General features: G+C 39.8%; 3 protein-coding genes, 4 non-coding genes and 1 pseudogene across 8 annotated transcripts; 5 read left to right on the forward strand and 3 right to left on the reverse strand.

The window, feature by feature from the left end:
• Positions 1-8,793: 8,793 nt before the first annotated feature.
• On the forward strand, positions 8,794-8,889 carry LOC143593663 (U6 spliceosomal RNA; annotated as a pseudogene).
• Positions 8,890-11,400: 2,511 nt separating this feature from the next.
• LOC143593750 (U6 spliceosomal RNA) lies at positions 11,401-11,503 on the forward strand. Its single transcript, XR_013146187.1, has one exon. It is a non-coding gene; the product is annotated as a U6 spliceosomal RNA (small nuclear RNA).
• A 481-nt stretch (positions 11,504-11,984) lies between these two features.
• On the forward strand, positions 11,985-12,518 carry LOC143592457 (uncharacterized). Its single transcript, XM_077072372.1, has one exon. The coding sequence runs from the start codon at positions 11,985-11,987 to the stop codon at positions 12,516-12,518; it is 534 nt and encodes a 177-aa protein (XP_076928487.1).
• A 4,851-nt stretch (positions 12,519-17,369) lies between these two features.
• LOC143593651 (U6 spliceosomal RNA) lies at positions 17,370-17,473 on the forward strand. Its single transcript, XR_013146150.1, has one exon. It is a non-coding gene; the product is annotated as a U6 spliceosomal RNA (small nuclear RNA).
• A 612-nt stretch (positions 17,474-18,085) lies between these two features.
• Positions 18,086-18,188, reverse strand: LOC143593730 (U6 spliceosomal RNA). The gene has a single exon (XR_013146173.1). It is a non-coding gene; the product is annotated as a U6 spliceosomal RNA (small nuclear RNA).
• A 4,391-nt stretch (positions 18,189-22,579) lies between these two features.
• Positions 22,580-22,683, reverse strand: LOC143593643 (U6 spliceosomal RNA). The gene has a single exon (XR_013146148.1). It is a non-coding gene; the product is annotated as a U6 spliceosomal RNA (small nuclear RNA).
• Positions 22,684-23,130: 447 nt separating this feature from the next.
• LOC143593471 (B3 domain-containing transcription repressor VAL1-like) lies at positions 23,131-30,990 on the reverse strand. 2 transcript variants are annotated; one of them, XM_077073094.1, is made up of 13 exons: positions 30,721-30,990; positions 30,491-30,621; positions 27,414-27,495; positions 27,211-27,312; positions 26,591-27,126; positions 26,358-26,460; positions 26,102-26,276; positions 25,252-25,373; positions 24,957-25,175; positions 24,562-24,611; positions 24,214-24,327; positions 24,029-24,096; positions 23,131-23,945 (listed from the first exon to the last, which is right to left on the reverse strand). In XM_077073094.1, exons 2-13 carry the CDS (start codon positions 30,610-30,612, stop codon positions 23,476-23,478), a joined length of 2,163 nt encoding a protein of 720 aa, XP_076929209.1. In that variant the 5' UTR covers positions 30,613-30,621; positions 30,721-30,990; the 3' UTR covers positions 23,131-23,475. The 2 variants fall into 2 exon arrangements, with proteins under 2 accessions (XP_076929209.1, XP_076929215.1); XM_077073100.1 differs by having other exon boundaries at positions 30,491-30,990.
• Positions 30,991-60,377: 29,387 nt separating this feature from the next.
• LOC143591590 (small ribosomal subunit protein eS26x-like) lies at positions 60,378-62,981 on the forward strand. Its single transcript, XM_077071763.1, has 5 exons — positions 60,378-60,441; positions 60,528-60,620; positions 61,678-61,762; positions 61,850-61,983; positions 62,753-62,981. Exons 1-5 carry the CDS (start codon positions 60,439-60,441, stop codon positions 62,825-62,827), a joined length of 390 nt encoding a protein of 129 aa, XP_076927878.1. The 5' UTR covers positions 60,378-60,438; the 3' UTR covers positions 62,828-62,981.
• Positions 62,982-72,089: the final 9,108 nt, after the last annotated feature.

Below are 72,089 nucleotides of genomic sequence, written 5' to 3' on the forward strand. Positions count from 1 at the left end.
AACGAGCCGACATTTTTAAAGATCAGGTCGAGCCGCTCACGAGCTACTCAAGCTTCGATCACTAAAAATCTTGAAACAAACAGAACTTTTTCAAGCTAGAGCCGAGCCGCTTACGAGCTACTTGAGATTGGATCAAATAAAAGCTTGAAATGGGCTGACCATTTTTTAGCTCGAGCCAAGCCACAAATAAAAGCCCTTTTAATTATTGAGTTCAAGCTCGAGTCACATCTCTGAGAGTTACTTGATCTTGGATCGATAAAAAGCCTAAAACGAGTTGAGCACTTTTTAGCCAATCCACAAATAAAGCTCTTTTAGTTATTCATCCCAAGCTCGAGCAGTATATGATGCTCATGTAGGCTCTTCAAGCCTTAATAAGCCTTGTGTACATTTTTCAATTCTACATCCTTTTGTATTTCTATGCATCAACTTCACACTCCACAACCGAACTCAAGCAAAGCATTGGCTTATTTAAGGTACTACATGAGCTCAAGTTGAGTTTAGACTCACTTAAGGTTATTCTTAAAATTGTATATAAAAAATCATAGCGTTTGTAAATTGAATATTAGCAAATAATAAATGAGTCGAGCCCCCCCCCCCACCCCAATTTTTATATATATATATTCACGAGCCAAGCTCGAGCTTTAGAAACTAGCTTGAAATGAGATGAGCTTGAACTTAAACTCTGTTCTATAAACGAGCTGAGCTTGAAAAGAAACGAGCCTTCTAGCAGTGGCGATTGGTACATGACGATGGTGGTTGGTGCAATGCATTGAAGCGATATACAAATAGGGAGATAAGGGCAATCTTAAATACATATATAAACGAAACTGTTAAAAGTGCTACGGTTGCTCCTCACATTCTCTCAAGCCATCAGATTGCTTTATTTGTAAATGTAGTCTTCTCATGTATTTGACCTGAATTCACGGGTATGGGTCTCACCAAACCCAAATAACCCTTAAATGGGTTATAACATCTTATTAAAATAAAAATTAATCTCCAAATATTTGATATAAAAATCCTAAAATTAATATCCGATTTTTTTTTTAAAATACACGGGTCATGGGTCTCACCAAACCCATATAGCTTTTAAACCGGGTTATAGTATCTCATATTTTTATGAAACCCTTTCATCATCAAATAATAAGTATATTAATAACTTCCTTACAATAAATAAAATTAAAATTAAAAAAATATATATAAATATTAGAAACGAATAATGTAACAACCCCGTAATAGGAGGGATAAAAGCTAGTATTATAATAATTAAGTGCACCTGTAACAACATGATGTACAAGGTAAAACATGCTTATTAATGAAAAATGCGATTGTGAGTAAAAAGGATTTTAAAAAATATTATATAGGGTCCTTCCGTCTACGTATTGTTGTCGGGTTCCATTTGGAGACCTTAGGTGGCATGACAATGCGGGTTCGATGGTTGGTGGTGGCCTGGTGGGGTGATGGGGTTTTGCAACTGTGGTGGCGGTGTGGGAGACCTTCGGTATGGGTGGGGGAGGTGGATGGCCTACTGTCACTCGATTATATTGGAAAATCCTAGGTGGCGGTCGTTGTGGCTGCGTGGTATAGCTGTTGTGATGGTGCAACTTCACCTTTTCCATTTCTGGCCGCCTGTGTTAGTGGCTGTAATTTATGTTTTTCTTGGTTTGTTGCCTGAATATTCAGCCTAGACTATGATAACGCTTCATTATTTGGCGTGGCAACCAATGTTGCAGCCATAGTAGGGACATGGCGAGTAATTTTATTTGCATTGAGTTATTTTTTGGTATGTAAGTTATATGTTATCATTTTCAGTCCTCAAATGCTATGCTTGAATCAAAAAATATTCACAAACCCGACACAACGCATTGAGTTATTTTTTGGTATGTAAGTGTATGTAAGACATTCACTATTTTTTTATAATTGATAATTTAATTATAAAAAGGTAATTGTTATGTAATAAATAAACTTTCTCTTATTATTTATAGTTAATTTAATTATTAGTAATCAAATACTATGAATTTGTTGTGTGTGTATTTTTTTAATAACATATTTCAAACGATATTTTTATGTTTCTAATTTTATTTTCTTTATATTGTTATGTATTTCCTTCCGACACATTTCACTATTTTTGTACTTAATTTATTAATTTCTTCGGTATTAATTATTTTAATAACTTTATTATATGAATAATAATTATTATCACCAATAACTTTTTACATAAACATAAGTTTGTATACTTTTAAAAATAAACACCAATAAAGTATCATCATAATAAAAATGCATGTATATATTAAACAAAAGTTTGTAATTAGCTGTTTTTAATAATTACGTTGGAATATTTTTTACGCATTTCCAACGAAATATATTATTTATATTTAATTTGTTTGTTTGCTACGCATTTTTTACGAAAATGATACGTAAAAATATGTAACCATTTTTTTGTTGGAATTGTGTTGGAATATTTGCTAAGCATTTTTTACGAAAATTATTTATATTTAATTTGTTTGTTGCTATCTTGTCACAATTTTGTAGCAAATTTTGGGTTCTCTTTTTTGGTAGGAATTTCGTTGGAAAAGTGTAGGAAATAGTGCTTGTAGAAATGCGTTGGAATTTTTTGTAGGAAACATTTCTCTTTTCTAGTAGTGTTTCGATCCAAGAAGAGATGTTTTACTAGTTTTGTAACATAAATCAGTTAAAATTCACGAGTAGAAGATGAAACATTACATACTAAATGAGATGTTTAATCTCTACAGCACTTGCAAAGAATTATAGATTAGCTAATTTTCAAAACATCCAACTCAAAAAATGTTTACGGCAGTAAATAATCACTTAACTCCATACTAGCCAAGCTAGCGGTACACTAAGTTACATCAGCAATACTATCTGCCACTAGTACAACTTACACTCGATGTTGAACTAATCCAAAAAAAATTCACCCAAAGGAATGAAATTATGTTTTGATTCAATTGTAATTGCGTGTTAGTAACAATGAATTTAATTTAAGTTACTTTATATAGTATACTTCTCTTATAACTCTTATATGCTAATTATATCATTTAGATAATACTATCTTTTTTTTTAATAAAAATATCAATGACAAGTTAATAATCCAGTATGCTAACACATGACTTTATTAAATAACAGAACTATTTTATTTCAAAAGAATTGAAATTTTTTTGGTAAAAAGCATTAAGAGAATCCTGTTTCAAACAACTCATACCATCATATTTTCTATAGCATGCTGCATATAACGAATGTGTACAAAATCAAGACTTTACAAAAAGTAAAATCAATACAGCAAGGATAACAAAACGTTATCATTTTTGGGTTCCATCTTTATCTTCAGGGAACATTTGTTGTTGATTCATGTCCGGACCTTGTATTCCAGAACCTCCTTGGCCCGACCCATGTGTAGAACCTCCTTGGCCGGGTCCATGTATAAAGCCTCCTCGGCCGGTCCCATGTGCAAAATCTCCTCGGCCAGCTCCATGTGTGGAACCCCCTCGGCTCGGCCCATGTGTGGGACCCCCTCGGCCCGGCCCATGTGTGGGACCCCCTCGGCCCGGCCCAAGTGTTGGACCCCCTCGGCTTGGCCCAAGTGTGGGACCCCCTCGGCTTGGCCCATGTGTAAAACTCCCTGGGCCCGGCCAATGTAAACCTCCCGGGTCTGGCCCACGAATGAAAGCTCCTTGGCTTGGCCCATGTATGGATACTCCTCGACCCGGCTCATGTATGAAACCCCCTTGGGCCGGCGCATGTATGTAACCCTCTTGGGCCGGCGCATGTATGTAACCTCTTTGGGCCGGCGCATGTATGTAACCCCCTTGGGCCGGCGCATGTATGTAACCACCCCCTTGGCCAGGCCCGTGTTGCGAACCTCCTTGACACGGCCCATGTTGCAAATCTCCTTGACTCGGCCCATGTTGAAAACCTCCTTGGACCGGCCCATGTTGAAAAACTCCTTGGCTTGGCCCATGCATGTAACCCCAAGGATACATCCAATATGTGTAACCCCCTGGACCCGACCCATGCATGGAACCACCTGGGCCTTGCCAATTTATGAAACCTCCTTGGCCCATCTGATGTGTAGAACCTGCTTGGCCCGGTAACAATCCGGGTGGTCTAAACTGTGGATACATTGGTAAATTTGGGCCATGGATCAAATTGTTTGAATGATATTGAGGGAGATATATCGGTGGCATATATGGCATGGTGCTCACATGAACCGGACTAACCGGGTTGGTGGTCACGTCGGCGGGTTGCGGTGCCTGAGGACGAGGATCAGGCAGAGGATGGTTGTGTTTCCATACATAGGTTGTTATCACTGACTTTATATCATCGGGTGCTCGCACCACATGCTTTTTCACCGGACAACCTTTGGTCTTGCAACAATAGTAACTCCTACATATATATGTTAACATATGTTTTAGTAATTTAATAAACATTTGTTTATGTACTTTATATTTATACTTAAAAAAAAAAAAAGAATTTTGATACTTTAGATTAGGATTATCTTTGTTGACTCTTTTACGTATCAGGTACCATTTGTATCCATCGTCAAGTATATCAATATCACTTTCTACTTGAAACTTAAGCATGTTATCTTCTTTTCTATCACCCTGCGTCTTCCTGTTTAACAAAATAATAATAATAATTATTATACATGAGACCGGAGATTTTTTTTGTCAATAGAGTTTACAAACGGTTAAAACCGACCAAACCGTCTAAATGATTATGTTCACGATTCGGTTTAGACAGTTTAACAGTTCAGTACTCTGTATTAAAACTCGTTATCATTTCAAATTTTAAGCACACCATGAAACTATTGAAACCAATGATTTAAATATTTCTTTTTAAATATATTTGTCAAAGGGATTGGATCGGTTTTGTGCAAAACGAACCAAAAACCGTTTGGTTTAGGTTTTTCGGTTTATTTGTTTTGGGTTTGGTTTGGTTTGGTTTTGCCATTTGTGATTAAAAAATTTTGGCCGAATTTTTTTTTTCAAAAATAATGAAGCTAGACCTAAATAACGTTGTTAATTAATAATTAGTTGATTATAATACATTTGACCTTAAAAAAATTGAGTTACATATTTTATTTAATTCTTATAAATTACTATAAATTAAAAGGTGAATATATAAATTTGGTTCGTTTCGATTTTTATTACATACATAACCAAAACCGAACAGTAAGTTTAGTTTTTACATACGAAAACAATCACCTTTTTGGGTGGTGTTATATCTAACAACAATTTAACCTTCAAAAAGTCGAACCACCAACACGAATAATTAAACAAGTTGACCCATTAACCCATTTATGACCCATTTACCTTTTTGAATAACTCACCAACCCGATTAGCATGTTTAATTTCGTGTTCGGGTCAACCAATTCTACCCGACCCAAAACTTATATTTGAATCTTGAATAGATGAATATAATTAGTACAAGAGGAGTTGACTCACAATCTTTTAACTTGAGGATCAAGGTCATCATCAAGACCAGGATTTGACGAAGAAGATGCTCCGTTAGTAGACTGAAGTTTCGGATGATCATGTTTTTCCGTATACAAGATCCGAGTATACTGGCCATTTGAAGATGTTTCCCTCATCTTCTTCGCCAAACAGTTTTCATTCTTGCACTTATAATATCTTGTTGGATTCGCTTCAAAATCTACTGGACCCGCCTCGATTCGTTCCCTGCTATATCCATCATCATCATCACCATTGTTGTTTTGAACTGGTTGCTTTCCTTTACCCGCATTTCCGGGTTCTTGAACGATTTCCTGAATTGTTAATTTGAATATTAGTGACCCGTCGGATGCATGGTAATGTTATGACCCAAAGATGTATGAACGTAATTATTTAAAGACTTAGTTTTGCTATAATAGAGAGTGATTTTAAGTTGTTAATCTAATTATTAATGACACCCGTTGGTTGGATGCTCTAAGTTACTTAGTCGAGTTTAATAGGTCATGCATGGAAATGTTATGCCCGTTTTGCCTTATTATATTTCAATGAAATGTTTTATTATTATTATTATTATTATTATTATTATTATTATTATTATTATTATTATTAGTTTGAAGAGTTAAAGAAGTTGAGAGTGATATGAAGTTGTTACCGTTAAAGGATTAGGTTCTGTATCAAAATCGAAGTCTGTGAGATCAATGGAGTCGATCGGGAACTGGTCGGTGTAAAGTTCGAAACTCGGTTCTTTATTCGTGTCGTCGGCTTCCCAATCCCAGATGTCATCGCATTCGTAAGACACGGTGACTACTAGTGGTGGAACCTGCAAGAAATTAGTAAAAGAAGAGCTTAAAAACTGCATTAATGGCGGATTAGAGGATGAGAAATACTTACTGTGGTGGAAGAGGTGAGAGCATTGGCGGCGGAGGGGCCGCTGGGTCCACTGACGGTAGCTCCGGCGGTGGTGGTGGATGGTGGCGGTGGTGGGTCTGATGGTGATTTGGAGGACATATTGGGTGAAGACACGTGTGTTAAAGTGTTGTAACTGATTGTATCAAGTTAGTTATGTTCAACTGACAATAACGGTAATGAGTTGTGTTATTAAGTTTTTAATAGGTGTTGAAATTTCTGAGGCTCTAAATAATAAATACGGAATGAGCATCTTATGAGAATAATTAGATTATAGTTCTTATGAGAATGTTCGGTTGACCTGTTTAAATCGTTTAATTTGTCGTGTTATTTTTGACGTGACATGTTTAAACCTTTACTTACACAAGTCGGTTTATGAACTTGTTTAATTAAATGTGTCACTTGTTTAACCCATTTATTAAACCCCCCAACACGTTTAGAGTACAATCCGACTTCCCGTTTTACTCGTTTAAATATATTGGTTAAACAAATCACGTTCAAATTACACGAGTTTATTTATTTATATTTGAACGACACGTGATTTTATTTATGTGCAGTTTAGATTTGATGTATTTGATATGAATAAATATGTAGGTTGTATTCGGGTTAGACTAGTTAGACTTGCTAGCCTGAAACATGTCAATCTAAGATGGTTTCAAGTAGGGTGTTCATGGCTCGGTTTGAAATGCTTTTAAGTTATAAAATCTCATAGATTATAAAAAGCAACAATAACCTAAAGGCAATTCAAACTTAAATTTAAAGATACTATAAATTGCACTACAACTTTGTAAATATAGAATTTATACCATCAATATGACCAATTACACTCCTAATTTTCACTTTCGTTGGAATGACAATTCAAAAGAAAGAGACTAATATGATATATAATTAATAAGCAAATAGATATAAATGATAAATGAAGATTATGAATGAATGAACGGTATTGATCACCTGCATTACAAGTTAAATCACAATGCATACAACCGGTTTACAAAATTTTATATGTATCTTTGTCTACTGATTATTTGTCTTAAGAATGGTAATTGTCGCGTCGATGTGGTTCTGAAGCGGGTTGCTGCAGATAGATCTTTGTTGGATCACTCGGATCGACATATCTGCTCAAATATAAATATCAAGTTAAATAATGAGCCCGTTAGAGATGAAACAAAGCCCGGCCCCTTCATAAGTAAACGAGTCAAAAATGATACTTACGCGCAGTTCATCATGTCATCAACCGGAGTTTAGGTGTATTTGCCGGTAGCAATGGTGGATTAGCAGTAACTTAATTTGGATCCGTCTTTCTCTGACCGGTTTGAGTCAAACCGACTTTACCAGGCCGGCCTATCTTGATTCGAAACCGGTTTATAAACCGAACACCAGCCGTTGACTAAACCGGAGTAATAAATAAGTATATTTTATTTTAAAATTATATACTTTTATTAAAAAAGGGACTAAAAGCAGGATCATGTTACTACATTAAACATGTTATTAATTGTATAATTTTCAAGTAATAGGTTGAAAGATTGTTCATACCAGAGGCATGTCAAAAGCAGTAAAAATCTGTGTAGGCTTATCGGAAACCAAAACTATGCGAACATTTGATAAAAAGATTCTACCCTTTGCTTTCACAGTTCCTCCATTAGCCCTGAAAAATTATTATTATGAAATTTAGCATTGAGTCTGGTTGAAATTAAATGTAGAACTCGCTAGTCGGGTTTGGTTTCACCTAATCGACCACATATCGGTAAGTATTTAAATGCTATACTTATTAATCCGATTAATAAGTTTGAAAAATTGCGCATAAAAATTTTGTTTATATATGTAGTTTTGAAAAATTACGTATAAAATTCCAATCCGTTTAATCCTTATTAATTGCTAGTCCCGTGTGTAAATTGTTCATATGGAAGAAACAACACTTGATTTGGATGATTGATGGGTTAATTTATTATTGATACATTGTTTTTTTTTTTTTGAGAATTTGGTTTAACAACATAACCTTGAATTCAAATAAATTGACAATGAATTGTAAGTGACTGACCCGTAGATGTTGTTAATCTCGAAGTCGATTCCATCTCTGATTAAAACGAACATCTAATGCGACCGGCATGCCGTTACCGTAAAGATGCGGGTTTAGGGCCATCTTCCGATTATTATGAAAATATTACAGGACGTTGAAAGTTTTAAAAGATAACATTAACCGGTTTACTCGGAATATTGAACGTAAATAAAATATGGTGGTTACTTTTGCATGGAACAAAAATAAAGTATTCAAGGGTCGTTTGGCAATTGACATTATTTTAAAAGTAAGTTTATATTGACTTAAGTTATTATAAAAATGTCATAGGTGTTTGGTATCCTCCCACATCGACCGAAATACAAACTTCCTCCTGGGTTATATAACGTTGTTTGGGGATGATTGTTAGTCCTTCGGGGACATCCGATAAAATTGGGATGATACAGAGAAATTTAGCATGGCTCCTGCACAAGGATGTCTTTTCATTTTATAGAAACAGTGTTTGAAATGAAGATCTAAGAAAGTATCTATGTGGATGTTTTTACTAAACTTTTAAACAATTATCAAACTAGTGTTACTCAGCACAAATAAACATAAGAATACATGATTAGCATGATCTCTTGACGCTTTAAAAGTTAAACAAGAGAACAACACATAGATTGTTGTGAACAAAGAAGAAAATAAGCATAATGAAATAATATGAAATTACCTTCCAAGAAGATCCTAAAAGGAAGAAGATATGGTGAAAACAACCGGAAGAAAGGAGAGAGTGGCCACTGGGTGAAGTACAGAAGTCAACATCACTCAAAAATAAATAAACAATTTTAAAGGCGGTGGAGGCAAACCTATATTACACTCACACGTGGATGGCTATTATAGTTGTACCCATAGCATAAAAACTTGTACAATTAGCTACAGTTTAATTCTCTCACAATGAGGATTTGTCTTTTAAATATATATATAATATCTTAACTATGGGTCTAATGCTAAATCCAGTTTGGATTCAAATAAAAATCACCAAAAGTTTATAAGTTATTAGTTTCATCGGTAAATGCACGTTCATCAATAAAGACATGTATTCACTAATTCGTAATAGTTTCAATACATATGGCAATGAAGCAAAATAAGCCACTTTATTCGATTTCTCATTGCTTATTATATTATCATCAGCTCACATAATATGATCACATGCAATTAAGTAGTCGATCTTTGTAACTATATGTTCTAACAGTTAGGGAGAGTGACATCACACTCTCTAGCAACTCGTTGAGCATCCTGACGAGTGACATATTGTCGAAGGGTTGGATTTTGAAGGTATCCACAGAAACAAGCCTTTTGTTCCTTCACCTTAGCACAACAGTCACTCGATGGTGGTTTAGGGGATGTGACCGCTGTAGCACACACCGAAAGCTCCATGTAGTTGCAGTTAGCTGCCACCGAGCCGGGGACTCGGCTCATGAGTACAATCGTGAATGCATAAATTACAACTACACAACATAAGTTGCCGGATATCTTCATATTTGAAAGTGTTGTGGTATGAGCAAAGGGGTGTGACACAATATATAAGGCGCATGAACGTGAGTAGGTAAGAGTGTTAATGTCAATTTTCTCAAGTTGTGAAAAAGATTGGTACCAATTTAATACACTACCGTCAAGTGGCCATGCTTGCCAATTTAATTTCCTGATAATGCACTTACTTTCATGAGAACCGTCAATATTTTCTAACCTGTTACGTATATAAGCTATTTTTGTTTACGGTTATAAATTTATGTCATAAACAAATAGATACATTAGTGTTTAGATAGATGGTGTTTCTTGGTTTTCAATCGACGGCTGTTGACTGTTTTTCTCTGTACATAGTAGAGATCAATTTGCAAAGCTGTCCGTTTCACTTTGCAAAAGGTGACTATAATACAACAGGCTTTCATATGGCCATGTCTAAGCCATCGATGATACTCCATCACAAAAATGACAAGGGTAAACAAGCGAAGCTGTTTGTGAGCTACTCGAGATCAGCTTGTTAAAAGTGTGAGTAAAGCCTATTTTAAATGAGCTCCATTCCAAGCTCAAACCTATTATTAAACATAATAAAAGTGAAAATGAGGTAATAATGTTCAAAGAAAAAAGAACGGCTATTGAATGTATTTTAGCCTAGCTTTTCCAATGGATCAACTGGCAGGGAGTCCATTGCTAGTTTAATTATAAAATAAAACAATCCATATATTGGGTTGTTGAGTTAGTTTTAGTTATAAAAAGTTACATTAGGTCATAACAAGCCTTTTTAATTAGTGTTCAAAACATTGTGGTACAGATGAAAATTTATTAAGAGTAGAATGCATTGGCTTCTACATGTGTTTGAAATGTACTGGTGTATCCATTGTGGTTGCAAATGATAATTATATGCCATTACTAGCTACTTTTCTCAAAGGCATAAAGGACCATCAATTGAACACCTTTTTATTTATTTATTTTTGAAAAGTATATTTTATATAAAAAAACGTACAAATAGGCCAAACAATAACAGGACTAACAACAAATTACACAAATGACAAAACTGAACTTACACCGATCTAACCACGATATGGATTTGGAATTAAACCTATTAGAAGAGTTGAAAAACCCTCTTTGTTTTGTTTAATGTCAAAAATGAATAATAAAATCCATAATTTTCAGGAACTGATAATTCTAATAATGTGAAGGGGTGCGGTTGTTGGTGTGGGAATACCGCCGCCCTAACTCCTAGCGTGACATGTGTGGGGTGCAGGACATTTTGTTGCATATGGCCTTATGGTGCGATTTGTTTGGTTCTAGAACCCGTTGTTTTATTTTTACCATTAGAATTCATTGTCTAAAAACTAATTGATATGTTATAGTTTCTACCTGAAGACCAAATCGTACTTGAAAATCTGATAGAAATAGTGAATTAAGTTCATATAAAGAGTTTCAGTTCGTCCCACATCGACCAGAAGAAGAAATAATACATGCGTTAAATAGCTGAGACTGGTGCATGTTGTTGTCCCTTCGGGGACATCCGATAAAATTGGAACGATACAGAGAAGATTAGCATGCCTCCTGCGCAAGGATGACACGCACAAATCGAGAGCCACGTGCTCGTTTTTAAAAAAGTGGGATTAGTAATCTGGGATTAGTAATCAAAAAATTACCAGTAATCAAATGTCTCTTAAAATAGATCATAAAGAAACTGATTGTGAAACATCAAACAATCAAGAAATAACCGAAGTAATAAACTTTAGAGAAAATGAAAACGGTTTAATCAACTAGAAAAAATTAACAGGCTTAAATTCAAGTTTGACACAAAAACGATTTTTAATTAACCTAATCACTTACAGAGTTTAGTCTCAAGAGCTTTCTCTAGAAAAAATAAGATTTTCTACTGCTTCAATACTGAAGAACTTTAAATAGATATAAAAGATACTTCAAGAGAAGTATATCTACCTCTTTTAAACAAAGGAGAAATAGCAAAAAGACTTTTGACTATGAAACATGAGTTAAGAAGAACCATGAACATGGTGCATATAGGAGCAGTAAAAATTCTTCTAAAAGCACAATTTAGAGATGGAATTAATTTTCCTATAAAAATGGCTCTTGTTGACAATAGAATTGTTAACAGACAAGATGCTCTTTTAGGAGCAGTACAAGGAAATTTAGCATATGGAAAATTTATGTTTACTATATATCCTAAATTTGCCTTACATCGAGATTCAAAAGATTTTGATAAAACATTAAGTTTCATACATCAATGTGAAAGAACCGACCTTATGGAACCGGGTAATAAAGTATTTGCGATTAATTATTTAATCTCGTATGCTTTAACAAATAGTACTCATTCAATTGAGTATAAAGAGAAAGAGAATATAACAATCGAAGATATATTCTCAGAAATTGGAACTGTCGAAGGAAGTAAATTTTCTGAACCTTCACAGTTACAAGAAGATTGGGCAATTAATATTGCTCGCAATAAACAACCTCTAGTGTCCCGACCTAGACACAGTTTTACTGGAAACCCTTTGAGAATAGGAGAATCCAGTTTTACTGAATCACAATTAATAAGATCTATGTCTGAAAAAGTTGACAAATATGGTGAAATTCTTAAGGAAATAGCTGAGAAATGACTTCATCACAGCCAATCCTTAAAAATGTAGAGCTTCTGAATGAAGAAATTATTCAAGAAGAAGCTTCAATACAAATTTTTCTCATAAGAATAGAGCAAGTTAGAATAGATATTAAGACAAATCATAAAACTAAAACTCTAAAAATAAAAGCTTTAAAAGATGAAGTTTTTGCTATTAGAAAGAGAATTGACAATCTCAAGGCTAGAAAAGCAATAATTTCTATAGCATGAGTCTAATAAAAATCGAAGAATCGATTAAAGAATTAATCAAAAAGGTAGAAGAATTAACTACCAATGAAGGTTTAGAAGCCATAGCGGCAAAAATTATCAAAGATGTCTCAGACAAAATTGATAAACTTAAAGAAGAAACGCCAAAGCCCGAAAAACATAAAGAAAATACTTCTGAAGAGAAATAGAGATTTCAAAAATACTCTTTTCCCAACTTTAATGTTGGAAATCCTTCATTAGGAAGTTTTAAAAGTCCAAATGCTTTGGAATGGCCTTTCGGATCTATCTCAAAAGACTAATAAAGGTCAGATGAGAAATCCTATTCAAAATATCTTTCAAAAAATAAATGAGCTTCAAAAAATAAACAGCTGGAAAATTATTCAGCCGAACAAATACAGGAACTTGTTCAACTCATGACCTTAAGCGACCAAGAGTGCGAAAAGAAATTTTCTAAAAATAAAGAATTAAAAGAAAAATATTTTCCAGAAAATAAAGAAAAATCTTTGCTTTAAAAGAACCAGAAACTGAAGAAGAAGAAGTTCCAAAACATAGGATGAATCAAACCAGCGCTGCTAGTAGTAGTAACCACAAGCCATCCTACAGGAAAGAGAACACAAAATATGAATTTTCTATGCCCTATCATAAGGGGATACCAAATTCCGATAAGAATAATGGTAGTTCAACTGAAATTGGTACCATAAAAATTGATTGTATTTTTTATTTTAATCAAAGAAAAGAAACAATTGACAAATGGAACACTGAAAATAGTCTGATTATCCAGTCTAATCCAGAAGAATTTTCCAATGCCAAGGCCTTATTGTTACTAATAGAACATAAGTCCGCAGGAATAGTCCAAGATTTTATTAAATGAACAACTTTGAATGAAAATTTACATGGAGATGATCTCTTTGATCAAATTATTAATGCCATGTATATGATGTTCTTAGGTCTTGATTTCCTTACAAATAAAGATCATGAGAACCAAAAATTGCTTGAAAAGGCAAGACAAATATTAACCCAATCACAACTTTGTGATATATGTCTTTTAGACGACTTTACTTGTCTTTTTGAACAAAACTTATATAAGCTAAGCTTAGGTGAATATCATTCTTGGATAGAAGTTTACCTAATGAAAATTCCTATTGTTGGCGAAAAAGCCAAAGAACGATGGAATAAAGAAAAGAACGACTTAACAAAACACTCTCTAGGTTTTGCTACAAGAATTGTTAATGAAGAAATTGCTGTTTACTGCGACTTTTCCAACAAGCAAAAACAGTTAAAAAGATTTAATAAAAATTGTTGCCATAAAATTACTGATACACCTCAACTATCTTTTGGTTGTGATGAGGAGAAAAACAAATATTTCAAAAAAAAAAATATAAAAGAAAATACAAAACTAAAAGAAGGTTTTGGAAACCCAAGAAAAGAAAATTCATTTCTGGAAAATACTTTTCAAAAGAAAAACCTAAGGTTTGTCCCCAAGGAAAAAAGAAATGCCGTTGCTGGATATGCTCGGAAGAGGGGCATTATGTCAACGAATGTCCTAATAGGCAAAGGTTTATCGAAAAGGTAAAACTCATTTCTGAAGCAGAAATTGAAGGATACTATCATTCAGCAAATATTTTTGATGACTATATGCAGGTATATTCAATTGAAATAATGTATGATTCATCGTCAGACAGTAGCAATGGCTCTAACAGTCTGAGATGAATAAAAATAAAACTTTTAAAGAAGGGGAAGAAGACAAAAACCCCAGATAATAAAAACTTTACTTATTTAAAAAAAACAAAAAAAAATTTTGAAGATAATAAACAAATCCGTCTAGTCAGATGGCAAATGTGGGTTTCTAGATATTCTTTCGACATTGAGCATCTCGAGGGAACCAAGAACGTGTTGGCCGACTGCCTGACACGAGACTTTCAATAATCGTGAAAACTATTCACACCTTTTTTCACCTATTTAAGGAGCTAAAAACCCCTCAAAATAGGCAAAACAATTCTTTTCCACAAAAAGAAAAAACTCATGGATGAATTAAAGGCATTGCGCCTCAAAGAAAAAATTCTTCTTATAGAATTAAAATCCATTCAAGAAAAGATAGCACTCTATGACGAGAGTCTAGAAACAACTGCTAATTCAGAGCAGGAATCCGAAAGGAGACAATCTGAATCTATTCCCTTTCAAACGGCAAAGGGTTGAAAAAACAAGTCCGTTTACTCCTGTTGCTTTGGAAAAAAAAAGCAAAAGAAAAGTTAATGAAGAACTAAGATCTTCATCTAGTCCAGAAGCAAACGGCTCTAGTAAAGACAAATCAAATCCGTTGATGGCTGACAGTTTGCCAAAAACTGAAGAGGTCTCACTAAGACCAAGTTACTCTTAAATTACCCGGAGACCAGAAAATCCCAAAACAGGTTCTATGTCATTTTTTACGGCGAGCATAGGGGGATATACGAAGACTGGTCAACAGTCAAAAGTTACGTGGATGGAACCAGCTATCCATTCAAAAAGTTTGGGACGTTAGCAAAAGCCCAACAAGAAGCCACTCGCTATTCAGCAAATCTTGGAAAGAGAGAAATACCTTTGAAGGTAACAATTTTCCCTGAACCTTAAAAACCAGGAAAACAAGAAAAAACTGTTGCGTTCAGAAAAGCTTCCCCATTTCCTTCAAAATTAAAATTTACTGAAGAACAAGAAGAAGAAGAATCCCAAGATATTGTATCTCTTGATGAATTTAGATCATTATGGTTTAAAGCGCGCTCTTTAAGTCAAAATGACTTTGAATCCGAGCACATTTACACAGAAGATAAGGCTACTAAAAGTTTAATTGTCTTTTGTCCAGGCGCAAGCCCAGAACTTATCTCCTTAGCATTCTCTGCTGGGTTAGTTAAGTATATTTACCCTTCCTCTAATTTACAAGAAATTAATCTAATGACCGAAGGAATGAAGAAAGCAATCAAAAACTTTCGCAAAAAGATTGCAGCAGCAAAAGATGCTACTATCTTCATTAAGTGTACTTCTACACTCCCAGATTGGCATCAAGGAAAAACTTTCCAAAGCTACCATCATCTGGAAATTGGTCTTGCTAAAACAAGAACCGTAAACCCATCCAAAGTCATGGAAGAAAAATATGAAGACCCGAGCAATTGGGTTGAAATAAGAGTCAAGAGTTTTCTAAAAATACTTGAAAACTTGCAAAAAATAAAAGCTGGAAGCTTTAATAAAGTAAACTATTACAGTCACCACTGTGTAATTATTAGCTTTAGTAGTCTTCCACTACCAAAGCACGAGAAAGAAGCTTTAGAAAAGATGGAACAAAGAATCATCTTTAATAAAGTAAAAGCAGGCCAGTCACAAAAGAAAGACTATGTCAGGAGCTTCAGCGCACTTATGAAAATCATAATTGTGAATACTGTTCAGACAGTACAAAAGAAGATAATAGCTCTCAACTTTACAACTATTACTCGGATGAAGACACCAGGGAACTAGACCCAACACATGGGTATGTCGATTAAAAACGTCATGCATGACGAAATTAAAAGGGCATTTTAGTCCATTGTATAAATCTTCTCCTCCTATATAAAGGAGAATGATTATTAAGTTTAGGCATCGCATTCTTACCCATCTTTCTTTCCTCACTACTTGTAATATCAATCATGTGTATTAGTGAGTAATCTCCTTGCTAAAGGAGAGTATTATGTAAGTACTAAGAAGTTCTTCCATCGGGAAGAACAGTTGTGAAATAAATATATCTGTTCTTATTATCCATCAAGTTCATCTTTAAGAATTTTGCAAAACCTGGAGCCATAAGAGTACCGTTGAGGCAGGAGGCCGCAGGGAACAAATTGGTTGGGTTGGTCACTTGAAAAATTCAACTTAAAAGGTTCACTTAGCTGGATAAGAAGAAGAGGTATGGTTTATTTTATGACTGTTAATTTACTTCAAAAGTATTTATTATAATCTCTCCTTAAGTATTTTTACAAAAAATTGATTTCTCAAAACAAAACTCGATTAATCCTTATCGAAACTAAATGATTTCTAATTGGAAACTTAGCAAACCTAAGAAGATAAATAAAGACTTCATGTCTTTCATATATCAAGAGACATATACACATGTCTTATATAAAATGGTTGGACAACTTTTAAATTTAAAGACACATGTCTTACAAAACATTAATAAACAAAGAGTTGTTGAACAACTTTCACACAATTGAAGACTTGTCCATGTCTTTCACAAAGACAAAATTAATAAACGAAGAGTTGTTAAACAACTTTCATACAATTGAAGACTTATCCATGTCTTTTAAAAATAATAATCTGCATAAACGAGACATTTCTACATGTGTTTGCTACATATCTTTCATACACAAGTTGAATATAAAACCAATTTTTAAAAAATGGTTTGCAGACAATTATAAATTGCTTAACGGCATAAAAGACAGCTATAAATTGCTTAACGGCATAAAAGACAGTTATAAATTGCTTAACGGCATAAAAGATTTCCGCATTTTGGTATCAGCATGTGGATTGTTGTAACTAATCCCACGTGCTCTGATACCATAATGTAACTAATCCACGTGCTCTGATACCAGAATTTATTTTAGTTACTAATAAATTCGGGTATCATCTTTTTTTAAAAATATAAAAAACGAGCACGTGGAACGATACAGAGAAGATTAGCATGGCCCCTACGCAAGGATGACACGCACAAATCCAGAAATGGTCCAAATTTTTTACTTTTTTGTTCCCTTCGTTCGGTCTTTTACGAATAAGATTTTCATTTTTCTTAGTTTATTTTTTCTGCAAATTTTATACTTTGATATTATCTTAATGAAACTGGTTAGTATATTGACCACAATAATCTTGTGAATCGACAACTTTGGTGACTAAAAAAGTAACAACATTGATGTTTCTAAGCTATTGTTGTCATCATTATTTGAATGTTTATTAACTATTTGTTTGTTAAAAGCGTGTGCAGTGTGCTTCATATGAGTTATGGGATACATAAAAACTTGATTACAAAGGTTTGGTGTAACATTTAAGGCCTCCCGTCGCCTGCCATAGAAGTCTGCATATTTCTCCCACTCTCTGTTCTTTCTGCGGTTTAGAAAAAGAAGACGGGGATCACCTTTTCATCCGCTGCCCATATGCTAAAGGTGTTTGGAAGAGAATTACAAACTGGACAGGTAGCGTTGCGCGTTGCTTCTTCTTACTCGATCACCAACATCATGTCAAGAAAAAGGATCATATATTGAGATGCATGCAGCTAATAAGTAATAACGGACCAGATTCATAAGGATAACCTTGTTATGAATTTAAAGTTTTAGCGAAAGAAACGAAAAGGAAAAAAATTTGGACCATTTCTCGATTTGTGCGTGTCATCCTTGCGCAGGGGCCATGCTAATCTTCTCTGTATCGTTCCAATTTTATCGGATGTCCCCGAAGGGACGATCATTGACTGCCACCTCAGCTACTTCAAGTAGCCCTTATTTAATCTCTTGGCCGATGTGGGACAAACCGAATGAGCATGATCTTATCATATGAGCTTCATTTTAATCAAAGAAACAGATTTATTTCAAAGTATCTCTTTACACCAACTAATTCACTGTGTTACTTTCTCTTCTTCTTATTTTCCATTTAAAAAATGATTGATATAATTATAGTTTTATTGAATTGATACAAAACTTATTGCCTTTAGCGGCCGCTCTATTCTCTTTGTGTATACTTGTATTCTAATTAAGTAGTTTTATTCTTCAATTCTTGTTGAAACTTTAACTATAATGTAAAAGACTAAAGAATAAACATAATCGTTTTCTACGGTCCTTGCACGCCTCGTTTCAAACTGGCCGACTTATGTTTTCAAGCTCGAGCCTCAGCTAATAATGAACAGTTATTGCTCAAGGCAAACCAGCCTCTTACTTTTTGGACAACTTGATAAAAATTAAAAAAAAAACACAAATGCCATTACCAATTTCAAACAACACTTTATTTGAATAACTTAACATAATTAACAACCCATAACTAACAAAACATTATTTGTTCTTGTGTTTTATATTCAAGAACAACTGGAAGTCTATTATGGTGAAGGACGAGTTTAATGACTTCATGAATCGACACCCGGTTTCGGTTTCGGTAAGCGTGGTGGTTTAAGGGGAGGGGGAGCGATATGTGCACAACCTCAGTCTTGAGCAGCTCGGATACCGCACAATACCTTTGCTGCTGAACTTAAGCAACCATGTAAAGCATTTGTTCCGCAATATCAGTTGTGGATGACTATTGTGGCGACGACTTGTGGAGCTAGAAAACACCGACGGAGGTGTAGGTGAATCTGGTTCCTTAGGTGAACTACATGTAGCCATGGCTTTAGGATGAATAGGTTTTTGGGTAAGCTTTGGTGGTTGGGTCTTATAATTGTTGGCTTGATAGGGCAGTTTGAAATAATGAGGTTCATTATATAGAAAGAAGATGAAGGAGTATACTCAAGGAAACAAAGTTCCAAAAAGAGTATTAGTTAAGAGGATAGAATACTTCATTTGGCTTGGATTTGAAACAAATGAAATTGAGAACTCAGTGGCATTTAGAGTCCAATATATAGTCACTAAAATATCACTTGGCGCGTCAATTTAATGTTAAAGATATCACTAAACGCGTTAATTTAATGTTAAAGATATCACATGTTAAAGATATCACTAAACGCGTCAATTTAATGTTAAAGATATCACATGTTAAAGATATCACTAAACGCGTCAATTTAATGTTAAAGATATCACTTAAGCGCACCGATTTAATGTTAAAGATATCACTAACGCTCTGATCCCGAGTTCAATAAATAAGAGAAAAAAAAAGATAGGAAAAAAATTCTTTTATTTTCTTTTCTCTTTTACCTTTCCTTTCTTTCTTTCCATTTCTTTTCAAATTGAAAAGAAAACAATTCATAACAATTTACTCTTTATTTCTCCTTATTTTCCTTCCATATGTTTTCTTTTCTTTCACTTACTGAAACTCGGGAACATAATTTTCTCTCATCTCCTTTCTTTTCCTTTTTTTACAAAAACCTTTGGAACACAATAATTTTTTCCTTTCCCCTCATTTCATTTCTTTTCCATCAATAAATTAACTCGGGAATAAGTGCGCCGATTTAATGTTAAAGATATCACTAAGTGCACCGATTTAATGTTAAAGATATCACATACGCTAAAGCATTTAAGTATGCGCGAAAAATATATATAAATAAGCATAATGTAATAACTAATTTAAAATAAAAAAAACACAGTGAAAAATCATGGGTCGATTATAGTCCAAAATATAGTCAATGATATGTTAATAATACTTATAATAAGTGTGTTAATTTAAGGCAAAAGATATCACAAATGCAAACACGTTTTAATAAGTACGAAAAATCACAAATATAAGTATTAATAATGTAATATAGGGTCAAGTTATTCTACAACGGGATGAGAAGGATTTATAGTCATACGATAAAATCCCTAAAAAAATAAATAAATCATAACTCAAAATATAATAAGAAAACGAAAAAAGTAAAAACACAAAAATGTTTCCACCGTCTTTCACGTTCTCATAAAAAAACACACAATGGTATGTGAAAAAAGTCATTGTGTTTTGTGTTTATTTTCGTCATTGATTGTGTCTTTTTTCCTTGGCATTGTGTCTTTTATGTTTATATTGTATTATATTACTCAACATTATGTTATATTTGTTCGTCATTGTGTTATATTTTACGATCTATTGGGTCCTTTATTAGTTATAGTTGTATCTTTTGTTCATTTTCGTCATTGTGTCTTTGATCTCACCATTGTGTATTTTCGTCAAATTTTTTGTATTTTATTTATTTATTTTTTTTAACGAGAATGATGACGGAAACATTTTATTTTTTTTTTTCGTTTTTTATTTATATATTGAGTTATGATTTTTTATTATTTTTTTTAATTTATTTTCAAAAGGTTTTTTTGTGTGGTCAAAAATCTTTCTCACACTTCTCATTTTTGTCTCCCTTTGTATTTTAACTTTACCCATGTAATATAAACACATTTTTTAGGTTAGATAATATTTAAACACTCAAGCAAATAAACAGAAGTAGTGAAACACCCAACCCGGGGTGTCTCTGCGATTGGATATATTTATGAAACGTGGTTCTCAAACTAGAGAATTTCATTCATTAAGCAGCGAAAACATTCCAAGTTCGGAAATATACATAACAAACATTTGTCATTAAGATAAACATAAACAACATAAACTTTGGATGCCAGACTCTATTTCGGATAGCCTGGCAATGCCCTCCATCCTAGTATGAAGATTACCAACAAATAGTTTAATGTGCATACTAAAAATCAGCTAGGCTGAATGGGTTCAAAATTAACATGCAGCCTTAATTCATCATATCACATTTTATAACGTAACACATATCATAACATCAAATATTCATAATGTAACACTGATGACACAACATTCTTAACATTCCTATCAGTACGTGCATGGCTCGCTGCCCATCCCTATACTCATTATTATGAGCACGTACAAAGCTCGCCGGCCTTCCTATGCTCTTTACAATGAACACGAACAAGGCTAGTCGGACTTCCCCTTGCTCATCCTTACCATTACATACAAGGCTTGCCAGCCTTCCCTGTGCTCACACGTACAAGGTTCATCGGCCTTCACTATGTGTACACGTGCAAGGCTCGTCGGCCTTCCTTATTTTGGCGATCTAAATTATTTCTTATGTTTGGAAGTTACACGCAACCAACATGGCTTACTTTTTAGTCAAACTAAATACGCCACTGACATTCTTCAAAGGGATGACCTTTTGGACTCCAAACCAGTTCACCCTCCTCTAGCCACCAATGAGTCCTTTACCACTCTTGGTGAACCATGCAAGGATACCACGTATTATCGGTCACTTGTCCGGGGCGCTTCAATATGACAAGGCCAGAAATTTCTTATGTTGTAAATCAAGTTAGTCAATATATTCAAGCTCCTACTATTCTTCACTTACAACTAGTGAAACGTATTCTTCAGCATATTAAAGGCACATTAACCCTACAAGTGGTGGATATCTTCACCAAAAGTCTTCCTTGCTCCCAGTTCGAGTTCTCTCATCACAAGTTACGACTTGGACTGCCATCGTTTCGCTTAAGGGGGATGTTAATTTATACTAGTTCATATGTTTAGTACTTATATTATATTTGTTTATTCTTGTTGTATCTAAGTGTATTTTCTCTATCTCTATATATGTTCTTCTAATCCCTTAATCAAGGGATATAGAAAGTTACATTAGTTACTTGTTTTCGATACCCACTTCCAAAGCATGGTGTGCCTGTTGTGAATGCTCTAACCCGGCTAAACGTATACTTACACAATTCATCCATAGGTTTAACATGAAACCAATTTTCCTATCAAGAACAAACATAGCATGATAACACCCCCAATGGTTGATGACTTGGCATTAATGACCCCTATGCTTTCATTACTAGAGATAATAACACCCCAAATTATAATGTAAATTTTCATCAGCCTTATAATCATACTAAGGGTCCTAATTAGCCCCATACGAACAAAGGCAACATACTTTTCATGAAAAGAAATAACCAAAAATGTCATAGACAATTATTCAATTCTTAGGCGGAACATAATTTTCTAAAACAAAGGAGCAAGGTCTGGGCTCGGTAGCTGTTTAAGTACAGATTCAATATGCATTTTGAATATTCAAATTTTGATAAATAAAGAGAAGTCGATGAACTGTGTGATGAATACAAATAGAGGTAGGTAACAACAATGTCGAAAACGCAGCTAGAGCTAGAGTTTTAGCAAAGAAACGAAAAGGAAGAAAATTTGGACCATTTCTCGATTTGTGCGTGTCATCCTTGCGCAGAGGCCATGCTAATCTTCTCTGTGTCGTTCCAATTTTTTCAGATGTCCCTGTCAGGCACTCTCTCCTCAGTATTTCAAGTGTCTTATTTAATCTCTTGGCTGATGTGGGACAAACTGATTGACTAGAATCTTTCTATAGAACTTAACTCACTTGATTAATCAAAGAAACAGATTGGTTTCGTATGAAGTAATTCACTGTTTTACCTTCTTTTCTTCTTATTTTCCTTTTAAAATTGATTGATATAAAACTTATTGCCTTTAGCAGCCACTCTTATCCTTTTTATGTATACTTATATTGTAAATAATTGGTTTTATTCTTCAATTCTTATTTATGTTTTAATTCAAATGTACGTATACAACGAGAGAATAAACATAATCGAGTTCAACTGTACTTCTACTGTATGCTATCGAGCTCGAGCCTCAGCTAATGAACAGCTATGGCTCAAGGCAAACCAGCCTCTTACCTATTAAGTTAAAAGTATTAATCATTCACAACCACAAAAAGGCACCATCCACAATAGCAAAACCATCACATATCAAGCACATGACAACTGTAAATATATATAGATTCATTATATAAATGGTAAAAGCCACTGCCAGACTCCACCAACACCACGCAATCCAGTCATACACTTGCAATCTTACACATACTATAGCGCAAAATAAAAAGGCCGATATATCCTAATTCCATTTAATCTCTAGAATTATAGGGGTTGAAACGGGAAGTAAACAAATATATATAAAGCGGAGGAACACTGATTTGCGATCATTGCCAATATAAACTACTTTCAACGACCTTGTTTTGTCTGCACGGGTTCGTCTTTAGCATTACTTGTACCATCGGGTACAAGTCATGTAAGCACATTACGCCATTCTGGCGTGATGCTAGAAGAAGTAACAGCTTCAGGTAGCATCATCTGTTGTTCTTCAGCTGGGTCACAATTCAGATCCAACCCTGGTCCGAGTACAGGTCCGGGCCCAGTTCCAGGCTGGTTGACAACCGGGACCTGTGTGTTCTGGTTCATTTGTCTCCCTTGATCAGCCAACCGCTTTTTCTTGCGCATCATCATCGTTTTGAAACGACGCTTGACTGTCGCGCACACGTTGCAAATGCAGCTTGGTTTGTGTTTTCCTTTTCCACTTGGCGGTTGGATGCACACAATGCAACTGCAGCCAGGACGGTGGCGAGGGTGTTTTGTTGTGGGGCCCGCTAAGGGTTCGTTACGTTCTCCTAATACTGCCATTGTTGCTAGTGCGTCCAAGCCCGTGGGCTCTTCTTGTTTGGTCTCAGAATCTTTTGTAACCTTTTGTTTCTTATATTCTGCAAACAAAAAAAATACAGTTAAATCAGAAAGGTTTTAGAACGACGGAATTATACTCGAATTCAAAATTTAGGATCCGTACCTTTGCTAGATCTCAAGACTTTGTACAAATGTTTGACGCCTTTCTCCTCGGGAAACGCACCCAAACACCTGGCACATTATCATGCATGAAATAAAAAATAATCTATTTGACCTGTTTAATGGGACCCACTTCTACTGATCCTAGTAACATAGAAAAGGATCCAATATAAACAAGAAACAATATACCTGTCCGGATCGGAAATATTATCAGAGCATGTCCATTTGGAAGAAACAATAACATCTGAGGGTATCTTCCGCCATTTGGAGCAACTGTCACATTGAACCCATTGCTCTTGTAACCTAAACAATGTTGAGTTATAAAAATTATAAAGCTGAAGTTATGACTTATGATATGATTAAACAATCTCACAAGATAAAGATTGAAATAAAAAGTATGCACATTTGACTTTTGGAGTCAACTGTAAGACCTTCAACTTGGGTTAATACCAACTAAATTTTAGAATACCTTTTAATATTTTCCAGCATTGCATAAATAATAAAAAGAAAAGGAAAGATATTTAAGAGAATCCTTACTCGGCTGCATTAGTTGTGAATATGGTCTTCTTGCCAAAAACCGGCGGTTCCTGAATGATACCACACACAATTAACCCAAAGCAGATGTCACACGTGTGCTTATGATAAGTCAGTTCAGATTATGTTATCTTTTCCTTTTAACTCTAAAGAACCAAACTAGTAAATATAAAGTTAAAAAAAAATGAGTCAAATGAATTGAAAGTCTCCCGCATTGTACTTTTAAATCATTAACCTGCTAAAACATTCTATTCAAAAAAGATTTATTTATTGTAATGATATTTAGAATACAAATTGTTTATAAAACAAAAATGGTAACTTTTTAGACAAGAAATGTTTTGGGGTTTACTCAACTCCCCTAACGAGTCGATCTTCCCACAATTATGTCAAACACTTACATCATATTCTTCCAATTCACAGTTCTCTATAATGACAACAGTCGGTTTAGAAACAGGTGGACGGAGATATTCTTGTGCATCTTCCCAAGTTAACTTGAGCTCCAAGGCATCTTCACTGTTCATGTGCAACCTCTTGCTTTTTGACCCGATGTTTCGTGTCCTTTTTTTCTCTGTTGGCACCACTGAATCCAAGTTACTGGGGCCTTCATTCTCAACAATCTTTTCCAAAAAAAACAAAAGTGAATTATAAAGACCAAAAATATAAATATAAATAAAAAGAAACAAGAAAACCTACTGTTGGCAACTTTTCAATGTCACCATTAACAGGATTAGGAAGAGCCGGTGTGCCTGCAGAAACTGTTGCCTTCCGACACCCTATTACAAGTTTATCTCCTGGATCTAACCGACTAAATATCACTGCAAAAAATTATATATAATAACTTGAAGACAAAATATTATCCTAAAATGTGTAGTAAGACCTCATAACGCTAATAAATGGTGAAGATTTTGACCAATTCACTAAGAAACAATTTGATGATTCAGGTTCAATTTTACCTCTAACGGGTCAAACGTGAAAATTAAAAAAAAATGGGACCATTCATGCAAAATGGGTCAAAAATCACAAGTACTATTTTAATTCATAAATCTTCTACATCATGTTACACACATTAATATAGTGGAGGGTTATAAAAAATTCACACCTTTTTGCAGGAACATGAAGAACAACATAATACATTCATTTTTTTCAATCGGAAAAGTTTTTAAAATATAAGAAAATGGTTGGAATGCAATGTTTATATATATGAAACAAATTTTGCTTATTTATAGAACCTACACATGTGCAAGTAAAGTGTAGATAAACGTTTAAAAGTTAAAAAAATGTGAACAAATTAATCTAATAGTTTCTATGTACATAACATACACATTTGTATGTAAAAAGTAAACATTTGTAAAAAATATGAGCTATTAATAAAATATTTTAACGATTTAGGGGTGTGCCTATTGTTCTTGCAACTATATAACCTCACCTATATGTGTGTCACGGTGTGTGTGTGTACATATTATATATGGATATATATGAACACATATAAACGGATAAATAGTGTTGTGGTCAAACCAAACCAACATGGATTAAGAAGGGATACCTGTGTCCCCAGCTTGCAACTGCATATCTTGTATGCACGAGGTGACACCTTCTAGAACATACATTCGGCTATTATTGTTGGGCCAAAATCTAAACTGACATATCCATTCTTTCCCTTTTATATCCTGGATCTTTAACGGGACACCTTCTGAATTACTAATAGGCGGGAAAAACGTCTGCACCAATATTTAATTGTCAAAAACTGAAAGCACGTGATTAGAGAAAAAAGCATCAAACAAAACAAAAAGTCAACCCACTTCAGCACACGCCTTTGGCAAGACTAAACGACCAATTCGACCTGCATCACTTGCACTCAAAATCTTCTCAAATAGTGGAGTAAGTGTGCAGTTGGAGTTGACACTATTAGATCACGTTAAGGACCAAACTTGTAATTTGGGCAAACCACAGGGAGCATCAAGTAATTAACTCAAACTTTTATGTACAAAACGAAAAAATAAAAAAATTAAAATATATATATAAAAAAGGATACTCTCCATGTATTTTAGATAATTCTTGATCAGTCATCTTTGGCTGGTATCTTGGAAGCAATTGAGTGCGGGCCCGGCCTTCACCGGGAGGTCTACCAACTCGATTATCCGAAACCGAAATCAACCCTCTGTTTGACTTTGACTTTATTTTCAACTGACTAATCACCGTCTGGCGTGATTTCGGCTCTGTTTCAAAAGAAGGTGTCTTTTCTTCTGTAACCACATTAGATGTTGGGAGTGCAGATAAGGCCAAGGATTGTTGGGCCCGTTGTTCATAAAGCGAATTTGACCCTAGATTTTGGTTGTTATGATTGGGCTCGGTGGATAACGATAATGGTAATGGACTTTTGAATGTTGGCCCGTTATCATTTCCAGAAGTGCAGCGGGTAATAAATTCTTTAGGAACATTCGAAGATGTGAATTGGTATTTATCTAATCCTTTTATTAACGGTGTGATGTTACTCGTTCGGTTGGTAAATACAGAAGGAAGCCAAGTGCCGGGAAATCGAGAGGTACTGTCTGGAATGTCGTTAATCAACTGAAATAATAGATACAAATTATATAAAGGGCAAATCGTGTTTAATATTGATTTAACGGGAACTTTATATAAATTATACAATACCTGTTTTAAGGGATGGGCTCTTGTGCAATTTATACACGATATTCCTCCCAAATCAAGGCATTCGTAAAGATTTCTTGAAACAACACATCCACAATGAACAGGCTGCAATAATAAAGATTGGCGATTATTATTGAAAAACTATATATATATATATTGGTGAATAATAAGGAAGTTGGTATTTAATGTTTAGAGACTTAAATTACCTTATCACAATATTTGCATTCTCTCCAACCCGGTTCGTTAAGGTGGAATCGTTCACAGTAGCGTACATGATCATATTCAGTTCTGCATTCAACACAAAATATATAGAACAAATTAAAATCCACAAAAAATATCATACATGAAAATACAAGAAGTCACAGGTTTTGCAATGATATATATTCTGACACAAATGTGACGATTATTATGAAGTTTCATAATATGTATGTAATTCATAAATGTAGCTTCTGCACATTCACTTGTGGGTTGCTTTGGTTATGTTCTACCTCAAACAGGTCAAATGGGTCAAGTAATAACATCTGGTTAAAAGGGAACTGGTCAAATGGGTCAAACAGGCCCTAAAGGTGATTATAGATTTTAATACATACAGCAATCAATTTAATCAATCAATCATACCCAGTGGAGTCCCACCAATAGTAAAACTATAAGTAGGGTCTGGGAAGGGTGGGATGTAGGCACACCGTACCTCTATCCAATGGGATAGAGAGGTGGCTTTCAGAGAGACCCTCAGCTCTTAATACATACAGCCTCCAAGATAAAATTATTCAGAATATTAATATCTTAGTCGTTAAAATATGGTTTTTGTAAACATCCGCCATCTACTATCCTACACATTTTAATATGTGTGAAAAAAATAATTAAACATGTTCGAGGGTATCTCATGCACTAGAGCTGTGTATTTTGCTAAAAATGGTGTCTTTATAGCGAAAGATAGGGGAAAGAGTCAACCTTCAGTTAGAACGTTAGAAATTATGAATGTGTAATTGTAAATATCAAGAAAATCATAGTCTAGGTCAAAAGTATTTGTAATAGTTAACTCATTTAGTTTTTAGCCACAAAACCAACCTTTGTTCCTGCAGATAAGCCTAAAAAATATCATTACTGTTGAAATATATATGATTTTAATTTTAAAACAAAACATGAAAATGTGGATACAAAGTAACCATCTCATCCTTCAAGTTTTCTCCAATATGCTCATCTTTGCGAGAATTTATTTTACTCTTGCTTTCAAAAATGAACAATCATGGACAAAATGTATATGTTTTGCATAAAAAAAAAAAAAAACTTGTTACTTCGACATCTTTTGTCATATAAAGCCTGTTTTCTCATTATTGCAGTATCAGTGGTTTATTTACAAAGCAAAACCATGAAAATATCACCTTTACATAGATAATTAGATATTATAAAGCTATGAAAAAAAACATCAACAAGACTTGTTTAATGGCATCAATATAGGTAATTAAATATATTAAGTGATTTTTAGCTTTCTGCCACAAATATCAAAAACAATACATGTTGCAAATACAATGTAGATGCAGAAGCAATCAATAGCACTCCTTCAATACCTAAATTTTTATAATCATATAGTATCTTGCAAATATTGAATATCTTTTGACAATTTATGAAAAACTTAGATGCCAATAATATATATGTATTCGTGACAAATTGTGAAAATATATTTACAGTTATCTCATGGTTGCAGTGTTTTCATTTTCTTGAAACACAGGAAATCATAAACTTTGCATAAATTTAACAATTTTTGAACAAATTCGGTAAATATAGATATGTCTGTAAATATAAATTGGGAATTCTAATATCTGAATTTGTCAATTTGTAAATTTGTAAAAAGTGAAGGGTAAAATCGGAACAAAAAAAGTCCAATTTTCTCATTTTTGAAGAAATTTATATTATTCTTGCTTGTAAAAAAGAACAATCATGGACAAACTGTATATGTTTTGAAAAAACAACCTTCTTGTTACTTCAACATCTTTTGTCATATAAAGCCTTTTTCTCATTATTGCAGTATGTATCGATGGTTCATTTACAAAGCAAAACCATAAAAACATCATACCAAGTTACCAACCAAGAAAATGTCACCTTCACATAGATATTATAAAGCTATGAAAAGATAGCATCAACAAGACTTGTTTAATGGCATCAATATAGGTAACTTAATATATCGAGTCATTTTAAGCTTTCTGCCACAAATGACAAACCAACCGTCACAAGACCGAGTGTTGTTGGGTGGCGCCTTTCCACCTCACCAACATGATTACAGCCAAAGTTAAATACGGCGTTAAGGAGGCTTGAGCGCCACTGCATTGGCGGTGGGGCCACAATCAAATCCAACCCATTCACCTTTTAAAAAAAATAATTAAGATTAAATAATTGTGTTGTTAGCTAAACCATTACGCGTTTTTGTCTTCTTGATGAAAAAGTTGGTGAGAGCCCACATGCCTACGTTACGTAGCAGTGACGTGGCGGGATGTTTTCACTTTAGTTACACCACCACACATAATCTAAACAAAAACTATACATTGTGCAAATACAATGTAGATGCAAAAACAATCAATCGCGCCTTGTCTATACCTTACCTTTTCCAAAATAATCATATAACTTGCAAAAATAGAGTATTTTTTTTACAAATTATAAAACTTAGATACCAAATTGTGAAAAAAAATCTATTCAATTAGCTCATTCTTGCCGCGTTTTCATAAAATAATCATATATCTTGCATATATTGAGTATTTCTTAAATTTTGTAAAATAATCAAATACCAATATTATATAACTGTTGTCAACAAATACATTCGATTCGACACAAATTATGAAAAACATATATACAATTATCTCATTCTGGCAGTCTTTGCATTTTCTTAAACCAAAAAAATCATAAATTTTACATAAAATAGCATTTCTTAAACCAATTTTGTCCATATACAATCGATTTGACACGATTTATGAAAACATATATACAATTATCTCATTCTTGCAGTCTTTTCATTTTCTTAAACCAAAAAAATCATAAATTTTACATAAAAATAACATTTTTAGACCAACTTCTGTACATAAACAACAGTTTCGACACAAATTATGAAAACACATATACACTTTATCTCATTCTTGCAGTCTATTTATTTTCTTGAAACCAAAAAAATCATAAATTTTACATAAAAAATAGATTACTGAACATATTCTGTAAAAATATAAACAGGGCATTTGCAAATGACTAAATTCATAAAACAGTAAAGGGTAAAATCGGAATAAAAAATATATCATACCCACAGGTGTAGCAGAGTGCAGCCGCGCCACCGACTTTCATGGGCCACCCTCTTTTCCACTGCGCCGTGGTGATCGTACCACACAACCCATTCATACAAACATTCACCGGCAACAACGACATTTGACCCACCTGCAAAAAACCCCAAATCAAACCCTAAAATGGTAAAAATCGGACCTTTAAACACCCGATTTGGGAAACGGGTCAAAACGCAGATCAAAGATTGAATACCCAGATGGATCGAAGTTCGAATCGTGAAGAAAACGTTTAATTGGATCGAATTGAAATGGTGGAGTTGAATGTTATTGATTGGAAGAAGTGTACGGAGTTGTTAATGTTAATCATGCGTGTGTAATGGTGACGGAGTTGAGTTAACGGCGGTGACGGCGGAGGTGACGGTGCGGTGACGGCGGTGAAGTTGAAGAATTGACGAAGCGTTGAAAGAGAGAGAAAGAAAGAGGAAGAAGGTCTAACGCATGCATGCACGACAGACAGAAACTATAATAAGGGTTTGTTTGAGATATTATAGATCATCAACACTTGTTTATAATTGGGGATTTATTATTATTATTATTATTATTATTATTATTATTATTTTTGTTGTTTGTTTTATTTAAGAATCTTAAATAAGTATTATTATATTTGAAGTTTGGACAGGTGACGAGGAATTCGGGGATTGTAATATTTTGAAATGTTTCTTTTTAGTTTTAGGAATTATTAATTTGACACTAACTATTAACATGACACAAAGAGAGAGGGAGTTGAACAAATTTGGATTTGGGACTAAATATAATTTTGTTTTTTAAATAGGTTGACACGTTTAAATTCATATAAACAGGTTAAACACTTGATAATGACTTGTTTATATTTTTATCATTTTAATAAAATAAATATTTTACTTAATTGTATGCGCAGCCTTCAAGTCGATACTTGATAAACCATATATGAAACCTAGTCGTAAACATATTGCCAATTTTCAACTTTATCGTGTTATCGAATAGTTTGTGTCGTGTAACCTATTTCAAAGCAAGTTTGTGTTCGTATTTGGAAAAATGGCACGGTTATTTATCGTGTCATGTTCGTGTCTTGCACCACAGTTCATCATGTCTTATCATGTCTGATCTGTTATACTGACCCTGCTTATGAGCGATTGAACGAGTGTATGTCGCATTTCAGCCTTTATTTCTGAAGTTTGGACTTGATTCGAAATTATCTCGTTTATATTTATGAATTTATATGTTCACGCGTGTACTTATTTATAACTATTCGTATGTTTATAACTCTTATGTAACATAATATATCACTATTAATTACTTTTACCTTTATTTCTATGTATTTTTTATATAAATACATACTTAATACATTAACTAATGGTTATATAACTCATTGGTGTGCGAGAGCCTACCCAAGCTCCTAAAGCACGGTCTAGAGCCCGTTTATTCTCGGCTAATTCAAGGTTTTAATGAGTTGTGTCAAGTAGTCCACATGCAGCTAGACTCGTTTAAATTCTTACTCCATTATCGCATAGGTCATCACAAACGATATACGAGCATTCATATTTGGTATAACGACGTATAGCTATGGTATATGGGCATATATTATGCTAAAATAAGTTTTGCGTTTGCAAAATAATTTTAACAATGATGTGTCAAATATATTATTAATTTTATTATCATGTTACTACTGGCCGATTTTTAATCGTTAAAAATGAAAATACGTTTTTTTTTTGGGTATAGTTCCCCCAAATGAATAATTAATACAAGTCGTTGATCGATTTCAACCATGCCATGAATACCTTTACGGCTTTACAATGTGATCATCCAAAACTTGTAATTTTACTAGATTGCCCCTATAAATTCTTTAAGCTGATGTATGCATGTGGTTGTTTCTAGAACATCACATAAAATGTTAAAATACTGGCAAAAATATAAACTTCATGATTGCAACACATTTAGATTTTACAATATCACATGTCACGTGATAAAATATATAAATGTATGATAGATATTTACATAAAGAGTAATGATTCTGAAGAGGTATGCACCCACCTTAACATCGAGTGGGGCGGGTCAACCCACAAGATATAGACAAGAGGCTTGAAATCAGGATGTCATGAAGACACAAAGCCAAAACCTATGCACGTGGCGCATATCACATATGCCCACGCGTATCACATATGCTCACGCATCATATATGCTCACGCATATCACATCTGCGCGTGGCGCATCTGCGCGTGGCGCGTATCACATATGCTCACGCATATCACATCTGCGCGTGGCGCATATCACATATGCTCACGCATATTACATATGCTTGCGCATATCACATCTGCGCATGAAACATCTGCGCGTGAGAATAAAGAGAAGACCTCGCGCATCCCCAGGATAGGCGCATATCACACGTGCACATAATCAACCACGTCCTTATCCAAATCAGGATAAGGGCAACCATGATTGTGCTCATCAGACAACCTTCCAGAAGGTATCCTTTAAGGAATAAAGAATATGCTGATGTTGACAGCTGCCAATGAAGGGTGGACAACTCAGCAAAACCCATGTGCTACCACGTGATTGCACATGGGTCAGGTGAAATACCTTGGTCAGAGAATAATCAATGAAAAAGCACCAGGTGTCCTAAGGACACGTGGCGCGAAGCAATAGGAGGAGGCCAAAAAGGCCCTAATTGGGTCTGAGCCCAATCATTGGAAACCCTAACACTATAAATACCACACCACCTCCACAAGGGGAGGTAAGCAAAAAAAATACATTCTAAGTCCTTACTCACTTTCAGATTATTATTATCTTCTCCTACAATATCTTATTCTCACACCGGAGGCTTACCCCAAAGAGGACCCCTCTGTCCCTTTCTGAGGGGTAAGTTCACGGTGCTGCTCGTTTTGTAGGTGGAAGAACTCATATTCCGGGAAACCATCGGTGATATAGCATACTCATACCCGAGGAAAGTTGGTCGTCTACTAGCAAGTCGATCCACGTTTCTTCATTGGCGCCATCACCTGTTACAACGGCAACAAAACCACTATCTCATCAGTTCTCTCTGAAAATCTTCACCATGGTTTCCGGTGTTCGAAACAGCGATCAAGTTCTGGAGGATAACGAGCTTGAGGATGTTAATGAGGGACATCAGTTTCTGAGGGCGCCGCGTGATACTACGCGCACCACCAGTAACCATCCCTTCATCACAACACCTCATAGCCAGACTGAAACTCCTCCAGACGATCTCACGTCCAAAATCTGACTGGTGCAAAACAAAAAGGACCAATGGGTCCGGAAGTTGAAACCAATGACCCTAAAGAATGGCTCATAAACGAACAACGGCGTTTAATGGACAAATACAATGAGCTGGTCAAACACAAAAAGTTAGCCGACTTAACACAAAGGCTCGCATTTGATAAACAAACTATTCAGGGAACAACAAAAAGGGCGCGCGCGCCGGAAGATGGTCACTCTGTTCACACTGAACACGCTGATGTTAGTGATGAGGAAGAGGTGCACAGCATGAGGAAGACGCGAGATACTCATGCAGGAGGTTCACAGCTTCGCGCGCACATGAACATAGCGCCTGGAGCCAAAGTTGATATGGATCTATACACACCGTACAACCCACAAGCGAAAGGGCAAGTGGACGTAACCACACCATATAGGCTAGCCATCTTGGTGAAGCATTCAAAATTCACTGAGCGCATTGCGAAGGCTCCCATTCAACACAAAACCAAGATGCCAAGTGGTATAGGCAAGTACGATGGTACAACAGATCCAGATGATTTCTTACAAGGTTTTTACAACACTGGAAACCTAGAAAGCTGGACGATGCCAACATGGTGTCACATGTTTGCTCGCTGCCTCACGGGCGCAGCGCGTGTCTGGTTCGAAAGCTTGCCGACAGGACAAATCGATGGGTTCGAAGAGCTATTGGAGAAGTTCCAGGCTCACTTTGTACAGCAGCGCATACACACGCGCGACCCCGATGACATCATGCACTGCGTGCGCAGGAATGATGAAACCATTGAAGACTACATAACTCGTTTCAATCAGGAATCTCTTGCAATTGGAGGTATCACTGAACAACTCTTGCGCGTGGCCTTTATACAAGGTGCGCGCAGTGATCAACTCCACAGAGCTCTCGTGAGCAGAGATGGCATGCCAACCACTTGGGCTAAGCTTATGGAAGCATCGTGAGTCTTCGCGCGAAATGAAAAACAAATTGCCCAAGACAGAGCAAGAGATAGAGGGCATCAAACAGAAGCACCACGCAACAATGAAAGGAAGGGCAAACAAAACTCTGTATGGTCCAGGTTGCAACAAACCAGTTATTCTCCCGCAGAAAAGCAAGCGCAACAAAGTTCACCCCAGCCCCAAAAAGACATTCGTAATCGCGGAGAAGGTGACAAGAGGGAAGGCGGCAGAGAGCCTAACAGACCTCTACCAAGAATATGGACTCCCCTCACCAAAACGCCTTCGCAAGTGTTAAGCACAGAGAATGTCCAGTTTAAAAGCCCCAAGCCATTACTCCATAAGGGACCACCAAACAGTGGCAAGTATTGTGAGTTTCACAAGTCCACAGGGCACAACACCGATGCATGCCACCATTTGAAGGATGCGATTGAAAGAGATGTGAAATCAGGCAAGTTGGCTCACCTGGTGAAAAACCCAAGTCCAGAGAATGAACAACCAGACGGAGCCTCAGCCAGTAAAAAATTCAAAAGAATCTGTGTAGCTGAAGGATGAAGGCAAGGGCAAAGATCGAGGAAGAGAAGCGCGCAAGTCCAAGGGGATTGGCGCGAGCAACAAGTAATCTTCCCAAGAATCAGAGGAGGCCCGTCTATCAGCAGTCCTCTAGTCATCACTGCACACATCGCTCATTATGAGATGTCAAAAGTCCTGGTGGACACCGGCAGTGAATCAGACATCATGTATGAGCAATGTTTCAGGAAGTTGGATCCAGCAGACCAAGCAAGGCTCGAAATTGTGAATGCACCAATCTCGGGTGTCTCAAACGAAATTATTCACCCCCTAGGTCAGATACAATTCGAACTAACTATGGGGGATGAGAAACACAAGCGAGCGGAAATTGTCAACTTCTTGGTCTTGCCCACCACTTCATGCCATAATATGATCTTGGGTAGAGGAACGATTGCCCAATTCAACGCCATACCGTCACCAGCGCACGGCGCGTTGGGGTTCCCAACACCAATAGGAGTAACATTTGTATACCGAGATCATTTGTGCGCAGTAACAAGTATACCGCGAGAAGGGAGAATGAAGCTTCCAATGGCAAACAACGCGCCAGAGGAATGGGTTCTCAACCCAAAATTCCCAGAACAAACAATCACAATTGGAGCTACGATATCAGATGACACAAGGGTGAGAATGAAAAGATTGCTCACAACGTATATATCGGTCTTCGCGTGGCAACATTCTGATATGACTAGGGTCCCGCGAGACCTGGCGCAGCATTCTCTCAACACATTCAAGTCTGTAGAGCCAATTGCTCAAAAGAAAAGAGTCATGGGGGATGAGAAGGCAAAGGCCATGAATGAGCAAGTAGAAGATCTACTGCGCGCAAATATCATCCGCCCAATACGATACCAAACATGGGTAGCCAATCCTGTGATGGTAAAGAAGAGCAATGGGTCATGGAGAATGTGCATTGATTTCAAGGACCTCAACAAAGCGTGTCCAAAAGATTGTTACCCCCTAACAAACATTGACGCGAAGGTGGACTCTGTGGCGCCATTTAAGCTCAAATGTTTCCTGGATGCCTATAAGGGCTATCACCAAATTCAAATGGCACCACAAGATGAGGACAAGACTGCCTTCAGAACTGACAAGGGTGTTTTCTGTTACACAAAAATGCCCTTTGGTTTGAAGAATGCAGGAGCCACTTACCAAAGACTCATGGATGCGGTTTTCAACGAGCAAATTGGAAGAAACTTAGAAGTCTACGTGGATGATTTGGTGATTAAAAGCAGGGAGGAAAAACAAATGCTCAAAGACATCGAAGAAACCCTTTGGCGCCTAAAGGAAGTAAACATGAAGCTCAACCCGAGCAAATGCACATTCGGCGTAGAAGAAGGGAAATTTCTCGGTGTAATGGTCACCAAGGATGGTTTCAAGGTGAACCCAGAGAAGGTGGAGGCTATCCTTGACATGCCCTCACCATCCACCATGAAGGAAGTTCAAAAGTTGAATGGCAGATTGGTATCAATTAACAGGTTCCTAGCAAACCATGCAAGCAAATCTACCCCATTCGTTAACACATTGAGAAATTGCTTAAAAAAATGCCAATTCAAGTGGACGCCTGAGGCCGAGCAAGCTTTCAATGAGATAAAAGAATGTCTGATAAATCTGCCTGCGCTCACAGCTCCACTTCCTGGTGAAACTTTAACGTTGTACCTGTCAGCAGGGGAGGGCGCCATTGGCGCAGTATTACTGGTGGATCGCAAAGGAATCCAAACACCAATTTATTATGTAAGTCGGGTGCTGACAGATCCTGAGACGCGCTACACCATCATAGAAAAGTTAGTTTTATCACTAACGCATGCGTCGCGTAAGCTTCACAGATATTTCAATGGTCATCCTATTGAAGTCCTGACTGGTTACAACATCCAGCAAGTCTTGCGGCGTCCCGCGCTCTCAGGAAGGCTGACAAAATGGGCGCTGGAATTAGGAGAGCACACGATCGCCTATAAGCCTTGTCCAGCAATCAAGGGACAAGTCTTAGCTGATTTCATCGCAGAAATCCCTGAAGGAAAAGTTGAAGAGGCTCAGCGCGAATTAGACCCTCCGCAAGCCAATAATGAAGAAAATGTTTGGAGATTATTCACTGACGGAGCTTCAAACAACGAAGGGTTTGGCGCAGGCCTCAAGCTGGTGGATCCAGAAAATCATGAGTATACTTACGCAATCAGGTTGGATTTCAAGAGCACCAACAATGAAGCTGAGTATGAAGCCTTGCTGGCTGGTTTGCGCATCACGCACAAGTTCGGAGTCAAAAAGCTAGAGGCTCATGTAGATTCATACCTGGTAGCAGCGCAAGTCAATGGCCTTTATGATGCCAAGGAGAACACCATGCCTCTGTATCTAGAGCAGGCGAAAAAACTCATCGAACAATTTGAATCTTTCAGAATCATACACATTCCGCGCAGTGAAAATAAGTCTGCCGACTCGCTGAGCAAGATGGCATCAACCAGCTTCGATCACTTTGGCAAAGATGTCAGGGTGGAAGTAATGAGCAACCCGTCGGTGGGAGCGAAGTCTGTCCTTGTAATTCATACAACACCTTCATCATGGATAACTCCAATAATGGAATTCTTGAAGGAGGGAAAGGTACCGGACGATCGCGCACAGGCGAGGAAGATAAGACACAAGTCGCAGAACTACGAACTGCTTGATGGTACGTTATATCGACGCTCTTATCTTGGACCGCTCATGAAATGCCTGGATGCTGAGGAAGCAAGCTATGTGATCAGAGAGATACACGAAGGAATCTGTGGAATACATGCTGGCCCGCGCATGGTGGTTGCCAAGGCAATGAACGCAGGTTACTATTGGCCAGGCATGTACTTGGACGCGTTAAAAGAGATCCAAAAATGCAAAGCGTGTCAGAGCTATGCGCCAAACACCATGCGGCCAAAGAACAACTTGATTCCGGTGACCTCTGCATGGCCTTTCCACAAGTGGGCAATCGACATTGTGGGTCCCTTACCACAAGTGCTGGGGCGAGTAAAGTTTTTGGTAGTGGCAGTAGACTATTTCACAAAATGGGTTGAAGCCAAGCCACTAGCAAAAATCACAGCCGAGAAAATGATGCAATTTATTTGGAGCCACATCATATGCCGTTTTGGCCTGCCAATGGAAATTGTGAGCGACAATGGCAAACAATTCACTGACAGGAAGATATCCAGTTGGCTCAAGGAATTGCGCATCAACCAAGTCTTCACTTCAGTATACCACCCTCAAGGGAATGGCCAAGTGGAGCGCGCGAACCAAAGCTTGCTGAATGGGCTGAAGAAAAGGTTGGAGGGAGAATCCCATGCATGGGTCGAGGAGTTACCTAATGTCCTGTGGGCGCGCAGGACATTAAGCAAAACAAGCAATGGCGAGTCCCCGTTCAGCCTAACCTATGGAACGGAGGCTATGATTCCAGCAGAGATTGGATGCCCATCCTATAGAGTGCTCATGATGAGTAAAAAAGACAACGAACAAGAAATGAGGTTGGATCTCAACTTACTTGAAGGGCGCAGAGAGGCGGCTATCATCAGTGAAGCCAAATACAAGAAAAAACTAGAAAAATATTACAATCAGCGCGTGAAAGAATGCCACTTCAAGAAGAATGATTTTGTCCTTCGGAACAATGAAGCTAGTCGCGCAATACCCCCGGGAAAGTTGTCGCCCAACTGGGAGGGACCTTATCAAGTCTCGGAAGAATTGGGAAAAGGCGCATACGCTTTAAAAGATTTGAATGGAAAGAAGATCCCGCGGACATGGAACGCAGCACAGCTTAGAAAATGTTTCATGTAAAAGTTGTCAAGTTTGTAATCAAGGCCCTTTAAGCCATTTTGAATAATGATGCGCGCTATTTTCTCTTAATGTGTGTTCTATTACCTTTTGCATACATGTTTCACACTTCCCTTTATTAATTTTGAGCAATATGACAACATTGTATTGACATCAAACTAAAAATAAAACGAAGTAAAACATACATGCGCGAGCTTCAAGCTCAAACGCGGTAACGAGTTTTAACTCTAAAACGTCAGGGCCTTAGCCCAATAATATGAGCCTTAGCTCAAATCACTCACAACATCCATCCTACATGCTGCGCAGCTAGACCATAAAAGTACCTAAGCAAAACTAAGGCAAAGCACATGCCAAAACATAGTTGTTAAGGTCTCAGGTTGAGGTCGCGCATGGGATTATAATGGATATCAGAGTAACACATACTGACACGTAAAGGCTAAAAAACTCATTCATAATTCCCTATAATAAATGCGCGATAACGTCGCGCAAAGGAGGAATAATGAAGTGCCAAGGCACGTGTCAGCATATTCAGAATATTGCAAAATAACTTGAAATGTGACAACTGTTAAGGATTAAATAAAATAATTTCCTTACAGCCTTGTCCAAGTTTCAATGTGTAAGCATACCTTATATTCAACAAGCACAAACATGCAATATAAAGAGATGAATTGGGAATGCGCAAGATGCGAATAAGGGAAAAACAAAATTTCATTCCAAAACATAGAAGTTTACAAATTTACAAAATGATGAGATAAAAACTACAAAAAAAAAACATGAAGGGCTTTTCAAGTCTCTATATCAACATCAGCCTCTTCATCGCCCTCATCATTACCTCCTCCCTCAGCATCTGGCGCAGCCTCCTCCTCGTCATCTCCAAACTTACCATAATCAAGCTGTTCGTCTTGAATGGAGTCGTCTTCTATCACGATAGTGTCAGGAGTAGGTCCTTTGGCCACGCCAGAGCCGCTAGCAGAGGCAGCATTGCCCGCGCCATCATCGCTGCCACCAGTCCCTTCACATTCGTCAAGTAATTTCTTAAGCGCGCCAAGATCGGGCTGGTCTGCAAGCGCGGCTATCTGCAAGTCACAAGGAAAAGTATGAGTACAAAAGATTAGGAAAATAAGTCAAGGTAAACTCATTAAGGTTAAAATACCGCTCAAGGATGGGAATTGGAGTATTCAAGTACTTCTCCCCCACCTCGGCCATGTCAGCACAGACAACGTCGAGCTGATAAGGGTAGTCGGATGGATTCTTCTTCAGCATGCCATATTCATAGCCATCCTTAAACCCTTCAGCTCGACCCACCAAGCGCGACGCAGCATTGCAATCCATCACAAGGGTCTGAAACTCGTCTGAATATTTCATCGCATAAGCGCAACGAGTCACACCCTGTGAAACTAGCCATTGACGATCCTGCGCGAGGGAAGAAACAGACGTCTCAAGAGCAGGAATCTGAGAGTTTAACAACTCAACAGTTTCCTTGGTTTGTTTTAGCTCTTCTCTGTCAGACGCTGCTGCCGCCAAGGCTTCATTCTTTTCTGCTCGCGCAGCATCGAGCTCTTCTCTGTCAGACGCCACCGCCGCCAAGGCTTCATTCTTTTCTGCTCGCGCAGCATCGAGCTCTTTCTTCAGGCGCGCAACCTCACTCTCTAATAAAGATTTGTCAGTGTTAGCCTGCGCAAGAGTTTGATCACGCGCCTCTGCCTCCAACTCCGAGTCACGCGCTCGACGCGCGTACCTGGCCGCATCCGCTTCTGCCGCTTGCAGCTTCTCCCGCGCAACCTGCAGCTCATGCCCGCGCTTCACAAAGGCAGCGTTGGCACTTGCTCGGTTCTCGCTAAGTTCTGCTTGGAGTTTCTCAGCTCTCTCTCGAGCGCCAGAAATATTTCAAGCAGAAATCTTAGCCTCTTGCTTGGCCTCCACAAGAGCATCACGCACTTTTATATAATCATTGCGAAGCTCTTGGGAGGCAGCAAAGAACGCAGACCCAGCAAAAAGGTGGTCGTTGAGCAAGTCCACGCGAGCGCGGTCCTCCTGAAACCTCCTTTCAGCCGGAGGAACAGAGTGAGCCCAGAAGTCTTCACACACGCCCATGGATTGAAATGAGCTATCTTCAGTAATATTCCAGCTCGGGCGGTATATGTGATCGGCTTCCTGCAAACACAAAGCAACGCAAAAGAAACGTTTGTCATCTAAACACTAATCTGGAAGTCCGCACAGCGGAGCAAAACAAACTTATACCTGCGGAGAGCCGGCAGAAAAGTCAACGCCAGCCCCACGAGAAGAAGGCTGCGCCACGAAATCTCGTGGTGCTATAGGGCTTGCGCGGCCACCATCGGAATCTTCAAAATTGACCTCCTCATCATCCTCTGTAACAGGTCTTTTCTCCTGCGACTTGGAAAAATCAAAAACAGTCTCACGAGGAGGGCTGCGCGCAGGAGGAGGTGAGGGAGGTCTTGACGCCGTTAGATCAGCACGTAAAATAGTCTCCTGCTCCTTAGTAATCCCAATGAGAGGAGATTCAGTGCTTGTTGGAGCAGGAGCAGAACTAACGGCGCCAGCAGTGCCGCCAGCAGCTTGTGTGCCAGCTATAATTCCTATGAAAAAACCAACAAGGAGAAATGATTCATGACTTGATCTAAAGGAAAAAATCAGAAAATCAAAGCGCAATAAATACCTTGGCGCACCGCCGTCCGCGAATTGAGCATCGCCATGAAGTCCATTTTCCCCATTTTCGAGGGTAAAACAGGGGACTTCAAAGCAACCTTCGGCGCAGCCTCGGTACCTTGCTGCGCCTGAGGTTGAGCCACCAAAGTCGCCGGCTCTACAAACATTTGAGTGAACAAAGCTTCATTAATAACTCTATCGGAATCACGCTCATAAAACCATAAAATATAAACAAAGTATACCTGTTGGAGAAGATGAAACAGCAGGCGCAGCGGCGCTTCCCTTGTCCGCCGCGCGAAGATATGAGGTGGCAGCACCATACCTCGTGTGGACAGGAGGATTGCCCACACCTCGAGGCAAAGAAGACGAGGAAAACTTGGAGGTAACTCCCTTGGTTTTCTCAAGTCCCTTCGCTTGGGTAGGAGGAGGATTCTGGGCAACAGGGGCATCATTTTTCTTCTGTTTTTTACTGGCCCCTGCGCCAGTTTTGCCTTTAGCTTTGCGCTTGAGTTGTGGCGCCTCAGCTTCTTCCTCCTCCACCTCCTCTTCCGCAAGCTCCAACTCATAATTCTCGAGCGCATCTACAATACGTGCAACAGAAATGTTAACCAAATTTGGTATTCAAAAGGCCTAAGCATAAGTACAAAGGCTTACCAGGCGCATCGCTATCAAAGCAAAATTCTAAATCAACAGGGATGAACATATCATCGAAGCGATCGGGGAAAGCAACTTCCCCAGCGCTAAGCGCGACAGAGCCACCCTCCATATGCTCGTCATAGGCGGCGTGGACGTATTCCTTGCTTACTGCATAAAACAAGACAAATGGCATCAGCAAAGCGAATTATATTCGCGCAGAAATAATGCAATGAGTTAATAACTCACCTAAGCCATCAACTTGGACGACAGGCTCAGTCGCGCTGTCGGTCCACCTCTTGCTCATACCAACCCCCACCAGCGCCTCCTCGCAAATATTCTTGGCGGGGGATGGTTCAGCAGTTAACTTGTTAACCCATGTGCCCGTTGGGTTCTTAAGAACATTCTCATCCGCGAGCACAGAAGTGATCGCGCGCATGGTCATGCGGATGGGAATCACACCAGCCTTAATATAAAAAAAAATTTCAGACCAGTCATGAAGGCTTTTGAAGGAAACAGTGCAGTACTTAACCTTCTGACAGCGCGGTATGAATGAGAACCAAGAATCTTGGATTTTTGGCTTGTAAAAATATTGAAAGCGCCGAGGGGTGGGCTCCTCGCGCTGAGCTTTGCACATGAACTCAAAATGAGTCATGCGCACTAGTCCACAAGGATGGACTTGAGATATGTGAATCCCATAAAACTGAAGGAGCGCACCCATAAACCTTGTCGTCGGAAGACGAAGGTTACAGTGAGTGAAAAAGTGAGAGTATAAAGAGATATAGCCGGTGGGCGGATCTGCCGCCGTTTGCCCGGTCGCCGGGAGCAGACAGCTGTACTCAGGGAGAAAACCCTGAGAGGCGACGAGATTGTCGAAGTCAGACTGTTTCAATTTGCAGGGAATCTCATCCCATCTCTTCACTGTTTTGTTCTTCCCCACCTCCTCCGACGAGGCCTCGGCAGCCCGTTTACCCTTGCCGGTCTTCTTCAAAGTGGAAATAACTAACGATTTTACACGGCGTTTGTTGGGGGAAATTGTGGTGTCTGGGTTATCAGACATATAATTGTGAATCAAACAGCGGTTACTTTAAGCACGGAAATCTGGAAGCAAAAGATAAAGGCTCTTAATCGGAATGAAAATTGAAGGAGAAAGAGCTCTGAAAATAACAATGAAGATGAAGAAAAAACCACTCAAAAGGCTTGCTTTTATAGGCCCAGGAGAGAGAAAGAAACAGGTACTGATCAGAGTTACGCTCACGCGCCCCCACTCGCAGGTGCAGGCCAACATGAGCGCGACACGTGTTCCTGACACTGTATGAGGAGACATGAAAGGCCACTGTAGCACCTCGAGCACACGAAAAGTCTGACACATAACGTCCCCACCTCTGACGCATGTCAGCACCAACCAACCACGTACATGGACGATTCATTTCAACAAAAAGGATAGAATTTCGCGCAACGCACATATGAGAAATAAAAAAGAAAAGACAAACCCTATTAAAAGAGCAAACTATTAAGTCTAATATCTATCTTACCTCGCTCGCGCGAGACAAGACACACATTAGACTGGGGGGCTTGAAGAGGTATGCACCGGCCTTAACATCGAGTGGGGCGGGTCAACCCACAAGATATAGACAAGAGGCTTGAAATTAGGATGTCATGAAGACACAAAGCCAAAACCTATGCATGTGGCGCATATCACATATGCTCACGCGTATCACATATGCTCACGCATCATATATGCTCACGCATATCACATCTGCGCGTGGCGCGAATCACATATGCTCACGCATCACATATGCTCACGCATATCACATCTGCGTGTGGCGCATCTGCGCGTGGTGCATATCACATATGCTCACGCATATTACATATGCTTGCGCATATCACATCTGCGCATGAAACATCTGCGCGTGAGAATAAAGAGAAGACCTCACGCATCCCCAGGATAGGCGCATATCACACATGCACATAATCAACCACGTCCTTATCCAAATCAGGATAAGGACAACCATGATTGTGCTCATCAGACAACCTTCCAGAAGGTATCCTTTAAGGAATAAAGAATATGCTGATGTTGACAGCTGCCAATGAAGGGTGGACAACTCAGCAAAACCCATGTGCTACCACGTGATTGCACATGGGTCAGGTGAAATACCTTGGTCAGAGAATAATCAATGAAAAAGCACCAGGTGTCCTAAGGACACGTGGCGCGAAGCAATAGGAGGAGACCAAAAAGGCCCTAATTGGGTCTGAGCCCAATCATTGGAAACCCTAACACTATAAATACCACACCACCTCCACAAGTGGAGGTAAGCAAAAAAAATACATTCTAAGTCCTTACTCACTTTCAGATTATTATTATCTTCTCCTACAATATCTTATTCTCACACCGGAGGGTTACCCCAAAGAGGACCCCTCTGTCTCTTTCTGAGGGGTAAGTTCACGGTGCTGCTCGTTTTGTAGGTTGAAGAACTCATATTCCGGAAAACCATCGGTGATATAGCATACTCATACCCGAGGAAAGTTGGTCGTCTACTAGCAAGTCGATCCACGTTTCTTCAGATTCTAACAAAACCAAATAGAAATTGAGGATCATGATTTAGGAGAATCAAACTCGTTCTTTTCTAAATGTTTTTTTTTTATTTACATAAACATTTATTCCCGTATCATTTCTCAATATTATTTCATCTCTCCCTAGTATACTTGTAATTCCAAAACACGGATTTTGCGGGTTTAGGTTTGAGTCAGTTTTGGGTTGAATCCGTTTAGTTAAACGAGTCGTTAAAACATCTTTTGTTTGAAGTGTATGTTTTACTTTGAATTTTGGATTATTATAAACTCTAGTATGTAATATGTATGGCAAACAAGGAGGGCTGGCGAATACATATTAGGCCGAATGAGTTAACGGATAATTTAAAAAAAAAAGAGTAAAAGTTGGTTCGGTACTTAAGTTGCATCTAAATCTGTTAAGCAACAAAAGAAACCTCAACAAAAGTGACATGATATGGGCTTTTTGACCCATTGTGCTAAATTAATGGTGTTAATGTGTCATCCTTGGTCCGGTTAAGTAATCAGTTTTAACTTTTAAGCCTGTTTATATGTTATCCATATCTTTGTTTCGTTAAGAGTCACGAGCTCTCTTAAGAATTAAGATCATGCAATTGGTTGAATACTTGCTAACACTGGTTTGATATTGTTTGCTACATATACTCCTTTTACAATAAACTTTTAGGGGCAGACTCTCTATCTCTATATCTATATCATAGAGTAGATGAAGAGGTAGGTCCCAGCAGAGCCCAGTTGGACCCGCAAGACTCACCTTGAAGAGGGACGTCTGCGCAAGGATCAACTGGTTCCGCAGGACCCACCATGCTCAGAGATGAAGACCTTACGCGCAGTACGCCAGCTGTTCCCGCAGGGAAAGCCTCCCAATGGTGAAGTACCCCGCCTGTCCCCGCAGCTGCGGATACAAGCCATCAGGGAAGGCTACCCGCACTAATAGCAAGGCTACACGCACAAGGCACTCAATAATTCAGTGTCACCTGAAGGAATGAGCAAGGCGGGAACACTCCCGCCCAAATGAGCCAGTCCGTATGCTTCTGGAAGATCTTTTGTACTATACATGCCAAGGTATGGACAAAATAGACAAGATCTGACCAAAGCAGCCCATGAACCAATCACAGGGTGACAGCTCACCGACAACAGTACGAGGAGGTGCATGCTCTAGTACTGTTTGTCACTATTAGCCGCTGCCTACTCACCAACCCTTGTCGTGGCACGCACATAGCCTACAGTTGGTGGAAAGGGAACAGTACACAGCCGGCCTTGTCACTATCAGCCGCTGCCTACCCACCAACCAGCATGGCACGTGCGTAGCCCATAGTTGGTAGAACAGGAATATTATACAGCTGGCTGTACCTGCTTGGAAACCTACCTTCGGCTATAAATACTCCAACACCTTGGAAAGGTATGATCATCTTGTATCTTACCTTCACTAGCTATTTCTCTCAATATATACTTATATTCAGAGCAATCTAGTCTGATTCTCACGCCGGAGGGTGGTCACAAGGAGGAACCCCCCCTTCTCAGTGACGAGCTCACGGTGTCTGTTTTGCAGGTCATCTGAAGAACATCCTTCTTTGTCGGGCCTAACCCTCGTGGGAAACATTACTTAACCCCCAGATTATCCATAATCTGCCCTGGGTCACTTAGTGTTTCTTCATTGGCGCCATCCATGGGACAAAAGCTAGAACTAATTCTCAGTTTTTTCAAAACTTCTGAAAAAATGGTTAACGTTACTCCGGTCCCAAGGCCAGTAAGTGACCAAGAAACCCCGGTAACCACAACCCCAGCTACTGGGGGGAACACCGGCGGTTACACAAATTTTACGAACACTACCCCGGTTACCCAAGCCGGGGCAAGTGCAGTAAACAATATTTCACTGGGGTTCACAGATGCCCAGTTGGAGAAACAGACGAGGCTCCCTCGCCAAACAGTCGATCAAGTTAAGGCGTGGGCCGAAGCACGTCAGAAGGAATTCCAAACTGAGTTGGATGAACGCTTGCGTTCCCTCCAACAGGCTGACGAATTCGGAAGCACTCGACAACAGCTCAACATGAACAGTGAGTGCGAGTACTCGGACGATGATCGGGAGGAATCCGACACTGACGCGAACCCTCGCCATAGGGCGAAAGGGAAGCGTAAAGAAACGGACTTCCAACCAAGAAGGAATTTCGGAGAAATCTTCAAACCAAGGAACGCGGGGGGAAACCCACGCGACTTCTCCAAAACCTTTAGTCCAACTGCTGCAAATGCGGGAAAATCCAAGTTTGCAAGGGACATTGCGGAAGCAATCGCTCCGAGAAGTGCCAAACAGATGTCCAACATCGGCACTTATGATGGTCTATCCGACCCAGATGATAATTTGAACAGATTCATAGCGGGGGCAACCGTCAGTAACTGGACGGAACCCACGTGGTGTTATATGTTCCAGATGACGCTGGTTGGAGAGGCCAGGGCGTGGTTTGATCGTTTACCGGTCCACCACATCTATGATTGGGCGGACTTTCAACACAAGTTCAGCCAACACTTCAGTCAACAGAGGAAATATACTGAAGAGCAGTGGACGATCCTCAACTGCGTGAGAGAGGAAGATGAATCTTTACTAGACTTCATCACTCGCTTCAACTCCAAAAAGCTGAGTCTGGGCAACATAAGTGAAGATCTTGTTCGCGCCGCTTTCATCCAGGGCGCCAAATACCCAGAGCTTATCCGCACGTTGACGGGTAAGGACGGCATGCCATCCACATGGGATGCCATCATGATGGCGGCCAAGCGCTTTGCCTAGACGGAGAAGCAACTGGGTAGGGATCTTCCCCATAGTACACACCTCTACACGCAGAGGACCAGAGAAAACAATGTTCGGATCACCCGGCAGAACAAAAAGAGGAAGCTAGGTATTTGGCAGTCAAGGGTAAACTTTGACACCTCATCCAGCTCTCGCCCTCTTGTTGGCGGAAGGGATAACACGCACCCTTCAAGCCGAAAACACCGGTGGACGCCACTCACCAAAAGCGTCACGGAGATATTTGCCACCGAAAAACTCCCATGGCCAAAAGCTCCAATGATCCGGCAGCGACCTAATGCGGATCAGAGCAAATCCTGTGACTTCCACGGGACAAAGGGTCACAATACAGAGGAGTGTACATCCTTGAAGGATATTGTTGAAACATTCGTCAAGGATGGAAGACTTGCACACCTTGTGGCATCAATCAAGAATGGAGGAAGGAATGATAACCGGTATAAAGGCAACGGACGAAAGCCCGTTGACATCAACATCCACATGGTTCATGGCAACATCAGAGGAATAAAAAGACGAACGACAGAACCATGCGAATGGAAGGAAGCTGAGGTGCGCTTCCCGCGAGTGCCAGGAGGACCCAGCAAGGAAGGCCCTATCGTCATCAAAAGCCAGCTGGGGCATTACATAACTTCCCGCACTCTTGCTGACAACGGCGCCTCGTCAACGGTTATGTACAGACAGTTCTTCGCACAAGCTAGACGACGAAGACAAAGAATGCCTGGAAACGGTTTACGCCTCAATGGAAGGGTTCGACGGCAGCACAAACACCCCCCTGGGTATCCTATCTTTCCCCGTCATCCTCACGGACGGGAAATACTCCCGCACAGAAGACGTGGACTTCGTCGTAATGAGGAAGCCACATCACACATACGACATTCTCTTCGGGAGAGACGGGATGGAAAGATTCAACGCCGTGGTATCTTCAGTCCACGGCATGATGGGATGGCCAACTGCTGAGGGTGTAGCGATGATCACCGGTATCCCCCAGGTATGCATCGCATCCGTCTCATCTAAATTCAAACCAAAGATGGCTAAACCAACCATCACCGAACCAGAAAAATGGGCCCTCAATGGCAAATACCCTGACCAGGCTGTTACAATTGGCCCAACAATCACTGATCCTACGCGCACCTTGCTCAAACGCTTACTACAGAAAAACGCTGACATCTTTGCGTGGACACCAGCTGACATGACTGGTGTACCTCGAAGTAAGGCAGAGCATAAGCTCAAGTGTGACCCGGCCTTTACGCCAGTCATACAAAAGCGCAGAGTAATGGGGGCGGAACAAGCTAACGCGTGTAGAACCCAAGCCAAGGAACTCCTTGACGCGGGCATCGTACGCGTTAGTAGATATCAAACATGGGTTGCAAATCCCGTTATGGTACCAAAGGCTAACAAACAATGGCGCATGTGCATAGATTTCAAAGATTTAAACAAAGCATGCCCCAAAGATTGTTACCCGTTACCTGAAATTGACCTCAAAGTGGATTCATTAGCACCGTTTCGCCTTAAATGCTTCCTTGACGCATATAAGGGGTACCATCAAATCCACATGGCTGTAGATGATCAGGACAAAACCGCATTTCGGACGCCCGATGGCACATTTTGTTATCAAATGATGCCATTCGGACTTAAGAATGCAGGGTCCACATACCAACGCCTGATGGACAAAGAGTTTCATGCCCAAATTGGGAGAAACTTGGAAGTCTACATGGATGATTTGGTCATCAAAAGCCCTGAGCCAGAAGCGATGTTGAAAGACATCGAAGAAACTTTCAACACGCTCAGAAAGATAAACATGAAGCTCAACCCGAGCAAGTGTTCCTTTGGGATGGAAGAAGGGAAGTTATTGGGAGTCATTGTTACTAAAGATGGCTTCAGAGCAAACCCTGAAAAGGTCGAAGCCATTATCAAAATGGAATCACCTACTACCATCAAGCAAGCCCAGACACTGAATGGACGCCTAGTCGCACTTAACCGCTTTTTGTCAAACCATGCGGATAGGTCGTTCCCATTCGTGTCAACATTGAGAAACTGTTTAAAGAAAACGCACTTCCGCTGGACACCAGAAGCGGAAGCAGCTTTTCAGGAAATTCGGTCACTCTTGATCGAACTCCCAACGCTCACAGCACCAGAAGCGGGGGAGGAATTAATCATATATCTTTCTGCCACAGAGAGAGCAACCGGGGCAGTCCTGCTAGTAGAGCGAAAAGGTATCCAGATGCCTATTTACTATGTTAGCCGTGTCATAACAGACGTAGAACCCGGTACTACACCCTGGAAAAACTAGTCTTAGCACTTGTACAGGCTTCACGCAGGCTAAGACGATATTTCCAAGGTCACCCAATCACCATTCTCACCAACTTCAAACTCGCAAACGTTCTAGGCAAACCCGAGTTATCGGGACGTCTAGCCAAATGGGCAATTGAGTTGGGGGAGTATGCGATAAAGTACAAGCCAAGACCAGCTATAAAAGGCCAGGTCCTGGCCGACTTTATTGCAGAAGTCCCCGCTTCGCGATAGAAAGAGTGCCAGGAAGAGGCTCAACCCCCCCCCCCCAGCACAAGACATCAATGATGTCTGGCGACTCTACACTGATGGAGCAGCCAGCAACGAGGGTTCAGGCGCAGGGTTGAAACTAACCAACCCAGCAGGCCAAGAATACACTTACGCTATTCGACTGGATTTTCCAAGTACGAATAACGAAGCCGAGTATGAAGCATTCTTGGCCGGGCTGAGAATTGCGCGTAAGATGGGAGTGAAAAACTTGGAAGCCCACGTGGATTCCATGTTAGTAGCCAACCAAATAAACGGGACGTACACGGCCGTGAACGACACAATGGCCCTGTACCTCGCACAAGCAAAAACCCTTATGCGTGATTTTAATGATTGTAAAGTCATACACGTCAAGCGTAGCGAAAACAAATCTGCGGATGCGTTAAGCAAGCTTGCATCATTAGACTTCACCCATTTGGGAAAGGACATCCGCATTGAACTCCTTGAAGCACCATCAGTCCCGCACAAGGAAATTTATGTCATCCAAACCGGCACAGAAACGTGGATGACACCGATAATAAATTACCTTGCAGCGGGTATACTACCAGAGTCAAAAACACAGGCAAGAAAAATACGTTGTAAAGCATTAAACTATCAACTCATTGATGACATCCTTTACAGACGTAACTTTCTTGGCCCACTCTTAAGATGCGTGGACAACCAAGATGCTGACTACCTCCTAAGAGAAGTACACAAAGGCATCTGTGGAGTACACGCAGGTCCACGCGCTGTTGTAGCTAAGCTAAACAACGCGGGATACTTTTGGCCGGGGATGCATATGGATGCGCTGGCATACATTCGAAAGTGTAGGGCTTGCCAGCTCTACGCACCCAACACGCATCGCCCGAAGAATGAACTTGTTCCAGTCACCTCTTCATGGCCATTTCAGAAGTGGGCCATCGATGTGACAGGCCCATTTCCTACAGCAGCAGGAAACGTTCAGTTCCTAGTGGTAGCCATCGACTACTTCACCAAGCGGATAGAAGCAAAACCCTTAGCCCAAACAACCGCAAAACATATTAAAAAATTTATTTGGGAATTTATTATTTGTCATTTTGGACTTCCACAGACTTTTATGAGTGATAACGGCACCAACTTTGCTGACAAGAAGCTACAAAAATGGCTGGAAGAACTTCAAATCACCCACACCTTTACCTCAGTGGCACACCCGCAAGGTAACGGTGAGGTGGAAAGAGCAAATAAAAGCATCGTCGAAGGCATAAAGAAAAGACTCCTGGAACACAGATCCGGCTGGGTAGACGAAGTTCCATACGTCCTTTGGGCAAACATAACGCTGAAAAAGGCCAGTACGGGAGAAACCCCGTTCAGCCTCACTTATGGCACTGAAGCCATGGTCCCAGTCGAAATTGGTTTGCCCTCACCAAGGGTCTTGATTCAGCCAGAAGACAATGATGCGGAAAGACGGTTAGACCTTATGCTAACCGAGGAACGCAGAGACTTAGCCGCAGCGCGTGAAGAAAACTACAAGCGACAAATGCAAAAGTACTACAACACGCGGGTAAAACTCTGCAACTTCAATGTAGGAGACTACATATTGCGTAACAACGAGGCTTCAAACCAAGAGCGCCCAGGAAAACAGGCACCGGTCTGGGAAGGACCGTACATTATCAAAGAAGTTTTGGGAAAAGGCGCATACCGGCTCGAAAGGCTCGATGGCACTCCTATCCCAAGAACATGGAACGGAGCTCAATTACGCAAATGTTACATGTAGATCAATTCCAAACTTGTAAAGAAAAGGCCTAGAGCCACTTCTAATGGAAATAATTCTCCTTTATCACATTGTGTTGATAGCCTTACCTTTATACTTATGAACTTCCCACACTGATGTGCCGGTATTCACCGCATAAATATGGGAAGAAGTAAGTCGTTGCGTGTGGAAGGCGGCAAAACACGCATAAACACATAAAACGGTAAAAATTTCTAAGGAAAACCTTCACGCAGGTCAGCTATAGGTGAAGTTTAGTCATCCTAATAAATGAAAGTGACGGTCCTACCGCACAATCATGATAGAGGAAACTGAACATTAACCTATTGGCAACCGCGCGTCGAAAGGTTAACTTATTCAAAACACTTAGAAAATTTCAAAGGAAAAGATGAGGAAAACTTCCACGCAGGTCAGATATAGGTAAAGTTTAGCCATCCTACTAAGTGAAAGTGACGGTCTTATCCGCACAATCACGAAAGAGGAAGCAAAACTTTAACTTATTATCTGCCACGTTGAAAAGTTAACTTATCTAAGTACTCAAGAAATTACTAAGTTAAAACAAAATATGCGCGAAATAAACAAGGCAAGGCATTAACAAATAATCTTTATTCCATCAACATTCAAACATTACAAGAATTGCTGGGTACATACCCACATACAAGATTAGAAGTCTATACAAACATGAAAATCTACTCTAATGGTGGAAAGGGATCTAAAGTATCAAGCTTCAGGACCACTCCCACTTGGACCCGCACCATCAGTAGAGTGTGGCGGTTCAAGGAAAGCTTTGAGGATAGCTAGCCCATCATCAGCAGCAGCAATCTCGTTTACCTTCTCCACCACTGGATGCGGGAAGGCGGCATACTGATTCACTGCTTGGTCATACGCAGCTTCAGTATCCACATTGTAAAGAGGGAAGTTGGAAGGCGGAATGCCTTGTTCAACAAACCCTAGACCAAGCAAGCAGCCAGCCTTTTCCCCATCCTCATGAGAAGCGTTGAGGGCTGCGCTCATCACATCGTCATATGATGTGTTCGTGAACACCCGATGCACAACCTAAAAAACAGAAGTATATCAGACACTCTTCTAAGGAAAAGAGTAAAGAAATTGTGAAACTGCGCATATCTGAGACAACGCTTTTCGGAGAAGCCATTCCTTGGTAACCAGAGCCTCCTGGAGGGCAGCTTGAGCTTCATTACGGGCGCGTTCGGCTTCGTTCTTTGTAAGGTTGGCTAGCAACACATCTTTGGCTGCAGCCTCTTCGACGCCCTTTAGCTTACGCTCAGTGTGGTCAAGCACCCCCCTCTGGTCCAAGATCTCTTGGAGCTTCTTGGCATCTTCCATGGCCAAGGCATCATGAGCCTGCTGGAGCCTCTCTAATTTGGCTTTAAGTGCCTCATTCTCGATGCGTAGAGGCTCAGCAGCAGCTTCAGCCTTGGTGGCCCTCTCGGTTGCGTTCCGTGCAGTTTCCTTAGCCAACCGAAGCTGTTCATTAACAGCTTGGGCGGCCTTAGAACGGGCCTCGAGACGAGCCTGAACTTCAACCTCAAGGGCCTTGAAGGCCTTCTCCTTCTCCGCAGCAACGGCGGAGGGCCTCCTGTTCTCCTCCCGGACAGCCCGCGCCTGAGCTACTTCTTGGATACGAGCTGCCTTTAACTTGTCATTTTCACGACAAAGCAGCTCGACGCGCGGCTGCATCCGGGCTACGAGAATGCGGGGCTCATTTGTCAACCTACCCTCCTGGTAGCTTGACATTGCTTCCCCCAGCGCCCCACTTGGGGCGGCGTGGCGCGCCCACACGACGCATTCCACAGGCGTCCGAAGGGTTGTTCCTCGGCGGATGTTCCATCGTGGAACATACACTTCATTGGAATCCGACACTGCAAAAGCAAAAAGCAGTTAGGAAAAGATGATAAAAAAAATATATAAAATAAAATAATAAAAGGCCAAAATAACCCTACGCACCTGTAGGGTCGACGACAGGCCTGTAGCCGCCAAACCCATCACCCGAACCTAACGGATATCCGTCCAAGAGGTCAGGCAGATGGGAAGGAGGCAAAGATTGGCTTGACGCCCCAACCCCGGACACACCTGAAGGACCGGCCGTAGTCGCCGGCGCCGGAGGAGGCATAGCGGAGGCCGCCGTGGTAGAAACCAACGGAGGTGAACTCACCGGAGGTGAACTCACAACCGCGGCCGCGGCTGTGGAAGAATCCAGAAAAACACTCACCGCCGGCTCAGTGAAGGAATCAGTGAATATGGCACTGACAGCCGGCGGAGACGTCGTCACAGTTGGAACAGTTGGCTCAACCGGGTGAGCAACTGAAGCAGGCGCAGTGGCCTGGGTCATCGCCTCAGGTAGGTTGACCAAACCTACCGTCATGGGTCCGGAGGTGCTCCTCCCCGCTCCACCCTGGAATGCGGTAGCATCCACGCCTGCACAAAGAGGATATATAAGTATAATGGCGGAAAGATATGCAGTTAAGTTAAAGGAAGTATACTTACGGGTCCTTTTGAGGTTGAAGGTGCGAACGGGCGGGGACGAACCCGATGGAGCCGGCCTCTTCGTACCGGTCACCGTCGTTGTCTTGGGCTGCTCGGAGGTGACAGCCGTTTCAACCTCCAGAGCAGTGGTCTCAACACCACCCGGGTTCCCCGCCGCCTCTTCACTCTCGGTCTCCGACTCAGACCGGTTCACCTGGTCGGCAGTGGAGGCTACCTTCGCCTTGCCCTTCCCGCCAGCAGCCATCTTCTTCCGCGCAAGAAAAGGACCATCTGCGGATTCCTCATCAGAAGATGACAAGATTAGAGGAATTCCAGCAGAGGTTTCAGCATTCAGAGGGCGAGGGTTAAATAGTCTTTTACCTGGCGGGTAGGCCTCCACAAACCGATCCGCAGTCTGCGCAAGGATGGGCAACTCGTTCTCGTCAAGAGCACGAGTACCCAACCGAGCGGGACCGTCAGCTTCCCGCGGATGCAGGAGGGACTGCAAGTCATTTCCATCTGAAATAAAAAGAAAAACAGTTAGAAAAAACCTTAAATCAACAAAAAAGACGGAGCATACCGTAAGGGATAAAGTTCAAACCGTATTCAAGTACGATGGGAATCTGTGGCGCATCCGCCCCAGCATCCTTCCACACCCTGCTCATATCGAGCATCACCATCCCGGACTCCGGAAAGCGGTAAACCGGAGTCTGGATCCGGGAAATCTTGGAGAACCATTCCGCCTCCTGGTAGTTGGATGCGTGAAGGCTGAGGAGAGCTCTCCCGTTCTTAAATGTCATCGCTATAGGGACGACACGGGCAGAGATGTAAAAGAACTCCCGCTTCCAAGACCGAAGACTGCGCTCGGTAGCGCAGATCTTCAAACCCTTGATCCGGGTGACCAGGGTGTACCAGCCTTGGATGCACCTCCAGGAGTAGAAGGTCATCAGGCGGTCGACGTGGGGATCCACGCCAAGAATGAGGCACACCCACTCAAAATGGCGGATCTTGGCGATCGCCATTGGGTGTACCTCCGTCAGGTGCACACCGTGTCTATCCAGAACACGGTATACAAACTTCGTCAACGGGAACCTAAGATTCCCATAGACGAAGAAGGCGGCATATACCCCTATTTTGCCCTTGGGGGCATCGTACACCGTCTGGTGTGGCTCCGGAAACTCAGGCTCGAACGGCTCAAGCATGAACTTCCGGACGATGTACCGGTAAAGGTCGATGGGAAGAGCACACTGGCATTCGCCAGCAGTGCTCTTATCGTCCTTATCGGACGTAGACGTTGGGTTCTCGACATACAAGTCAGACTCCTCGACGGTAGCTTCTGGATCATGAGTAGACGACATGTTTTGGAGGTAAAGAACGATTTCAGGAGAATGCTCGACAGAAAGTTAAGAGTATTCGCCGGAAATCGCTTAGAAGAAGAAAGAAGTGAAAGTGTGGATTACCGTGAACACTCTTCCCCTATATATACTCATCGCAATGAATGCGATGAATTTAATGCGGAGGAGAGAGAAAAGAGCTGGTGCAATAAAACTATGACACGTGGAAAAAGCAAGCTGGCAACAGCTGTTGACGGGACGCGCGCCGTAAAATCCGCACACAATCGCCCGAAAAATCGCGCCCACGCGCCTGAAAAAGCGTCTGGAATGACCATATACTGTCACGTCGCCATAACTTCCTGCACGTCCTGACACTGTCAGAATAAACCGTCGGACGATGTTTCAACAGTTTGGACTGTTCTTATCCTTTCACCAACTCTTCGAATTTCAAAAAGATTCAAAAGTAAGCGGGACTATACCCCTTACCTTGGCAACCAAGTAACTATAAGACAGGTGCGAGTACAGTGTCAAGGCAAAACCCTTCACATACTTAGCACCCGCAGGGAATGGACGCCAAGAATACCTTGGAAGTAAGATAACTATAAGACGAGTGCGGGTACAGTGTCAAGGCGAAACCCTTCACATACTTAGCACTCGCAGGGAATTGAAACCAAGAAGGATCTTCTGGGCCATGCTTGTGGAAAGGGAAATAACATCCCCGCATAGCGGGAACGTTGAGAACTAGATTGTTTGAAGCTCCAGGATGGAATTGGTTCTTTAACATAATTGATCACTATGTTTAAAACTACCAAAACCTCGTGGAGAATCTACACAAGTGAAACTCAACGCTCCTGACTTGCGAGGAGGTTACACACCTACCCGCATCATACCCAAAGATCAAGCAGAAAAGTCGGGAATTTCTGCACGTGACATTAGAGAAACCGCGGGAAGAATCCCCACGGACAACCTTAAAACTAAATCCTTTTCAAAACCCCTTGCTTAAGTCCAAAGTTCACCTCACTTATTAACAATTCATGAGAAGAACATTGGACTGGGGGGACTTGAAGAGGTAGGTCCCAGCAGAGCCCAGTTGGACCCGCAAGACTCACCTTGAAGAGGGACGTCTGCGCAATGATCAACTGGTTCCGCAGGACCCACCATGCTCAGAGATGAAGACCTTACGCGCAGTACGCCAGCTGTTCACGCAGGGAAAGCCTCCCAATGGTGAAGTACCCCGCCTGTCCCCGCAGCTGTGGATACAAGCCATCAGGGAAGGCTACCCGCACTAATAGCAAGGCTACACGCACAAGGCATTCAATAATTCAGTGTCACCTGAAGGAATGAGCAAGGCGGGAACACTCCCGCCCAAATGAGCCAGTCCGTATGCTTCTGGAAGATCTTTTGTACTATACCTGCCAAGGTATGGACAAAATAGACAAGATCTGACCAAAGCAGCCCATGAACCAATCACAGGGTGACAGCTCACCGACAACAGTACGAGGAGGAGCATGCTCTAGTACTGTTTGTCACTATTAGCTGCTGCCTACTCACCAACCCTTGTCGTGGCACGCACATAGCCTACAGTTGGTGGAAAGGGAACAGTACACAGCCGGCCTTGTCACTATCAGCCGCTACCTACCCACCAACCAGCATGGCACGTGCGTAGCCCATAGTTGGTAGAACAGGAATATTATACAGCTGGCTGTACCTGCTTGGAAACCTACCTTCGGCTATAAATACTCCAACACCTTGGAACGGTATGATCATCTTGTATCTTACCTTCACTAGCTATTTCTCTCAATATATACTTATATTCAGAGCAATCTAGTCTGATTCTCACGCCGGAGGGTGGTCACAAGGAGGAACCCCCCCTTCTCAGTGACGAGCTCACGGTGTCTGTTTTGCAGGTCATCTGAAGAACATCCTTCTTTGCCGGACCTAACCCTCATGGGAAACATTACTTAACCCCCAGATTATCCATAATCTGCCCGGGGTCACTTAGTGTTTCTTCAGTAGAAGAGTTGCCCTCTTCGCACCTCCCTAAACATAACTCTATAAGTGATTATTATGTTGTGGTTTTGATCATTGGACTAATCTGTTAATAACTTAGGTATAAGCGCACTAGTTGTGTGTAAAAAGCTAAGAGTTGAAAAAAAACGTGCTACACATACCAGGAAGATAACTTCTAGTTAGTTCATACACACATCGCTAAATGACGGTTTGGATAATGGGTAAATATTGGCAAAAGAAACGTGGATTTAAGTGAATTTTTGGAGGGAAAACTATTGGGTAGTATTTTTGTCTGGTTGTCAGGTTAAATTTAGCGAACCCTAACATTACTCGTATTTTTTATATGTGCCATTTGAAACTATATAGCATGAATATATCCCATTTACAGGGGCAGAGCCACCCACAGGGGGTCATGTGAACCCGAACCCAATCTATTTTTTCGTTTTTAATTATAACGTATATGTTAACAAATGAATGAACTCTTTTTCGGTGATTGAACCTATTGGTATTTTAAAAATTCGGAACCCGCTAGTTATGAAAATTTTAGTAAAAAAACAATTTAATATGTATATAATCAAGTATATATGTTAAGAAATTAATAAAACTAGTAAGCACAATGGTTAATTAATGACCCAATTAATTTAATCACTTAGAAATAGGCCCATGCAATTTTTTTAAAGAGTGACCCAAACAATGAATCAATAAAAAACCGGATATATAATTAACCAACTGCCCAGTTATATATATTAATTGTGAAGATTCAGGTACTCACATATTGCTACTGTGCTACTGCTACAATTATATTTGTAATATATCGTATTTGTATATTCATAATTATTAGTTTATTATGCCCCTCTCTAGATAAGAAATGGATCATAAACCATAATAGCTTACGGAATTCAAAGCAACATGAAAGTTGATACGAGTCGAAGGAGAATATTGGGTATTTTCCAATTCATTTGCTGCAAATAAGGGTCAAATTTCACAGATTTGGTATATGGGCGTTTCTAAAAAATGTTAACTCTTCTACATCAATGTCTATTCAGTTCCTATTTTGAAAGAGAACTACTTATTTGTATCATGAACTTACTATTCAGGCTCTCTTTCTTTTGCGATACCGTGACAAAATGAACCTGTCCAGACATAATTCCCGCTGTAAAAGGGGTATCCCACTAGTTATCAATTAAATAAAATCTGAATTTTCAACAAATATTTAAAAAAGGATTTACCAATCAATTTGTGCCATCCTAGTTTACCTTGTTTGACCTCCAACCATCTAGTCTTTGACCCAAATCAAAATCATCATCAGACATCAGTTCGACCATCCTCGGAGCATCTACAACAAGGGGGTTTTCTCCTTGTCTAAATCTACATGACAACATGGTAGACACGCATATAACCAACTCCACCATTGTAGGCCTCAAATTAGAGGATCAAGTCCTTGTTTGCAACCCTACAAACTTCACTATGTGGTCCCACTTTCTCTCTTCTACCTCACACACACACAATATATATATATATATATATATATATATATATATAGGAAAAAGTTCAAATAAAAAACAAGTGTTTTGTGAGAAGTGTGAGAAGGGCTTTAAAATAAAACAAACCATCTAAATATGATACTATACAATGTAAATATGAAACAATACAATTATTTAGAAACTACAAATCTCAACCACTAGATCATAGATTCAAGGGCCTAGATCTATTCTTATTCTTCTCACAAAAATATTGCTTTTTACATTAACCATACCCTATATATATATATATATAGTTTTACTATTGGGTTTGTGGATGTTTGTTGTTGTGGGAATAAGGGGTGTTTTTGAGAAAAAATTGAAATCGAATGTGTCGGTTTGTATGAACTTGTTGTTGTAGATGTTCTCACGTCATCCCAGCTTTATTTGTTCTATATATATATATTTGTTCTATATATATTAAAACTATATATATATATATATATATATATTATATATATATAGTTTTAATATTGGGTTTGTGGATGTTTGTTGTTGTGGGAATAAGGGGTGTTTTTGAGAAAATATTGAAATCGAATGTGTCGGTTTGTATGAACTTGTTGTTGTAGATGTTCTCACGTCATCCCAGCTTTATTTGTTTTCCTGTTTTTACATATCATGAAAATGAATTTGTAAGTACAAACCATTTTCTTTAAATAGCATCATAATTTTTTTTTCTTTAGACCCTTAAAATGGTTGAACTGCTCGTACGTACATACACTCTCACTAAATCCATTTTCTCTACTTATTTGGTTATAAACCGATCCGTGTTAGTCAATGTGTTGGTCAAAACTTGTTTGGCCCAAACCGAATTGAGTTGAGAACCCAGTTAGAGACAATAATGTTCAGTCTCTTGAATCGGTCGTGTTTGAGTTAGAACCAGTATTGTAACCCCCCCCCCCCCCCCAACAAAAAAAAAAAAAAAACTTTTTGGCATGTTTTTTCGTATCGAGTCAGCACAACCCGGTTTTATTATGAGCCCAGTTGTAAAAGGATGGCCCATTATGAAGAGCCTAAATTAAAATAGTAAAACCATTACATTAGCAAATAGCAAGCATCAAACCCTAGATTCGAGGCGACCGCCAGAAGCATCAGGGATCTTCTTCTTGTTCGCAAAATGGTTCGTTAATCTTCAACAACTTACATTCGTTTTCAGTCTCATCTGTTTTCTCATATATTTTATTATTACATGATGATTGATTTCAGACTTTCAAGCGAAGAAACGGCGGACGCAACAAGCACGGACGCGGACACGTCAAGTTCATTCGCTGTTCCAACTGCGGAAAGTGTTGCCCTAAGGTATATTATTATTATTATTATTATTATTATTATTATTATGTTAATGATGATTTGTATGATCAGTGATTTAATATGTGAATTGATTAGGTTTGATTCAGATTTGTTTATACTATTGGAGTGATTTGACTTAATTATTGATCTGTGTTAGTAAGTAGTTACTTATGATGCTAATTAGGTTAAATGCTGATTTAAGCATTGTTTGGTGTTCATGTTCTGTTTCGAGACTTTTTTTATGAAATTTGTGTGGTTTTGGTATCACATTATTGAGTTTTTGATTCATTAAGTATCGGTGAGCAATAACCGAATCATTAACTAAAACCGACGAAATTCAGCTGAATTAACCGGGAACTGTGATAACTGAAACTGGAGATTGGTTAATGGTTTTTTTATATATCTCTCATGTGTTTATAGCTTTATCTCATGTATTATGAAGCAAAAACTTTAGCCCAAGTCTGGTTTTGGTTATTAGTTGAAATTAACCGAACATGCCGAAAACCGACAAACTAGCCGAACCGATTTTGGTTATTGGTTTTGGTGGATGATTTGTGAATAACTGAATGTTGGTTTCCGGTTTTGGTGGAGTCAATTCAAACATTAATTCCTTATTCATGATTTGGTTTCCGGTTTTGGTGGACTTGAAAAACAAAACGGACTGCTATATTCTCATTTATTATGAAATTAAGTCAGAACATTACTTATTCATAATTTTGTTTTCAGTTTTGATGGACTGGGAAAACCGAAACGGACTGTTAGATGCTCATTTATTATTGAAATCAAGTCAAAACATTTCTTTTTTATTCACGATTTGGTTTTCGGTTTTGGTGGGCCGGAAATACCGAAACGGACTGTTAGATGCTCATTTATTACTGAAATCAAGTCAAAACATTTCTTTTTTATTCACAATTTGGTTTTTGGTTTTGGTGAACCGGAAAAATCGAAACGGACCGTTATATGTTCATTTATTATGAAATCAAGTCAAACGTTACTTATTCACAAAATGGAGAATAATTCCTTTTTTTGGTAACTTTGTTAAGCGTTACTTTTAATTGTTTTTCAGGACAAGGCAATTAAGAGATTTAATGTGAGGAACATTGTCGAACAAGCTGCTGTTAGAGATGTTCAAGAAGCTTGTGCATTTGATCGTATGTCACAAACACTTGCTTTTCCTGTATGTTAATTAGTCGTATTTTTTTGTTCTGGTTAACTGTTGTGTTTTTTTATTGCTTCAGAATACACACTTCCCAAGTTGTATTTGAAAGTGCAATACTGTGTTTCATGTGCAATTCACAATAAGGTTGTTAGGGTTCGCTCACGGACTGACAGGAGGAACCGTGAGCCGCCAAAGCGTTTTTCTCGCCCAAGGGTATGTTATCTATCTATATTATAGATATTATTATTATGGTTTAAACATTTAAGCATTTTATAGTAGTTTCTTATTGATTTGTTATCGACTAGTTACTGTTATGACGTTTTCAGTCCTGTAAGTGAACCGATTGAATATGAACGGAGACGGTTTGTTTAACTCTAGCCGGACACATGATCGGACACGAACATTTAAATGAACTCAGTTTTCTTGTTCTTGTTTGTTTGTAAGAGAATGAACGTGCTCGTGTTCATTCATTAATAGTTTAATAGTATAAACGAATGGTTCACGGACATGACCAAACATGAACGAACGAATATGACTGAACATAGGTGAATGCATATAAATGAACATAACTGAGTAAACGTTAATTAAAAGTCTACATTAATACCAATTTGTTTGCCCTAAAAGTTAACAAAACTAGACTGAATTGTTAGGGGATGATGTTTTCATTTAATAAAACTAGACCAAGTTGTAGTGTGCCAAACATTGATTGAGTACATAACGGACAAACGCTAGTTAATGAACATAAATGAACATTTACGGCCGTAAATTGACAATTTAGACGGCGTTTTCATGTTCACTTGCTTAAATAAATGAGCAGAAAGTTATGTTTGTGTTTGTTCATTATTACATAAATGAACATAAACGACTCTACTGGCTCAAATAGTTCACTGAACGTTGAGTTTGTTGGCTATGAGATTGCAAGTATTTTATTATATTTGTTTAAATCTTTTAAACTTTTATATTTATATGTTGATGTTTTCAGGATGATGCTCCAAAGACAGGTCAAGCTCCTCGTGCTGGTGCCGGTGCTGGTGGTCCACCTCCTGTTCGTCCTTAAGTTTCATCTTGATGGCTGTAGCATGTGGTCAGTTTTGAATTGGTTACCATTGTGTTTTTTTACTATGAATTGAGATCTTGTTTCAGATTATTGCGGTTTAGTTTCATTTTTTTATGCTCAGTTCAGTTTGGAAGATTTGTTGCCCTTTTGATAATCAATATCTTTATTTTCTAGCTATTTTTGTCTAAGAAATGAATGTTAGTTGCAAGTTTATTGGATTCTAGTTATCAATTTCGGGTATGTGATTTAGTTACTGGTTTTATATAAGCAATTGCATTTTCTGTAAAAAAATTGTAAGTTACGCCAACGGCGTTGATTTCTTTTATGAAGCTATGTATCATATTACAAGTTGCAGTCTGGCTTCGTGTTTGACAGTTAAGAGTCGTTGTATAAATTGTAATAGTGCAAAAGTATTAGCTAATGCGAGTTACCATATTCAAACCTTTGGTTATTAACTTATAATGTATTAAAACTTGTAAGCTTGTTTACATAAATTAATGTAACTTAAAAGTTTTACCATGTTAAAAAGTACGTGGTAATGATGAATTTAAGTTGTGTGTTGAGGGCTAGAAGGTGGTTAGCATATGAAAAGATGATGTAATACACATGCACCAATCACCATAATTGATGTAGGATATTTATTAAAGGAAAAATTCCCTAAATGCCGATTTACATCTTGAAGATCAAGCTTTTGTCCCCTTGACCAAGTATCCCCATAAGACTACACCATACAGACCACATTTTGAACTTTTGTTGCCGCAAGCAATGCGAGACTGTGAGGTCTTAGGACCTCGATCGGGTGGTGGTATGCCTTAACGATTGTTCTTTTACCATCTCTCTTCTTTTACTCTTCTCTCTCATCTATTATTAATCTAGTGCCGGTGATATTATATATATATATATATATATATATATATATATATGGTTGCACAATCTCCTTTTTCCTCTTTCTCTCAGATGACGCCTCTCTCTAGTTATTTCGAAACCTAAAAAGAAGACTATATTGCCTAGGGAAGCTTTATCTTTGATATTTCTTCAAGTACATGTTGTTGAATGTTATCTTCATCTTAAGATGCAAGTTTTGATATTAGTGTCATTTGTTATGTTTTAAGTGATTAAGAAAAAAATAGTCCGACAACAAATGAGTATCCGAACACTTATTTACAATGGACATGTAGGGAATTATAAAAGCTTATGAACACAGCTTTGAACTTGAAGATGAAAATGGATATATTGGTAATCGGTAACGGGTAATTTTCCCTTTATTATATGTTTTTATTTTTGCAATATGTGTTTTAAAATTCTTTTGAGAGCATAAAACGCCACGGTAGTAGTGAACAACTATTCTAAATAGAAAGGTAAATTATTTTCTCAATTAATAAATTCAATCTAACACTATTGTTGTAGCATATTTTTAACATTTCAATCATTCCAACCATTTTAATATTTAAACATTTCATTTTTCAAATAATAAATACACATTCTTCTTTATTGGATGGTAGTGGTTATTTTCGAGATAATCGGTTACTCATAAGTGGGAATATTGAAAGATGATGTTGAAAGTTCGATCATGTGGACACTAATTGTGAAACGGCCCAATATCATTTGGTACATGACTATTGACTACTTCGACTAAGACTTTGTTTATGACGGAGCTTTTTGGATGGCTCATCCGAATGAGCAAACAGTTATTTAAAAGACAACTAACAACGTGAAACATGATATACCGTATTTCGGATTGATGTATGGTGCCAGAGGTAAAAAAGGGTTTTACTACTTTACAAAAAATCCCTATAAATGTTTTAATTTTGTGTTGCATTCGATAAATCGATACCCATGTTGATGAATATCGATTGAAACACGTGTAAAAAGAAAAAAATCAAACAAACCTCATAATTTCAATGTAGAATACGAATCCAAAAGCAGGCGGCGATCGCTAAATGAATATGTATAGTCTAATCGCATTTATACTTTGAATTAGGATATAATCATTATAGAATTAGGGTTGATGATACATAGAATTTTTAGGTTTAAGCATGAAGAATGAAAATGAAATTGCTTTTAACATAGTCTGGTTGTTTATATAACCCGCTATATGTGAATTGGATTTTAATTTTAATGAAAGGAAAAAAAATGACATATGATTATTTAAAGAGATTTGATGAAAAGTATTTTAATGAAAAGAAAAAATAAAAAAAATGCCAAAATGCCATGTGACAATTTAAAGAGATTTGATGAAAAATATTTTTATAAAAAAAATTTCAAAATGTCATGTGACAATTTAAATATATTTGATGTAAATTATTTTAATGAAAAGGAAAAAATAAAAAAAATGACAAAATGTCATATGGTAATTTAAAGATAAAAAATACTATAATGAAAATACAAAAATAAAAAAAAAATGTCAAAATGTCATGTGACAATTTAAAGAAATTTGATGAAAAGTAGGAAAAAATGTTATTAACAATCCACTCTTTTATTATATAGGTAAATTTTAAATTTTACCAGTATATTTATAAATGAACCACTTTATATACCCACCTCTTTCAGAGTTTCAGGTTACTAGATGGATTGGACTTAAAATTCAAGACATTTTAACTAATATTGGAGAATATTTATGTATTACATGAAATATAAATACTATGTTGACGTTTATTATATAATTTAGGTATGGTGTAATGTTAGTTGTATTAAAATAATAAAAGAAACATTTTCTTTAAAGAAAAATAAAACAAATAGAGTAAAGAAAAAAATGAGAAAAATGAAAGAGATTAAATTAATTTAAAGCGTATTTATTTTGTATATCTATGATTATAACACTGATATCTTTTTAGCAGAGTTGACAAAGACTCTTATATGTATGAAAGGTTAGAGACTTGTGTACTATACGACGGAAAATGTAACAAATGCAAATGTGAATATATGTTTATATATTAAAATAATATATGAAGTTATTTAACCATACATAATAAAAAACAATAACAAAAATTAACTTTAATACTACACAAAATTATATATATTGACAAAAATATATCATTAACTGTATAAAACTATTTAATATCATTAATAATGATTAATACATTTTGGAATTTAAAATTTAATTAATTAATTAATTAATAGGTGGATATAACGTAAATGGTTCCTCTATCTTAATCAGCATACACCTTTGTTGTATTTGAGTCCTTGTACTGGAACCATTATCCTAGAGGTTATGGTGATGTCAAATATTTATTCTGTTTTGAGGGGTTACACTTAGGGTTTGATATATATAGATATATAATACATAGGTCGTTCATCGACGAGAAGCTTTGTTATTTGAGGCAGAAAGCTGGTAAACTCGTCATGCATATTTTGACAAAAGCTTTTATGATTGGGGTTAGTTGAAGTACAAAAAAAATATAGTAAGTACGGCATGAACAAATTAAGTCGAGGACCACGAGCAAACATGCATGCTAATTTTATATTATCATGATCTACACCCTTTTATTTTACCATTTCCTATTCTTGCTTGGAAAAAAATGATTTTTTGACGTATGCATATGTTATTTGGAGCTAACATGGCGGGGAGACGATGTGTTTTGAGCTAACATAGCGGGGAGGCGATGTGTTATGGTTTATTCGAGACAACCGTCAATCTCCCAATAACACAAAAGAAGAAAAGAAAATAGACACAAAAATAATAATAATTTCTTATTCTTTTTCTTAAACGAGATTATCAATCAATCAATCATACCCAGTAAAGTCCCACAAATAGCATAGCTATAAGTAGGGTCTGGGGAGGGTGGGATGTAGGCATACCGTACTGAAGAAACACTAACCGGACCCCGGGCAGATTACTGGTAACCTGGGGGTTAGATAGATGTTTCCCACGAGGGGTTAGACCCTTGGAAGATGGTTCTTCTGATAACCTGCAAAACAGACACCGTGAGCTCGTCACTGAGAAGGGGGGGGGGGGGGTTCCTCCTTGTGACCACCCTCCGGCGTGAGAATCAGACTAGATTGCTCTTTAAATATAAAAGTATATTAAGAGATTGCTAGAGCAGATATCAGGTATAATATGATGATAATGTAGTAAGATATGATAAGATCCGATGGTCATACCATTTGTGGTATTTATAGCCGAAGGTAGGTTTCCAAAGAGGTATGGCCGGCTGCAACAGTGTTCCTGTTCCACCAACAGTAGCCTACGCACGTGCCCTGCTGGTAGTTGGTGGGTAGGTAGCGGCTGATAGCGACCAGGCCTGCTGTATACTATTCTTGTTCCACCAACTGACGGCTACGCACGTGGTATGGCAGTAGTTGGTGAGTAGGCAGCGGCTAATAGTGACATACAGTGCAGGAGCATGCTGCTCGCCATACTGTTGTCAATAAGCTGTCGTATCTTTAGTCAGATCTTTTTCCCATACCTCGTCAGGTACAGTACAGAAGATCTTCCTGTATCGTACGGACTGGCTTATTTGGGCGGGAGTATTCCCCCTCCCGCCCTTGTGCGGGATTGTTCCCGGCTTCGCTCATTCCTTCAGGTGACACTGAGTGATTGAGAGCTAAGTGCCTTGTGCGTGTAGCCTTGCTGCGCGGGTGGCCTTCCCTGATGGCTTGTATCCGAGGCTGCGGGAACAGGCGGAGTCCTTCACCATCGGGAGGCATTTCCTGCGGGACCAGCTTGCGTACTGCGCGTAAGGACGTCACGTCTCTGAGCATGGTTGGTCCTGCGGATCCAGTTGGTTTCTGCGCAGACGTCCCTCTTTTAGGTGAGTCTTGCGGGTCCAACTGGGCTTTGCTGGGACCTACCTCTTCAAGTCCCCCCAGTCCAATGTTCTTCTCATGAGTGTTTAATAAAGTGAGGTGAACTTTTGGACTTAAGTAGAGGGTTTTGAAAAGGGTTTTTCTAAGGTTTTCCATGGGGATTCTTCCCGCGGAAGTCCTTGTCACTTGCAGAAATGCCCGAGTTTCCTGCTTGGTCTTTGGGTATGATGCGGGTAGGCTGTAATCTCCTCGCACGTCAGGAGCGTTGAGTCCCACTTGTGTGGATTCTCCTTGAGGTTTTGGTGGTTTTGAACATAGTGATCAATTATGTTAAGACCACCAATTCCATCATGGAGCTTCGAACAACGTAGTTCTCGACGTTCCCGCTATGCGGGGATGTTATTTCCGTTTCCGCAAGCATTGCCCAGAAGATCCTTCTTGGTTTCAATTCCCAGCGGAGCGCTAGGTATGTGAAGGGTTTTGCCTTAACACTGTACCTGCGCTCGTCTTACGGTTATTTTACTTCCAAGGTATTCCTGGCGTCAATTCCCTGCGGGTGCTAGGTTTGTGAAGGGTTTTGCCTTTACACTGTATCCGCACCCGTCTTATAGTTACTTGGTTGCCGAGGTACTTGGCTTCAATTCCCTGCGGGTGCTAGGTATGTGAAGGGTTTTGCCTTTACACTGTACCCGCATCCGTCTTACGGTTACTTGTTCGCCAAGGTTTTCTTGGCTTTAATTCCCTGCGGGTGCTAGGTATGTGAAGGGTTTTGCCTTTACACTCTACCCGAATCCGTCTTACGGTTACTTGTTCGCCAAGGTTTTCTTGGCTTTAATTCCATGCGGGTGCTAGGTATGTGAAGGGTTTTGCCTTTACACTGTACCCGCATCCGTCTTACTGTTACTTGTTTGCCAAGGTAAGGGGGGTATTTTCCCGCCTACTTTATGATCTTTTTGAATTTTGAATTTTGAAATTCGAAAGGTTGGTGAGGATAAGAACAGTCCAAACATCTGAAACGTCGTGCGACGGTTTCTTCTGACTGTGTCAGGACGTGCAGGAAGTTATGTTGACGTGACAGTACATGGTCGTTTCAGACGCTTTTTCAGGCGCGTGGGCGCGATTTTTCGGGCGCGTGGCCGCGAAATTTCTGGCACGCGTACTTTTTACAGCTGTTGCCAGCTAGCTTTTTGCCACGCGTCATAGTTTCATTGCACCTTCGATTTCTCTCTCCTTCGCATTAAATTCACCGCATTAATTGCGATCACTATATAAAGGGGAAGAGGGTCATTTGTAATTCACATCTTCACTTCTCTTTCATCTCTAAGGCGATTTCTGGTGAATACTCTTATTCAGTTGAGCATTCCTCCGAAATCGTTTCTTCTTCCTTTGCAATATGTCTTCACATGATACTGAAGCTGTAGTCGATGATAAGAGTACTGCTGGCGAGTGCCAGTGTGCTCTGCCCGGCGATCAGTACCGGTATGTTGTTAGGAAGTTCATGCTCGATCCTCTCGAGCCTGAGTTTCCTGAACCCCATCAGACCGTGTACGATGCCCCCAGTGGCAAGATCGGGGTATATGCTTCATTCTTTGTCTATGGGAATCTTAGGTTCCCATTGACAAAGTTTGTTTACCGTGTCCTGGAGAGGCACGGTGTGCATTTGACCGAGTTGCACCCCATGGCGATCGCCAAGATTCGCCACTTCGAGTGGGTGTGCCGGATTTTGGGCATTGAGCCCTACGTGGACCGCCTGATGACCTTCTATACTTGGAGGTGCATCCAGGGGTGGTACACCCTGACAACCCGAATCAAGGGTTTGAAGATTTGCGCGACCGAGCGCAGTCTCCGATCGTGGAAGCGGGAGTTCTTCTACATTTCTGCTCGCGCCGTCCCCATTGCCATGAAGTTTAAAAATGGCCAAGCCATTCCGAGCCACCACGCCACAAACTACCAGGAGGCGGAATGGTTTGCAAAGATATCCCGGGTCCAATCTCCGGTTTACCGGTTTGCGGAGTCCGGGATGGTGATGTTGGGGATGAGCCGGGTATGGAAGGAGGCGTCTCAGGTTCCCATCCTTCTCGAATACGGTTTGAACTCTACTCCTTATGGTATGTCTTGTCTTTCTTGCTTATATGAGTTTGTCTTCTAACTGTTTCTTTTCTTTCAGAGGGGAACAATTTGGAGTCGCTCCTGTACCCGCGGGAAGCTAACGATCCCGTGCGGGTGGGTACTCGTGCTCTTGACGAGAATGAGTTGCCCATCCTGGAGCAAACAGCGGATCGGTTTGTGGAGGTCTATCCGCTGGGCCACGAGATCCTGAGCCACCGGCGGCCAGGTAAGGCGTTATTCTCTCCTCCACCCCTCAGTGCTGTACCCGCTGCTGGGATTCCTTACATGCGGTCTTCTTCTGAGGAATCCGCAGATGGTCCTCCGTTAGTGCGGAAGAGGAGGGCTGCCGTCGGGAAAGGGAAGGAGAAGGTGGCCTCCACAGCTGATCCGGTGCTTCTATCTGACACCGAGTCAGATAGTGAAGAGTTGGCGGGGAACCCCGGTGGTGAGAAGACCACTGTTCCGGAGGCTACGACTGTTACCTCCGGAGAACCGATGACGACGACGGTGACCGGCATCAAGAGACCGGCTCCATCGGGTTCGTCCCCGCCCGTCCGTACGTTCAAGCTCAAGAAAACCCGTAAGTACAACTCAGGCTTTTATCTTCGTAGTTTAATCTTCCCAGTCTTTTAACACTTTTCTTCTTTACGCAGGTGTGGATGTTGGCGCATTCCAGGGTGAGGGGCCGAGTACTACCTCTCCGCCAATGACGGTAGGCTTGGTCAGCCTACCTGAGGCGTCGACCCAGGCGCCTGCGCCTGCTTCCGCTGGTTCAGTTGCTCATTCTGAGCCGACTGTTCCAGCCGAGATGACGTCACCGCCGGCTGTGAGTGCGATTTTTACAGCATCCTTCACAGAGCCGGCGGTTACTTTTGCCGCGGATTCTGCGGCAGCGACTGCGGGCGGCTGCCACCATGCCCCCGCCACCGGCACCGACGGCCGGCCCATCAGGTACGCATGGGAGTACTCGCCAATCTTTGCCACCTTCCCATCTGCCTGACCTTTTGGATGGGTTTCCTTTGGGTTCAGTTGATGGGTTCGGCGGTTATCGGCCTGTTATAGACCCTACAGGTGCGTAGGGTTCCTTTGGCCCTTTTTCACTTTTATTTTTTATCATCTTTTCCTAACTGCTTTTTTGTTTTTTGCAGTGTCGGATTCCAATGAAGTGTATGTTCCGCGATGGAACATACGCCGAGGAACAACCCTTCGTACCCCTGTGGAGTGCGTGGAATGGGCTCGCCACGCTGCTCCCCATGGTGCGTTGGGGGAAGCCATGGCTAGCTACCAGGAGGGTAGGCTAACCAATGAGCTTCGGGTTCTCCAGGCCCGGATGCAGCCGCTCGTCGAGCTGCTTTGTCGTGAAAACGACAAGTTAAAAGCAGCTCGCGCCAAGGAAGTATCTCAAGCGCGTGCTCTTCGGGAGGAGAACCAAAAGTTGGCCGCAGCTGCTGCGGAGAAGGAGAAGGCCTTCAAGGCCCTCGAGGTTGAGGTTCAAGCGCGACTCGAGGCCCGCTCCAAGGCTGCCCAAGCTGTTAACGAACAGCTTCGGCTGGCTAAGGAGACTGCGAGGAACGCAACCGAGAGGGCCACCAAGGCTGAAGCCGTTGCTGAGCCTTTACGCGTGGAGAACGAGGAGCTCAAGGCCAAATTGGAGGCTCTCCAACGTGCTCATGATGCCTTGGCGATGGAGGATGCCAAGAAACTTCAAGAGATCCTGGACCAGAGGGGCGTGCTTGATCACACCGAGCGGAAGCTTAAGGGCGTCGAAGAGGCTGCCGCAAAGGAAGTGCTACTTGCCAAACTTAACAAAAGCGAAGCCGAACGCGCCTGCACCCAAGCTCAAGCCGCCCTTAAAGAAGCTCTGGTTGCCAAGGAATGGCTTCTTCGAGAAGCGTTGTCTCAGGTATGTCTATCTTCATGTCTTCACGCTTATCTTTGTAATTAGGGTGTTGACACTTGTATATTTTCTTATGTAGGTTGTGCATCGGGTCTTTTCAGAGACATCTTACGATGATGCAATGAGCGCAGCCCTCAACGCTTCTCACGAGGATGGGGAACGGGTCGGTTTCCTGCTTGGTCTAGGGTTTGTTGAGAAAGGCGTCCCGCCATCCAACTTCCCTTTATACAATGTAGATACCGAAGCCATATATGACCAAGCAGTAAATCAATACGCCGCCTTCCCGCATCCGGTGGTGGAGAAGGTGAATGAAATTGCTGCTGCTGATGATGGGCTACCTATCCTTAAGGCTTACCTTGAACAGCCACGCTCTACTGACGGCGCTGGTCCAAGTGGAAGTGGCCCTGAAGCCTGATCCTGAAGATCCCTTCCCATTGCTAGGATAGTCTTGTACAGATGTATTTATTTTCTTTTCGTAGGCGGGTAGTTATGTCACACCCTCAAAATCCA

This window comes from Bidens hawaiensis, unplaced genomic scaffold, assembly GCF_021521415.1.
Source record: "Bidens hawaiensis isolate Kalapana, Puna unplaced genomic scaffold, B.hawaiensis_p1.1 tig00001685_1, whole genome shotgun sequence".
Classification (NCBI taxonomy): domain Eukaryota; kingdom Viridiplantae; phylum Streptophyta; class Magnoliopsida; order Asterales; family Asteraceae; genus Bidens; species Bidens hawaiensis.

What these genes read in the sequence shown, in the direction of transcription:
- LOC143591590 (XM_077071763.1), top strand. An exon ending in AGAAGCTTGTGCATTTGATC is followed by an intron (nt 61,763 to 61,849) that starts GTATGTCACAAA and finishes TTATTGCTTCAG; the next exon opens with AATACACACTTCCCAAGTTG. An exon ending in AGCGTTTTTCTCGCCCAAGG is followed by an intron (nt 61,984 to 62,752) that starts GTATGTTATCTA and finishes TGATGTTTTCAG; the next exon opens with GATGATGCTCCAAAGACAGG.
- LOC143593471 (XM_077073094.1), bottom strand. Translation starts at nt 30,612, where the DNA reads ATGTCGTTGTTGCCGGTGAATGTTTGTATGAATGGGTTGTGTGGTACG. An exon ending in TTATCTAAAATACATGGAGA is followed by an intron (nt 26,461 to 26,590) that starts GTATCCTTTTTT and finishes GTGATCTAATAG; the next exon opens with TGTCAACTCCAACTGCACAC. An exon ending in ACATTGAAAAGTTGCCAACA is followed by an intron (nt 25,176 to 25,251) that starts GTAGGTTTTCTT and finishes TTTTTGGAAAAG; the next exon opens with ATTGTTGAGAATGAAGGCCC.
- LOC143592457 (XM_077072372.1), top strand. Translation starts at nt 11,985, where the DNA reads ATGGCTCTTGTTGACAATAGAATTGTTAACAGACAAGATGCTCTTTTA.